At 39.7% G+C, this 60,948-nt stretch overlaps 1 protein-coding gene across 2 annotated transcripts; it reads left to right on the top strand.

The window, feature by feature from the left end:
- The first annotated feature begins 3,624 nt into the window (after nt 1-3,624).
- LOC6038186 (protein artichoke) lies at nt 3,625-43,217 on the top strand. Of its 2 annotated transcripts, none has more exons than XM_038255959.1 (6): nt 3,625-3,861; nt 34,656-35,104; nt 35,204-35,484; nt 36,313-39,301; nt 39,787-40,079; nt 40,398-43,217. In XM_038255959.1, exons 2-6 carry the CDS (start codon nt 34,786-34,788, stop codon nt 41,145-41,147), a joined length of 4,632 nt encoding a protein of 1,543 aa, XP_038111887.1. In that variant the 5' UTR covers nt 3,625-3,861; nt 34,656-34,785; the 3' UTR covers nt 41,148-43,217. The 2 variants fall into 2 exon arrangements, with proteins under 2 accessions (XP_038111887.1, XP_038111880.1); XM_038255952.1 differs by having other exon boundaries at nt 3,625-5,144.
- Nucleotides 43,218-60,948: the final 17,731 nt, after the last annotated feature.

Below are 60,948 nucleotides of genomic sequence, written 5' to 3'. Positions count from 1 at the left end.
AATATTGAATGTTTATGAATGTTTATCACAAAATCGAACAAAAATTCAGTCACTAAAACAATCACGATTTGACAATTACTCACCTAATTGAATTCAAAAACGGTTTCGGTTCCGCCAAAAGGTCCACTTTGTTCCTCAACACAAAACAGAGCAAAACAGTACACTGGAAACCCGAACCACACAACAGATTATGCAGATATCGCCGCAAGACATGTTTCGCTGAACGCGAATTTGACAGCCGGGGATTGTTTGGGGGGTGTGACAACCGCGTGTGAATAGAGGTCACGGCCATTGTTAATCATCGTTGAGTGGAAATCAAGTGGTTGAAGGCTCAACCCACATTTCAATTCAGAGTGTGAGCGCGTTATTTTGAACATAACCTCGAAAAAAGGTCAACAAACGACGAAACCTTTTCCAATTTCAATTGGAACGTCCGGATGCTGTGCCTACGACAACATAAATCCGCTTTCTTCTTTTCGAATTTTTCCTCGAGGGGAAAGTACAAAAATGTCTGTTATCGCGTACCCATCACCATCACCATCATCACCATCATCATCAGAATCTGTCAAACTAAAAAAAAGAACGAGTGTTGAGCGTGTTGTTGTTGTTGTTGTTGCGGAGCAGTTTTATCAAGAGTTTTCCTTGCGCTGAGTCGGAAGCAAAACGAAATTCTCCCAAAAGTTATAAAAGTGATAAACGTCAATTTAGAGTGTAGCTCGGAAAAACCGTGAGATCGCAGTGAGCGCAGAGAATTGTTATCCAAGAGAGAGGGAGTGCGAACAGGAGAGGGAGAGTAAACTGTGGACGGATTAAACAGCATGGCATGCTGTGAGTTCTCTTTGGCGCGCGAGGCACGTTGCAAACATGCTGAGAGCATAAATTTGTAATGTTTGTTGTTGGTTTTTTGGTTCGCGCTGTTCACCGTGGTTCGTCTTTTATTTTGATACGTACGTTTTGGGTGGAAATTCAGGGGGAAGGGAAAGGTTTGGGAGATGTATGTTTCGATGTTTGATGTTTTGAGCGTTGGGAATCAAAACATTTACGGCTAATCGGTTCTTTTTCCAACTGCTATGAGATTGTGGGAGTGACAAGTTGCGGTATTATGCGCTCTCCTGTCCATACTAAGAAATAACTAAGAAAGTGAAGTCCAGACTCGATTATTCGAAGGCCTCAGAAAAATTTCACTTCGGATAATCGTTATCACTTTTTTTTGTCTTTGGCTTATACATGATTGTCGAGTTTTAGTATGACCATTAGACTACTCAAAAGTGATTTAGATTTTTTAAATCCAAGATGGCGGCCAAAATGACGGATACGAAATACTGAAAAAATGCATTTGGTAATTTTTAAGGCAATTATCCATTCAAATTTGTTTAAAATGAGGCCTCAGAACTCGTACTTGATGTTAAAAATAACAAAATGAAAAAATCGATTATCCGAAGTTCCATTCAAACCTTCGGATAATCGAGGCTTCGGATAATCGAGTCTAGACTGTAATTGAAATTCTATATCTTGACAAGGGATTTTCTGATCAATTTGAGGTCTTCTAAATAGCTGTATGTTATGATTAGGGCATTTCACAAAAAAAAAATGAGTACATGGAAGAAACATTTCTCGATTTTTTTAGTTGACTTTTTATCAGACAAACTCGATTTCGGATAACATTTTTATTTTTTGAGATGTTTTAGTAAATCAAAATTGTTACCATTTTTCGCTTACTTTTTCAAAAGGTCCTGTTTCCTATGTATACATAGAAAACCCATGGTGCATTGGTTGTTTTCAAAAAGTAATCTTGTTTTGATCTTTAGTGCATGGCAAACGATGTTATTTGGGCCAAGTTAAAATTTCGAAACATTATTATTTTTTTTAAAGATCTAAAAAATAAATTTTCGATTGCAAATTTAATTTTAAATCTAATAATGATTTAAAAAAATGTTCTGAAGTTTTTTTGAAAATTAATATTCATTACTCATTGAGCAATTCTCTACGAAATCGGTATTTTTTCTTAAATTTTAATTTTTGTATTTTTTGATCCGACTGAAACCTTTTTGGTGCCTTCAGTATGCCCAAAAAAGCCATTTTGCATCATTAGTTTGTCCATATAATTTTCCCTACAAATTTGGCAGCTGGCCATACAAAAATGATGTATGAAAATTCAAAAATCTGTATCTTTTGAAGGAATTTTTTGATCAATTTGGTGTCTTTGGCAAAGTTGTAGGTATGGATATGGACTACACTGAAAAAAAATGATACACGGTAAAAAAATTTGGTGATTTTTTATTTAACTTTTGCAAAAAAACACTATTTTTATTTTTTTTAAATTTTTTGATATGTTTTAGAGGACATCAAATGCTAACTTTTCAGAAATTTCCAGGTTGTGCAAAAAATCTTTGAGCGAGTTATGATTTTTTTAATCAATTCTATTTTTTTCAAAAAATCGAAAAATTGGTCGCAAAAATTTTTCAACTTCATTTTTCGAAATCAAATTTGCAATCAAAAAGTACTTTAGTGAAATTTTGATAAAGTGCACCGTTTTCAAGTTGAATCCATTTTTAGGTGACTTTTTTGAAAATAGTCGAAGTTTTTCATATTTTTTAAATTAGTGCACATGTTTGCCTACTATTGAAAAAAATATTTTTGAAAAGCTGAGAAAATTCTCATACCTCATTTTTGTATGGCCAGCTGCCAAATTTGTATGGAAAATTATATAGACAAACTAAGGATGCAATATGGCTTCTTTGGGCATACCGAAGGCACCAAAAAAGTTTCAGTCGGATTAAAAAATACAAAAAAAAAAATCGAATGACCGAAATCTGAGAGAAATGCTCTATTGTGAAATTGAAAAAAGAAATTAGCAGATTTTCTTTGATTTCTATTTAATGATTATTAAATAATAAATAATATTAATTTGTTTATGTATTTTTGTATGAAACTTGGTGACAACTAAATTTGATAATTAATAATAGAATACGTTACTACTTGCGTTACTAAAATTCATGATGCCGTGAATTTTACAGTTCATGAAAGTTTTGAATTAATTTGGTTCTAAAATGATGCTTTTATCTTTGATTTTATATTCACAACGATAAAGTTTATTTGTCAAAGTACCATGACCCTTTGTACGATCACAGAGAACATTAATTTTTAAATCAGTTTTGAAAAACATAATTGTTAAATCGATAGTTTCGATAGTGATTCCGTGAATGATATTCATAAACTCGCGAACACTATTCCGAGATCTTATTGAGGGCACGTGCATAAACCACGTGGCCTTTAAATTTGAAATGTCCAGCACCCCCCTACAGATAATGTGGACTAATCAAAGCAAATCAGCCAAATTCTGTAAGACTGTAATCCCTTGCATCTTGCATGCATCAAAACCCTCGACAAACCATGTGCCGGCTTTGACAACCCTAACCAAAAAAACAAAGCCTGCTTCGACCACCCATTCGCTCTCTCCTCTCTCACGCAAAACGCACATCTTTTCCAACTCTCCCTCCCAATTTCTCGCTCTCCCACTCGCCAAGGGATAGGAAACGAAACCCGAACGAGCGCCGAACATTTCGTCGAAAGATGCTGGCTGGTTCCGAATCGCCGCTCTTGTCGTCGGGAAACATCCAGCATCCAGTCGAGTTTTTCCGCGAACCTGTCGCCCCGGTTGGGCCGGCGCCCACAGTTTTTCCCTTGCTGTCGCCCGAAACGGTCGCATTCGCGTGTTCCGCCAACTTCCGCGGTCGGTTGTGTTGTTCCGTTCTGCACACACGTGTGGTGTGGTGTGTACATTCCCCGGGGGTGTCACTCCGGAGCTAATTTGGGCTGCTTCGATTGGAAATTACGGGAGCGCCTTATCAGCGCCTGAAGGTATGCAGTTTTGCCGGGCGTAATTTGGGCGATTTTCCGGCGCAAAGTGACAGAAGCTGTGGTGCGAGGGGTAGGACACAAGTTTCGATTTTTCAGTCTCCTTTTTTTGTGGGGCGAAGGCAAACTCTGCGTTCGTCGTCGGGGTGCAAAAAGAGAGATGAAATTGCGATGATAATGCACGAAAATATCGATTCGTCGTGAGTGTTTGGTCGGGCAAGTGTCCTCGTCGGTCGGTCGGATGCTGCAGGCAGGAAGCACCATGAGGAGTGCCGGAACGTGTTGATGACGCGCCACTCGGCCGAGAATCTGAGGCGAAAAGTGGAAGAAGGCTGCTGCAATCAAAGCAGGCATAAATTACATAACTTTGCACACACTGGTGGCGGCTAGCCGGCTCCACAGCGTCGTCCAGGAGAAGAATCATGGCCAACTTGGACGCCGTCGCCGGACGGATCCCATGGGATGAGTGCTAATTGGATTACCCTCTTCGCTTCCAGGGGGGGGGGGGGTGAAATGCAACTCTCTCTCTCTCACTAATGATGATCACATCGCCGGCGGTGATAATGATGATGAGTGCAGCACATTCGCTGTAATTGCTCCTAATGGCCGGTGTAGTCCGTCCGTTTCCCGAAGGAGTAGTCAATTACCGCGTGCTGACGGCTGAATCGTCCAAGTGTGATTGACGTGCCCTGACCGGAAAAAATCCATTAGCGGAATCTCCACTCAAGACAAAACAACAACATCACCAACAGTAGGCGGTTCCGTTCCGTTTTAAAACTGACAGGATCCCATCAACGAGTCTTAGTCAAGTGAGTGGCGCAGCGCTGCGCGCACAAAAGGGGATGAGTGATTGATGAGTGGCGGCAGTCAGTGCAGTAGTAGGCCGATTTCGGAGGGGGCAGATTCCGCTCAAGCGGTCTGGAAAGTGTGAAAAATCGTTGTGTCTTCGTGCAAGAAAAAAAAAACAAAGAAGAATAGTTTTAGTCGCTGTTGTTGTTGTTCGTGAAAGAGCAACTTTCCCGAGGAAGATTAATGATTCTGGTCCACCGGTTTATTGATTCTGGTCCGGGCGACGACGCGCGAACGGTTCCGTGGTGATAATGATGCCGAAAGAAGCAGAGGAAAATAATACGATTATAAATTAAAGCTGCCGCCAGCTGGTGGCGTGCCAAGTGAAGAGAAGAGTGTGAGCGTGCGTGCGTGCGTGAAAAATCCGGCTCACGGTTTGACAGTTGGACGGATTCCGACACTTTAGGGCTGGATACACACATAATGGATGCTTAAAAGTAGGTGGTTTGTTCGTTTTTGGGTATTTTTAAAAGCATTTTTTATTGACTGCCTTTGTGCGACTTGACAGGTTACCGAAATTAGTTTCCGACACACTGGAAACTCTTGTTTACGATTATGTTGCGTCGGTGGGGGTTTAAAGCCGTTGGGAATTTATCACCATGCTTGGCGTAAGGTAGTAGTAGGCGGTGGAATTACGTCAAGGTACAGGTGGTTAAGGTTTAATTATCGCGTCTGTTTCTGACAATATGGTCACATTTTATGGCAGTTGAAGGAACTTGACGAATGTAGTAGGCTTTGCGTTTATGAGCCATGGAGATGGAGACATTAAACACGTGCGTGGAATTATTGCAGCTTTGAAACATGTTTTATTCTAATTAAAAAAACAAGAGTGTAAACGTAAGTTAATTTTAAAATTACTTTTCAAATGAGTTTTCGCTTATTGTTTGAAAAGGTCCTATCCGCATAGGATCAAAAATAAAAGAAAATAACTTCTTAAAAAGACCTCCTAGACCAACCTTCACGTATACATTTTCATTTGGAATCACTTTCTGAGCAACCGGTTTTATCGAGAATAGCAAGCCGTTTGTGGCGCTGTCGTCGCAGAGGAGATTTGACAACTCTTCCGCCCTGCTCTCAAGTGTAAACAACAACATTGAATAGCACGTTGTTGGACGTATTCTCATTCTCACCAAAAGTTTCATGGCTCCCGTCGTCGGGAAAATTGATGTGTACAAATAGCTTTAGAATGTCGAAAGTAATTATTTTGAGTATCGCTTCAGATAATTTTTAGTTAATTTTAGAGCATAAAATTTAATTTATTTAATAAAAAAACTCAGCATCATCAAAATCAAGTTGGTGAGAATCAGAATGCGGCTTCTGCAAAAGTGCACTGCAGGCTACATTCAGGCTTATTCTTGCAAGTGGCAATAGGCTACGAGATGGCGTTAGTGTATGACCCGCCATGTTTTTACACAAGATTTTCAAATTATGTTGTTCTAGTTGCTACGTCTGTTGTTTATTTAGGTATATTCATTAAAACTTATTTATTTGTTTTTAATCAAATAAGGCTTATAAATCTTTTTTACAAATTTGGAAAAAAAAAATCATCAAAAATCATAAATAAATTGATATTGCGCACATTTTTGATAGAAGCACCACTGTAGTGATGTGTAAAGGGGGCAACATATCATTAGACATAGATTTTTTCAAAAGTGTAAAAACATGTGTTGGCATCAAAACAAGTTTTCCAGCATGAATTAACAATGTTCACAATTACTGCAAATATTTTTCTTCCATCAATGCCTATATTTTTTTACGATATTTTGGAATTCTGATTTAATAACGCTTAAAACTTGCCACTTATTCTACTTTATGTCAAATATTTTAGTGTAAAATTGTCCAAAAAAGCCGAAATTGCAGTCCGTTTTCCGATTCGAACTCAATTTCGTTGAGAATTGCAGGACACTTTTAGATAGAGGTGGGCAAAATCACTCTTTTTTAGGAGCCGCTCATTTTCGTTCGCTCATTAAAAAGAGCCGCTCTTTTGAACGGCTCTTTCGCTCTTTTTCAAAATTTTGATAAAAAGGTTATTTTTAAGAATGGTGTGGTTTTCAAAGTTATTTTACATTGGACTTTTATAAATCACTTGAAAAAATATCTAAAACCAAGAAGATGTCCTTGAAAACCATAGAACTTGGCGTTCTCTATGTAAAAATTTTTACTCGAACCTAAACGTTGAAATAATTGAATGGCATTCAAACTTAAATCTAGGATTTTGGAGAAAATGGGATCAATTTTAAAATGGCGTTTAATTTTGCTAAAATTGAACTAATGCTGACATTTTATTTGTACAAAATATTCTGTGAACTTTTTTCTACATTCTGATTTAATCGATAAAGTCTATAAACGCTGAAGTTTAATTGGGCAAGACAATTTATATTTTTCCAAAATCTCTCAGATATTTAGTAGATTTTAGGTAATATTTTACAAGCTAATCATTTGCATTTGCATTTTCAATTCTAAAAACAAATTTTATGCTACAATTTGTTCGAAATTCAATAAATTATATTTATAACAAGTTTAAAAATCAATCCATCTTGGAACGGTTTTTTTTTCAAAAGACGGAGTTCAAAAAAGAACCGTGGTTCTTTTTTTGGGAGCCATGGTTTGTTCGCTCTTTTTAGTGAACCGGCTCTTTGAGCGGCTCGCTCTTTTTTGCCCACCTCTACTTTGAGAGCATTAAAATAATTTTATTTACCAATGCTTTCATAATTTTAGTTAACTATTTGAAACGTATATTGTATACGTTGTTGAAGAATACTTTATGAAATTTTCTTTTTTTAATTTTGCAGAAAACTTCATCCTATTAATATCACCCCGGTTTACGGTACCGAAATTATGTTTTTTAGACGAAAATATTATTTTTAGAAAATGTTGAAAATACGGTCAATAAAATTTAAAATAAAGATGCATAAAAGAATTTGCGAACTTAATTTTGCCAATATTGTGTTGCTAATGTGCAAATTTTTGGAAATATTTGTTAAATTGAAACTATTTAAAATGTTTTCACATTTTTTAAAATCTGATCTAACATTTTTTTAAACCATAAAACTTATGGAGAGATCGTCATTTTTGTTGTAGATTTATATTTTTAATTAAGTTATTATTTTTTTTAAATTTACATAATCATAAATAAATTGATCGCACCTTAAGCAAACATTATTTGGTTTTGACATAAAGCAAAGATTCTCCTAGTTTGACAGGTTGGGGAATCCTACCTATTTCCTTCCGATTATCATTTTCATTAATTAAATGAACAAAACAAATTTTACTTGAATGTTGTTAAAACAAAAATATTTCAAATAATATTTCAAAGAGAAAAAAAGTTGAATTTTGGAAGGCTTTAAATTGTGTTAGTTGAATATTACATCTTTTTTGAGTAATTTTACTGAAAAAATGTGTAAAAATGTGAACCTTACGCTTGTTTCTGGGGTAATATTACGCATTTTTGTACACAAAATCTGTCACCATTTCCATCGTTTTTTTACTGTGTACAGTCATGCCTCGGTTTTGCACGCCTCGGTTTTGCACTGCCCCGGTTTTGCACCGTTCAGCTGCCTCGGTTAAGCACGGCCCAGTGCTTAACTGAAGCACAGAGCTTATGGGATTTTGGCTATATGGGAGACATTGGCTATAATTCTATGAATATTCATGCAAACATCAAAAATTATAGTGTTTTGGAATCGGGATGATATCAGCTATCCATTAAAATTATAATTTCATTAAATTTTTTACAAAAATATGCATTTTTCCTGTATTTTGACAATGCATATTTTTTCTCTAAAGAAACCAAAAATATATTGATATTGCAATATGGGTATCAAATGATCAGGTTTTTTTTTCATACATTTTGGATGTAACAATAACATTTTTAGAAAATACTCAAAACTTTCACAAAACTACGTATTTTCGAAAAAAATACTCAAAATTTCAATTTTTACAATATGGGTATCAAACGATCGAGATTTTTTCATACATTTCGAATGTAATAGCAACATTTTTAGAAAATACTGAAAATTATCACAAAACTACGAATTTTTGAAAAAAGGTACTCAAAATTTCCGTTTTTACAATGTGGGTATCAAACGATCTTGATTTTTTCATACAATTCGAATTTAATAACAGCATTTTTTTAAATACTCATAATTTTCACAAAACTACGTATTTTCAAAAAAAAATACTAAAAATTTCAATATTTACAATATGGGTATCAAACGATCGGGATTTTTTCATACATTTCGAATGTAATAACAACATTTTTAGAAAATACTCAAAATTTTCACAAAACTACGTATTTAAAAAAAAATACTCGAAATTTCAATATTTGCAATATGGGTATCAAACAATCGGGATTTTTTCATACATTTCGAAAGTAAAAAAATTAAAATACTCAAAGTTTTCACAAAACTACATATTTTTGAAAAAAAAAATACTCAAAATTTCCGGTTTTCACAAGAGGTATCAAATGTTCGGGATTTTTTTATACATTTCAAAAGTTTTAACACAAATTTGTGAAAATATCAAAATTTTCACAAAACTACGTTTTCTAAAAAAATACCCCAAATTTCAGTTTTTCACAATATGAGTATAACATGGTTGAGATTTTTTCATTAATTGTTTCTTTGTATCGTCAACGGAAATTTTAAGTATTTTTTCGAAAATACGTAGTTTTGTGAATTTTTTTAGTATTTTCTAAAAATGTTGTTATTACATTCGAAATGTATGAAAAAATCCCGATCGTTTGATACCCATATTGTAAAAATTGAAGTTTGAGTATTTTTTTTTTAAATACGTAGTTTTGTGAAAATTTTGAGTATTTTCTAAAAATGTTGTTGTTGTTTCTAATTTTTGAAAAATTTGCAGTATTTTGATTAATTTTCAAATTAAATTCATTTAATTCATTTTTTGTTAATTTACTTAAAATTTAAGGTTTCTTTCACTATTTCGATACATTTGAGAATTAAAAGTTTTTTTAAGACATTAAAATACTAATAAACACTGGATATATTTGACACAGAATTTTATAATATTTTTTAATGAATCAAACTTTTTTTAATTGACGATTATGGCTAGCGCAAATTCTGTTTCATTTTATCACATTGATTGAATATTTGATAAAAGATTCTAACTTGAAGTTGGCAATGTTTTTTTTGTGGTAAATATTTTAAATTGTTGACTTAAATTCATTAGGTCATTAAATTTTTTTTCTAATGATTCCCTTGATTTTTTTTGTCGGTATGGGTAAATTACTTAAGATAAAGCTTAATTTTCAGTTAACGGAAAACTTAAATATCGAAAAAATCCATTCAATGTTCGTTCTGAATAAAAAAATTATTTATATTATTTTATTTAGAATGAACATCGTTTTTAAAAACATGAAAAATAAATTTGTTAAAAAATAAATCCCACAAATTTTGGGTTAGGTTATTGCAAACATGTTAAAAGACTTTTTTCTTTCAAACATTTCACATAAAATAAGTTAACACACATAAGATAAACAAAATTTACAAAATTCATAAGGACACTTGGTATCTTTTTTTTCCGACGAATTCCTAGATGTTTTCAAAATTATTTGAAAGAATATTAACAGCAATCATGTTTTAAGTGTTCTTTGCATTAAAATCAAATAAAATTAATAAAAAAAATTATTTTAGTTATCATTAACTTTTAGCCATTTCCAGTTCAAACGAAGTATCAAAAAGTATACGATTTCCAATTTAAAAAAATAAACATTGAAATGATAAGTATTGTTAAGCTTTCGGTTATTTTTTAAGACTGTTTTTTTATCTACTCTGAATCAATATGATGACTGCTTCCATTCGTTTTTTTGAATTTGCTGTTATGTTTCTATTTTTACGAAAATTGACAATATTTTTTTTATTGGTTTTATTTTTTTTCCGATGGTTGATGCGGACTTTTTTATAAAAAGTTTTATATTTGAAATCATTTTTTAGATAAAAAATGAGGTTCAGGAAAAGTCGGGAAACAGTCTGGAATTCCAAAATGGGATTTGTGTGGTCACCCCCCGTTATGAAAATATTGAGAAAATACATTTGATGATGGAACAGAGAATCAATCGCTTTTTTTCTTTACTAAAATGGGGAAACAGAACTATTTGATGATGATTTGAAAATGATTGATCACCTGGAAGTTCGTATGGGATTTTGTTTATTTTTTTAAATTTATTACTTATACTAACATTAAATTCGAGTTCTGCTACCCAATCATAGTCAAATTTGAATGGCCCCTTAAATTACCAAATGCATTTTTTTTTTCAATATTTCATCTCCGCCATTTTGGCCACCATCTTGGATCTAAAAATCCTAAATTGGAGTCTGGGTTGTATGCTAAATTTAGAAATAAGAAATTAAAATCTAATTAATAACTGAACCAAAAAGAAAATACAGTTTATAAAAATACACAACACTAAACAAACATTAAAGCACAAATCCGTTCCAACTCCCACGTGTCACGCCATCTCACTCTCCTCTCGGTCGTCTCTAATGAATTCAGTGATGTCAAGTCAAGTCAAGATAAGAAGGTCCTTGCTTTTCATTACCACCCTCCCACGCCGTGAAAAGACAAAGCAAAGCCTACTCTTCTCCAACACAGTACAAAACACCTACACGCCTTCGCTTGTTGGTGTTCCTGGTCCTTGCTCTCTGACTGAAGCCAAAGTATTTTGATTAGTCAAGGTATGGTGGATCATTCAGTTGGTAAAAAATACAGTTTGGAATGGAAACAAACTATTAATTAAAAAAAAACATTAAAGATGGATGAATCCGCCATACCTGCCTAACTGACACACCTTGGACCGAAGCAACCCAAGGATGCGACATCTCATTAAGGTGTAGCTCGGTTGCCATGTTGCTGCTGTTCTGTCAATTATCGTTAGCCGAGAGGTGTTGATTTTCAACACGTGTGCCAAGTTTGTCTTTGCCGAGGTTCTGGCAAGACACTCCAGGGGGAGACCACTTCTACCTGTAGGAGAAGTCTGCCCATGCCAGGACATATCGTTGCCAATTAGGAAGTTTTCGACTGAGCACATGTTTTCGGTGGGGTCAAATGAGACCTCATTTCTTATGGGATTTTCTGCACGGGGAAAATTTTCTTGAGGGGAAGGCAGTTTAAACCGAAATTAATCCAATCGCATTAATTTTATTTTAAGCATCATCAATAAACGTGCTCCCAATCTCGAAAAAGTTGCCACCAGCTAATGAAATTGATTACCGCTTGATGTTAATTTATCTTCCGAAAAAAAAAACTTCTCACGAGACTCACAACTGTGCCGAAAACGCATTAAAATGAATGGCTTTGACCTAGATTGCCGAATCATTTTGGCTTGTTTTTCCCGTGGCACGTAGTGCCTGGACGCACCCCTCCCCGCCCCCAACAGAATTTTTCATTGCTCGATAAAGTTTCATTTATACGTTTCGAAATGTTTGACAGCTCCTGTCTGCGGGGAAGCTGTCGTCGTTATTTTTCCCCCTTCTCTCAACGCAAGAAATTCGAACCCAGATCTAGTCATCACTGCTTCGATTTTCCGACGTGGTCGTCGGCGCAAGTGGGTCGAAGCAGGCGCTGGAAAACTTTTCAACTTTTTCCCACCCCTTCCCCACTTTCTTCGTGTTGTTGTGCCGATTGGAGCAAATCATGGCATGCTGATTGACTTTGGCTTGTGCGACTTTCTTTCGCATGGCATTTTTTTTTCTCTCCGTGTATCTTTCCGTGTTTTCTTCCGGAAACTTGCTCGTCTGGTGATATAGCACTTAATAAACTGTCAAAGTGAAATTGCTTTTCGACGTCGTCGTCGTTTATTTCGCCAAGATATTGTGGAACGCGTGTTCCAATATATTCCGGGATAAGAGGAAAAACAGCGCGATTTTCTTCGGTTTTTTTCAAACGCAAAATTTTCCAAAGACTATCCGGAACGTCCGGATTCCGCGTGTCTTGGCCATAAACAATCGGCGATTCGTTATGCCCGTCACGTGCGGAACAGGACAAATTTTTATTGTCCTTCCAGCACCTACCACCCACTTGGTCCAAATCTTCGATTTGGCAATATTTTTTTTGCGAGAGGGGGTTCGGTAAAAATGGTCGAAAAAGTTGATTCATTTTTTTTAACGAAAAGTGAAACTAAGTAGAAAATTTACTTTTATTAAACTTTGATAATTTTAATTTAATTAATATTTTTCATAATTATGTTATTTATTTGCATTTTCGACCTTCCAAACCAGTTCCACTGACAGAATTCCTGAGAAAAACTCCACTGCAACGCCTACTACAAAAATTGTCCACCCCCGCCATTTCCACCAACAACAACCGCCCACTTCGATTTATAATCCGATCCACCACCACGTTCCTACTTGGGGACCAGTGCTGCCAGAAATAGCTTCCCTTCTTCAGGGTCGTGCCGAAAATTAAAACAATAATTCCTGACTGCCTGCCGGCAGGACCTTATCCTCCCAAAGAGGACGACTTTTCTCAACTTTTCCTTCCCAGAGTGGGAGCAGATGATCCGGAACAGGCCGCCAACTTGGAAGAGGAAAGCAAGTCTTGGGCTTGTATAAAAATGTCACATCAAAAGCAATAATGGCGGCGGCGTCGTTTTGTTTCGCAGAACAAAATACCAATGTTTTATTCATCTATTGTGAGTTGCTTGTTTTATTTTTCCTCTTTTTCGCTAGAGCTTTGATAAATATGGCGACTCTGGCTGGATGAATATTAAGGTGGAACGGGGACTCGACAAACATTCAATAATATTTTATTGTTTCGGCATAATTTTCCTCTTCTTCTGCCTTCCCGATTTTCCCATCGTCTTGAAGTTCCAATCGCTTTCAACTTGTGACCTTCGGTGCTCCATGATTTATACAAACTCTAGCCGGCTGATTGCGACAGTTTCATGGACCGTTTGAGTTGCTCACATTTTTTTTTGTCGAATCCTTATTCCTTAAGAAAATACCAACACAAAAAAACGCTGTTATTTATTTGTTGCGCAAATTTCCCTCCGTCCTGCGCTCGATCCAAGTGTGCGGAGAAATGGCTTTTCGGGGTTGTAAATCATCTTGCGTGTGCGTGAGCGCCCCATCGTTGGCAACACTGCTGTCAAAGCCTAATGCTGCGGCGTTCATTTCCAGCCCAATGAGCTCCACCAATTTTTTTGGTGCGTGCAATTTAGCGGAAAAAAGCAGACTGAGCGAACGCATAGCAGAAGTCACGACCGGTGTTTCTGCTTCTGGCCACGGGCCAGAATTTGGGAACGCTGGGAACGCTGAAAAGGGAAGGCCACAAGTTCATTCCCAGGTCAAAAGTAATCAATGAACTCGATGATTGTGGTGGCGACTGAGGTCATCTTGACTGGTAGGAAAGGAAGACAGTGAATTGGCTTTAAAACTCTTTAAACTTTAGAAAAAAAATAAATTGAAAGTTTCAGGGTTGCCAGATCACCATAACTGTTAGTTAGTCGAAAACAAGTTCATTTCAAAACTAGCTCCCAAACACAAACAATTTCATCCTTTCAAGAGATTGAAAACACAGCAATCAGTGGCGTCCATTGAAACTATTTGGAAACAGCCAATCCCAGCATGCTATGCAATCTCATTTGTAAAATCAACACAGCTCAGCTCAGTCTTGTAACTTTTCCTCCCAAAAACTCCGACCACTTCTCCGTGAAAGAACCAAAATTTAGCTACATTCTTGCACAGCTCGACTCAAAGCCAAAGTCCAGCTCTCACGTTTTTGGGTAGAACAAACAACAACCAGATTATCCCCAACTCTAGCTGCACAACAATGCACCAGGAGAATTCTCCAACTCTGTCTTCTGTCAGTTCAAAGCAAAGCATCATCATCGCCCGCAACCTCCTGGGGAAAAACACCCAAACAAACAGTGTGTGTGTGCTGGTATTTACTTTACCCCACTCCGCCCTACCCCTATGGAAAATTTTGCCTTCTTCAGTTTTGGCACCCATAAACGAATTACCATGTTGACCGTCGACGACTTCGTCGTCGTCACCGACTTCGTCGCCGGTGCAGTCAAAGCAGGCCATGACGACCAACACTTTCCGGCGCGCTAGCGCATCTGTGTTTGTTTTGGTTTTTCCACCCACGCTTGAAACATTTTTCCGCCAGAAAAAAAACGAGTCGGTGAAAAAGAGAGAGGGAAACGAAATAAAAACAAAAAAACACATAACCTAGAGCTGTTACCGGCGACGCCGCCCGGTGACTGCAAGTTTATGTGCATTTTTATGCACATTTTCACCGGAGATTCACTTGGGGAGACTTTTTTTGTTTGCTTTTTCACGGGTCGGAGTAGGCCATGATGGGCTGGGGGGTGTCGGACAAAGTTAGCTGTGATGAGTATTTTTTTGGGGGGGTTTTCTGAAACTGTCACAAGAGTTTAATTTTTTGAAGGTTTTGATTGCTCTGAGCATACTGTCATAAATCTGACACGGTATTGTGAATGTTGACAGTTTGTGGATGGAAATGTACGCTACCTTTGTGTTTCTTTACTTGCTCTGATTTCAATCAAAGCAGGTCAGTGCAAATCAACATTGAGGTGGCGTATATTTTCAAAAACTTTTGCATTGGAAACCCATCCAGTGTTCCAGAGTGGCCAAAATGGGGCAGAGAACAAAGGCTTGATCATAGATTATCATATCTTTCTATTTCATGAAGTTTGATATGTCGGATGATAGGGTTTCTCTAATATTCCGAAAGTGTCCCCAAGGTGCCACCGGTAACCGGTTCCAAATTTGCCAGAATGAGTCAGCAGACAACGGCATGATCGTAGATTGATGCATCTTTCAATTTCATGAAGTTTGATATGTCGGATGATAGGGTTTATCTCATACTCCGGAAGTGTCCCCTAGCGGCCACCGGTGACCGGTTCCAGATTGGCCAGGACGAGTCAGCGTGAAACGGCATGGCCGTAGATTGACTTATTTTACAATTTCATGAAGTTTGATTTGCAACATGATGAGTTTTCACCAAAAAAGTCAAGTTGGCCGGTTATCGGGTACCCGAGAACCGGTTCCAAGTTTCCCGGAACTGGTCATTAACATTTCAGAGTGGTTCTGCCAATCGTGTATTGTGTTTTTAGTAAGTTTTATGAATCAGCGTTAACTATCGTAAGCGTAATGGTAACGCATACACGTGAAAAACAGAACTTTTCGGATGTTCCGGATTTCCGGAACCGGTAGGGCACCTGGCCCCGACATTAATATTTGAGGTCAAAGTATAGAAAAATATCTGTTGAATGCAACCCAGAGCATCCTGATTGGTTCAAATTTGCCGGATGTACGCTGCCGTTCTACGCATAATTGTCCCATGTCATTTTTGGACGATTCTGATTTTTTATCGTTTTGCCTTCCTCACTGAGGTAAGACTTTGATGCTGCTCTAAAAATGAACTTTTTATTTGTGTATGTGTGTGTGTATGTGACCAACAATGCCACTCAGCTTTTCTCAGCACTGGCTAAATCGATTTTGACCAAATCACTCGCATTCGATTTGGTTCAGGGTCCCATACGGTGCTATTGAATTGTTTGAAGTTTTGATAAGTAGTTCAAAAGTTTTGTATAAAAATGTGTTTTAGCAGATTTTCGGAAGTTGAATAAATGGCTGGAAATCGCACCAAATATCATCATGTTATATATCGTTGGTTAGGTAATCGAAAGATCTTCCAACAAGTCCAAAACATTGACAATCTGGCAACCCTGCCTCGAGTTATGATCACAAAAGTTATATTTATGTACTTTGTTATTCCGGATCTTACTAAAAAATAATGAAATTTGGGTCCAAACCCATTTTATTACCCATTGTTGGTAAAGAGTGAGGAAGGCATCAACCACATAGGTGAATTAAGTTAGTTTTTAAGTTGAGTTTTACGTATATTTTCAGAAAAACACATAAAATCTAGTAATTTGTTCAGAAAATCATTGAAAAAAATCATGAGTTTTACGAAGCATTTTATCTTGTTTACCTGTTTACACGCAAGAAGATTGCAAATAAGGGTGATAAAATGTTAACCGGGGTGATTAGGGACATAGAGGGCGAATAGGGACCCACGGGACAATTATGCGTAGAAACACAGACATCGATGGAAAAATTTCAATCGCGTTTTTCTCAGGTGCCCTTTTTTGAACATGGGACAATTACACTCAAACCCCGATGGTTTGACACCAACTGTTGTCAAACGAACGGGGTCACTTTTTAGTTTGACACCCTTTTTACACGGAGTTCACACAAACTACCAAACGCTTGTTTTGATAGTGTGCGTGAGCGCCGTGTAAAAAGTGACAGTTCGTCACTTTTTAGTTTGACTTTGACCAACTAACGGGGTACAAACTAAAAAAGTGTCAAACGAAAAAGTGACCAACCACCGGGGGTTGAGTGTATGCGTAGAACGGCAGTACAGGTCGTCAAAGTTGGGGTCTCGAAAAGGTCTTTTTTGGTTGTGGCACCGGTGACCAAATCCAGGTTTCCAGGTCGGTTCTGGAAAGGGGACATCCTAAGCTTTCATTTGAGACCCAAAGAACTGGAATTGGTCAAAAACTTTGATGATTTTTTATATTTTGGGGTCGAAAACAAACCCAATACGTTTAAAGTTTTTTTATGGACGCACCCCTAGGGGTCGTCCGAGATTGATTTGTTTTGTAAATTGTGTACTTATACTCTAAATTTAATGCCAAAGGCCGAATAGATCCCCAATACCGTAGGAAGGTTAATCTGTCAAATGGGACATGCTGATCAACAATTGGGTCCTAAAATTAAGCTTAAATTTGTGATATTTTTGTTCACAACGATAAAGCTATTTTTTCTGAGTACAACGACCCTTTGCACGACCGTAAAGGCTTTAACATGGATTTTCAATTCAATTTTTAAAAATTAACTTCATGGCCCTTCTTGACAGAAAAGGCAGTTCTTGACAGCTCGTTCCAAGGGGACCATAGTTGATCCATCGAAAAAATGTTGTCTCGTCAATTTTTTTGCATTCAAATTAAAAAAAAAAGTAATCAGAAATGGTTTTTAATCGTGTTTTTTACTGTTGTTCATAAAAATTGACAAAGGGCTTTAGTATCCAATTTATTTGAAATCAGCAAAATTTTCACAAACTATTTACCATCAGCTCAAAACACACCCAAAATAGAGCTTCAAAATTGCCTCCACCTGACGCGTGCACCGTCTGGCGTCCATTATCAACGCAGTGTGACAAAATTATTTCAATAACATTCGAAGCACGTCAAAATTACGTGGACCGTACTTCCAACAGCCCCGACTGGACGCCAAAAATAGACGCTCTCGCCAAAAATGTGATCTTCTGCCTATTTGGCAGCGACAACAACTGCCTCTGTCGAGGAGTACTCGCAATTTAAACTAAGCTCAAGTACAGTGCGACGGTGGAGCAGTGCTCCCAGGAGTGGTGACACCGCCCACCAGCAAAACCAAATTTTGCAAATTGAAATTAGGCCGCTCTGCGGCGCAGCGACCTGTCAGTCAGGTGCCTGTCACGGCGTCTACGCAGTAGGCCGTGTACCACCGTAGCATGACCCGACTTTGGTCAATGTTTGCCCCTTGAAAGTGACAGTTCCGGGGCAAACAGAGTAGCGTGGCTTGCTGTGATACTGATGACCACGCGATCCATCAACTTGGAAAAGCGGGGTGGAAGTGGGACGCGGATCATGGCCACCTACGCCGAAACTCTGGATATAATTGAATTCGTTCGTAGCTTTTCACGCGGTGTTTATCCTGTTATACGAGTGAGCTCCCCCCTCCCCCTTTTTGCCTCGCCGCAGAACCGAAATATGATTAAACGATGAGTGGAAAAGTTTTCCTCGGCAGTGTGGCCAGACTGACAGATTTTGGGGAAAGTTGGAGTGGTTTTTGTGTGGTTTGGGGGTATGGCTTTGATAGCAATTTATCTAGTCAATTTCACAGGTTAGGGAGCAGTTTCCGTTGGCGGTTTATGCTGGTTTTGACGATTTTGGTTGAGAGCTGTCAACGAAATTTTCGCTAGTGAATTTTAAGAAATATTTTCCCCTATCTGTCAAACCTACATAACCTCAAAATAACGCACTGTTTACCCACCTGTCAATAATACCAAAACATTTCACTGAACCGTGACGGATATTTAACCTTTCCCTTTTCAAACGAGTAGATTGGCAGAATCAGGTTACCTTGGAAGTCGTCAGTGAAGTCTGAAATCTAGTAGGCATTGTCTGTCAGTTATGCTCAGACGGCGTCGCCGTCGCCTACCTTGTTTTCGTAGATTCTTCAACCAGATTTTTTTCGTTTAAATTTGAAAAATGGTTCAAAATCACACTCTCTTTCCAAATTGACACCTCTCAGATTCAATCTCAAGTGCTCCCCAACTTGAGATTCAATAAGTGCAATCTTCTAATCCAGTTTAATCAGCCGTTTACGACCCGTTCTCCCCCAAGTTCCCATCGTTTCTGTGAAGTGCCTCCACAATCTCCACTTCACTTAGCTTTGATTGGCTCAAGAGGGCAGACGACTGGCAGTTGAGTGAAAAATTTCGCTCCAATTTCGCCGTCTTTCAACGTTTCTGAAGGGTATAGAGAGAAGAATCGTCATGATTTATTCCAAGCCACGCCGTCGACGGTGGCGTCGGATTGACTCCCCGGGCAATCCCCGTTTGAGAAGAAGGGGTTTTCAGTGTGGTGCGTCGAAAATAGATTTGCCCCCGTCGTGTCGTGCGATTTACGGCGAAGAAACTGGAGCTAAATCAAATCACTTAATCTCTTATTTAGTAATACAACAGAAACATGTCTTCGCTGGGGCCGTCGAAGCAGGCCGTTCTTTGATTAATTACGGCATCCGTCCCCGCGGAAGCGAACCGGAACGTGATCGCCTGCTTCGTCGTGTTCTTTTTTTTGCGACTTCATGGCCTACTGCGAAGACCACGTACGTGGAATCTCGTGTAATACAATCGGGTTTTGTTTTGAGGTTCTTGGCGAGATCCGACGTTGCCCGGGGTGATGAATGCCTGCGCTCGGTTCGGCAGTCGTAGTAGGCGGTTTGACGTACTCCTTTCTTCCATGAAAATACGGCGAACGCCGTTGGTTTGACAGCGTCAGATTCAACGATCTGTCACTTTTTTACAAAACGTTACAAGCACGTTTTAAATCACTCAGTTTTCGTCAAAACCGAACCTACTCAGAAATGAGTAAAGGAATTTCACTCAGAATTCCACGAAAACTGGGTGAACCAGATCTGAGTGAAATTCACTCAAATTTAACAGATGCCCCCTTTACTCATTTCTGGGTAGGTTCGGTTTTGACGAAAACTGAGTGATTTGAAACGTGCGTGTAAGGAAATGATTCGTTTGACAGCTGTCAGACCACCCGAGTTCCACCGTAGTGCGTAACGCTGGTGTGTCTTTCAAGATTGCTCGAGGAGCACGCGTTGAGCCACACACACCATTTCAACATCTCATTCCGGATCCCATCCAGCCGGAACAACAGCCATCCATCCGTCCATTCAGGCCCGATTCGACAGATACAGATATAGCGTACGAGAAACTTGGGCACGTTTGGCCCCTTGGCTTTTGCTGCGGGCGCGACGCGTTGAGGAGGAGTTCGTCGCAGTAGGCTTCGACGGCTTTGTCATGGGTTGCTTTTGTTTGCGAGATTTTCCGGAGAGATGACAGTTATTTATTGGGAGGAAATTTTGGTTAATGAAATGAAATTTGGGTGAAAAATTAAAAATTTAGTCATGTGGAATCAAATTGAGGTTGGATGGATGACATGAACTTTTTGGCGATTATTTTTGATTTAAATAATTGAATTGGAGAGATTTCATGCGCTTCCCTATTACGGACGTCATTATCAAAGTAGCTCTTGCAAAATCTCAAATTTGCTGAGGTGTTTGGTGATCATACAGGTAAGTGTTTGGTGTAACTTCAGTGAACTCAAGTGAAGAAACCGTAAAAATCTGTCAACTCTGTCAATTTTTCTGTCAAAAGTCACAAATGACCCTTGAATTCGGATCATTTGTAGACCACCAAATCAGTATTGAATTATCTACACAACCGCGCTCAAGTTTATGTTTCAATGAACAGCTCAACTAATTTGTCAAAGCACCAATTTCCATTAAGCCTCTCCCCGTGATATATCCCTCGAAAATGACCTAATTGCCCTTATCGCGAACCCTGAAACGCCACTAGCAATTAGCCAAATGGCTTTCCAGCTCGCGCCAATACTCACATCCTCATGGTCAATAAACTTTATTGCCCAAAACCATATCCCAAAACCCAATAATGGATCCTCGCGCTCCGCAAGCACAATAAGCCTACTTCGGTTTTAATAGTTCCGCTTCCCGCCACCGGAGCGCGCCATTATCACCAAAGGGGATTAACGCGGCCTGCTAGGTTAATTAATTCCGGCGCGTTGATGTTCAATTTTCATTTAACGCAACGAAATAATTTTTATGACACCTCCCACTTCGCCTACTCGGATGTCATCGATGAGCTTTTTGTCACGCTAGTTACAACGGAATCCGAGTAGGTGGCGCGTCGGTAACCTGCGATTACACGCTCTATTTAAATTCAAGCCGGCAGTGCTGCCATCCGGGTCAAAAGTGGGTGGAGGAAAGGTGATTTTGCAGTCCTCTTTGGGGGATTAATTTTTTACCGTTGCGTCTTTGTTAGGTTGACACGGGGGGTTGTCACGTCCTTCCTGCGAAGGCGCACCTGTTGGGGATGACCTCCCCCTGGGAGGTGATAATTTATGGACCCTGACAGCGAAGGTGTTTACGAGCGCTTTTGGAAAGATTAAATTTAAATTTCGTTAATGGCCGAAATTGGCTTTGGATTAGATTCCGACGGTATTGTCTACAATTTCGAGCGATTACGGTCGCAGTAGGCGGTTTTGCGACAGTCAACAAGTAACGCAGGGGGAGGGGGACTTTCACGCATTACGCCACATGCTGGCAACGAGCGGTACGTTCCGCGTAGAGTATCGTGAAAATATTTCGCTCCATTATCGTTAACTTTAATGGTGGACCGGAAACGAGGGGATGCGTACGCTAGCGTGCGTTTTATTTTATTTTATAGTTTTTGTAGCGTTTTTTTTGTAGCGCTGACAGATAAATTGCAAACACGGTGCCACTCTCACACATTGCCTTTTCATCTTGACGATCGATTTAGAATGGTGCGTAGCACCCGACTTTTTTGTTGTTATATTTTTGGTGAAAAATTTGGAGGTTCTATCCGGTAACCTACTTCCGCAGACGTCAATCGACGGAACAGCACCGTCATTCGATTCAGCATAAATAATCTTGGGGCCACCATCTGCCACCGCCCGACATTCTGCGCAATAATAAGCGCGCGCGTGGAGGGCGCCCCTTCGAAGTAGGCACGTTCCGCCCTTTCCATCTGGAACACTTGACGATGACAAAGGCCGACTGCTGCGACGCAGCAGCCTGGGCGGACGTGTTTGAAATAATTTCGTTTATTAACTCAATTTAAATTGACTGAGTGAAATTATTTACGAGCGACGGAAGCAAGACCGAGGGGAGATTGAGGGGGGACAGCAAGACAACGCACATATGCCAACTTAGGTTGTGGATCCGACAGACCACAGCATGCCTTGGCAGAACGCAGCATGCCATGCTGCAGGAACTGCCTCCACGGAAGTGCCTACTGAGGACGTTCCCTGGAGGGAACAGCCTCCAGGGTAAATCGTGACAGTTGACAGAATAATTGACAGAGTTGACAGAATTTTGACAGTTGCACTAGTTCACTTAAATTCACTGCTGTTTGCACTAAACACTTACCTGAATGATCGCCAAACACTTCGAAATTTGAGAGTTTCTTTCGGAGGTACCTCGATGTTGACGTCCGTGATTGGGAAGCGTTTCTATATTTCTCGAATCAAAAGATTTTAGCTTGACAAATGTCTAAGACACTTCTAGTAGGCTCATTCTAAGCTAGTAAACCTCAAAATCGGTCCAACAATTGCCAAATTGCCCCAATCTCAGTGTGTAGCGTACACTTGGGAACCGGAATGGAACGTGCATACGCATAAATCATTCGTCTTTCTCCGAGTCTCGTTTCGGAATGGTTCTCGACTTTCTCTCCCCCTCTTGACTATTTGCATTTGCTGGTGTAACAATATCTATTCTCCAAGTCTGAGTCTGAATGTGTGTGTGGCAGTGGTTGGTTGAGGAATGAGCGAGGCACATACTTTGAATAATTTAGAATACTTGAGCGGATCTTGTTGCACAAAGCGAAATGAAACGTTAATTCAACTTTAATTTGAGAAATAAATTCTCCCGGCTCAGCTGTGCGACGTGTGCTGTGCGGGTTGCATAACCCTCGCTTCAATGATCGCTTCCGACCAGGATGTGCAACAGCATTTTGTATGTGTGAATAAATCAGAACCTCTCTCTCTCTCTCTCTCTTTCAACAACCAGGGGGGTGGGAAAAGGGTCGAACGCAAACAATTTGTGTGCATTTTATGTACAAATAATACGAATTCATTTCCCCTCTCTCAACGTGCATTCGTTTAACCCGATTGGGGCTCGTCATCGGCTTTAATGTGGATTTAAAATGTTTCGAAAGCCCCTCTCTGACATGGGCGATGATTATCGGGTTGGGATGAATTTAAGGTCCTGATGGTGTTTGTCTGGTATTTTGCTGGGTGTTGAAGTTTTGCATTTTTCATCGGTTTGTAAATGAGTTTGTGGGTGGAAACGATTAGTCGTGTGCAGTTGATTGTTTGACAGCGATTAGCGTTAGTCGTGCTAGCGTTAGAAGCGTTTGCATGAAAGTTTCTGTGTTGTCAATTTTTCTAAAGTAAATCAGAAGTAAACAAAACAAATCCCATAAAACTCAGATATCAAAGTCATAAAGTCAATGCCAACCCGCATCCCTTTTGTCTCCAAAACTCCAATAATGTATCCCCCATAGAAATACATCTTAATTTATCACCACACATCATCAAACCTCTTGGTTTTATGGCCTTTCTTTTGCGGCGAACAAAACACAGACAAGTCTTTTATCCAACAATCCCACCAGGATGGCTAAATCACTAGCTTTAATTCTCTGCCACGAACCTCAGCAAAACCTAGTAGTTCCCGTCGGTCCCAGTAGGTGGCGTCCAACATCCCTCCTCAATCACCCTTCAGAAACTCCTCCTCTCACCGGAATCCCACGACCAACTGTGGTCTGGTGTCTGTTTTCTTTTATCACCATCAACCGTCCGTCGCCAACTCCCAGGGATTGTTGTTGTTGTCGCCACACTTCCCACCACTTCAAGTCCTAGTAGGCCACGTGGTCCAAGAACTAGACACAATCGGATTGACACCAAACCAACTGGACGACGCCGCCTGCTGCGACCGGACTCCCCCTAAGGGACGTTCTCGGCGGTGTCTGGTCCAGAATTCCGCTTAACTGACCATCTTCTGGAGGTTAGGGAAAAAGTCAAACCACACGATTGTCCGTTCGTGACACCAGCTTGGAGCTGGTTGGGAATTTATTTCACGCTCGCCCTTTTGATGGTGGGAACTCCGACAATGGGTCGCCACCCTGTACCATTCCCAGCTCACGAAGAATATCGTTTGCGTGTTTGCGGCTTCTGCGGTCAATCCCCCTCCACCAGAATGGGTATTTTTTGTTCTCGCAAAAAAAAAGAATGTTACTTTCCCTCCCGTTCCAAGAATGTGTAATAATAAGTCAAGCGAACGATCCAAGCAGGCTGATAAATCCGCATCACGTCCCCACAATCGCGCGCGGGGTCGTGCTCGCTGGAATGGCCCCTTTGGTCCATGGCCTACTGAAACTCTTCTCTGCGTGCGGTGGAGGGTGAGAATTAGTGCGGCAAAAAAAACGAAAATGTCTGGAATTTGTGTGTCAGCTGGTGTCATTCGAGCAATCAATATATCAAACTGGGACGACGACCGCAACTGGACGGAATTAATTGAGTGCTTATTCATGAGAGGGCAAAGGGAAAAACGCAAAAACTCCGCGCAAATGTCTTCATTAAATCAACGGAATTGCGAATGCGGACCAGTTTGCCAGTTTTGCTGAGACTAGCGCGAAACCGTACTCTTGAGTGCCTTTGGTAATTAGCACAAATGGGGGAGGTCGTAAAATGAAGTGTTCCGCTTTCGTGGAGGACGAGAAACTTGGTGGTGTAGCGATCTTGGGTTTTTATCGAGATTTTATTTCATTGATCTATTAATCTGCAGAGCGCAATTTAGAATCTGGGTTTATTGGGAATTGATTTTGGTTTTATTGGTTTATATTTGATTGGTTTGGGAGCAAACATTTCATTAAGGGTTTATGAATTATCCAAATCTTTTTGTAATTAGCAATTTATAGAGCAGTTCTCTACGAAATAGGTATTTTTTCTTTAATTTTAATTATTGTATTTTTAAACCGACTGAAACTTTGTAGGTGTCTTCGATGCCCAAAAAAAGCCATTTTGCATCATTAGTTTGTCCATATAATTTTCCATACAAATTTGGCAGCTGGCCATACACAAATGATGTATGGAAATTCAAAAATCTGTATCTTTTGAAGGAATTTTTTGATCGATTTGGTGTCTTCAGCAAAGATATAGGGGAAATATACCCTTTCCAATCAAACACCTATCTTCGTCATATGGAGAGTTTGATGCTCGATTAAAGCTCCAAAAATACTATTTAGGCTATAAACTTACCAGCAACAGCACCGCCTCGAGTAAGCACGCAAATGTATGCCACTTACTGGCCAAAAAAATCAAATTCAATGCCCTTATTATCATTCTATTTTGCGAGACCATTTCTCATCATTTTGTTGGCACACACAGTGACACACGCGAGAAACCCTCAAACGCTTAATGAATATCGCCAAAATCAACTTTTCACTTGGGCCAACTTTTTCAAAGCGCTGAAGATATGAAATTGCTTCCAACCACCGGCAACATGTCTTTTGAACATTTGTTGGCCACTCACTTGAAAAATAATCCCGAAACATTTAAATAATTAGGGGAACTATACCCTTTTTCAGCCTATTTCTATTATCGGCCTATCAGCACTTTGATCGTGAATTACAGCTTTCATAAAGTGTTTTTGACTGTTCCAAAGTAATAAATAGCTCAAATTAAAGTGAGCAAGCAACTCTTCATTGTTGATACATCTGAAAATGTTGATTTAATAGCAGAAAACGGCAAAAGTGATGAGAATTGGTCGAACGGCTTAGGGTGATTAAAATGGGTATATTTCCCCTAGCAAGCGCCATCAAAAAAACAAACGCACCAAGTCTTTTGACGTTTGACTTTTGACGACCTATTCCAATCGAAGGCTGAAGAAAACCGAGCGAGAAGTGAAGGCAAATAAAGAACAAAGGGTGGCCACCAACACCACCAGCAGCGCCTGTTGGAGTGAGCCAGTGATGCCAGGAAATTTTCTCTTTAAATGCTACTTTTCGTGAGTGTTCGCTTAAAATTTCATCAATTTTGGCAGCACTAAGCAGACCCAAAAGAGCGCTGGAAGTTAAAAAAAAACTAAGCTGAAAAAAAGGAAAATGGGCGTGGCCCAATGCAATGGCCCAAATTTTATTTGGGGGTTTTCAATTTCGCTTTTTGTCACTAAAACTTGATTTGCAAAAAAAACACTATTTTTATTTCTTTTTATTTTCTAATATGATTTAGGGGACATTAAATGCCAACTTTTCAGGAATTTCCAGAACGGACAAAAAATGTTTGACCGAGTTATGAATTTTTGAATCAATACTGATTTTTCAAATAAATCGAAATATTGGTCGCAAAGATTTTTCAACTTTACTTTTCGATGTAAAATCGAATTTGCAATCAAAATGTACTTAAGTGAAATTTTGATGAAGTGCACCGTTTTCAAGTTCATGTTTAGGTGACTTTTTTTAAATAGTCGTAGTTATGATTTTTTTTTTTAAATAAGTGCCCATGTTCGCCCACTTATGAAAAAAAAATTGAAGGGCTGAAAAAATTCTTTATATTTTGCTTTTTTGAACTTCGTTGATACGACCCTTGGTTGCGGAGATATTGCCGTGCAAAGATTTAAAAACAGGAAAATTGATGTTTTCTAGTCTCACTCAAATAACCCACAGTTTCCTAATGACGATATCTCAGCAACTAATGGTCCGATTTTCAATGTTAAAATATAAAACAGTTGTGAAATTTTCTGATCTTTTCGAAATAATATTTTCAAAATTTTTAAACCAAGACTATCATTTTAAAAGGGCTTAATATTGAATGTTTGGCCCTTTTGAAATGTTAGAGTAGGAAATAAAGGTTTTTAAGTAGCTGGGAGAATTCTAAATATTTTTTTGAGACTTTGAAAATCTTACAAATATTGCAAAGAATGAATTTGAGAAAAATGACTTTTTAAAGCGTTTTACAATTAGCTTTTATTTTTCAACTGACGATACCTCGGCAATTACAGTGCTAGTCCGTTTTTTACAACCCGTCATTATGACGATGTTTATTGAGGTTCTCGAAAAAAAATAGTAATGTTTTTTTCATAAAAATACATTTTTAAGTTTTCCAGATTTTGGAAACATCACTGTTTTTGCAAAATCAAAATTACGTCGTTTTGCAAGAACGAGATGGCAATGTATTGGTCTGATTTTCACTGTTAAAAAAATAAAAGTTTGTAAAAATTTGAATCTGTCGAATAAAAATATTTTTAAATTTCAAGTCAAACCGAACATTTTAAAAAGCTTGAATAAAAAATAAGGCCATAGAAAAAACTTCATATTAGAAGCTTAAATATTTTTGGATCAAAGTTATGTGTAATTACTTGGTTATGATTCTTAATTGCACAGCAAAAAAAAATGTAGAATTTTGGAATGTTTAAAATTTGATTGATTGAATTTTACCTCTTTTTTGAGTAATTTTAACATAAAGAATTGTGTAAAAATGTGAACCTGGGGAAATTTCATGAGAAACTGGTTGAAAAAGCCAACCAAAACTAAAAAAAAAACTGTCTTTCTATAATTTATAACTTCTTATGATCTTTGAGTGAAATCAAAATTAACGAAATAATTTTCTACGTTAAAAAAAAAAAAAAAAAAAAAAACAAAAAAAAATACCATGTTGAATAAATACAACGAATGCTGGAAAAATCGAGTTTTGCAACACGGCAATTGCCAAATTTAGCAAAACAGTAGAATCTTTTCAAAAATTGGACTAGAAATGTAGTTCCACAATACAGCCCAGACTCGATTAACCGAAGGCCTCGGAAAAAATTTCACTTCGGATAATCGAATCTTCAGATAATCGAATCACGAAAAAAAAAGTTGTTGTTTTGTTTTTAATTGGGTAAAAAAAAAATGTAAATGTAAATTTTTATGTACAACGGTAAAAAATACGATTAACTGATCACTTTTTTCATTTTAATGCAATTTTTTTGACAAGACAACATTTTTTCGATGGATCAACTATGGTCCCCTTGGAACGAGGTAGGAGCTTTTCTGTCTAGAAGGACCGCGAGGTTAATTTTTCAAAATTGATTAAACAAACCATTTTAAGCTCTTTGTGGTCGTACTCAGAAAAATAAGCAATAATATCAGCAATCTAAGCTTCATTTTAGGACCCAATTGTAGAGCTTTAGTATGACCCCAAACATGCTCTTAGAGCATCATTACCGGTGCGTTGCGGAAATTGTTGCTATTCTATTAACCCGTAACGCTTCTATTTTAGTTTAGTCACTCGGTCCCACACCGGTCGTTGTCAAATTGGGTTAGCAATTTACTACCCGGCAACCTTACCGGTGGTTGCTGAACTACTTGTTCGGCAGTTTGATGAACAAGTTTCGAAATCTTGTTTGAAGAAAATATAATAACTTTAATTCGAGCTATCATCATTTCAAAGATAAACACGAGGTCCATGAGTGACCTGACCACTCTCCAGGTTGTCCCGGTGACCCCCAGGGATGTTCCGGAGGAGGGACAATTCCGGAATTGTGGTCCACCGGGCATGTTGGGTATCAAACTTCATGATTTTCAAAGATAAACACGACTATGACATTTTGAACTCCATGAGTAACCTGGCCACTCTCCAGGTTGTCCCGGTGATCCCCAGGGATGTTCCGGAGGAGGGACAATTCCGAAATTGTGGTCCACCGGGCATGATGGGTATCAAACTTCATAGTTTTCAAAGATAAACAAGAATATCAACATTTGGAGGTCGATGAGTGACCTGACCACTCTCCAGATTGTCCCGGTTCCCTCGGGGAAGTTCCCGAGGAGGGACAGTTTCGGAATTGTGGTCCACCGGATATGATTGGTACCAAACTTCAAAGTTTTGAAAAATTAACAAGAATATCAACATTCGGAGGTCCATGATTGACCTGACCACTCTCCAGATTGAAAACTGAACCTGATCACGATACACGAAACAAAACAAGCTATTAACCTAGCTATTAACTTTAACGTTCTTCAGGTCATTTGTGGTCTCTATTGCGAGTTTCTACTCGAACCTAGGAATCCGTGTATTTAGGTCAATTTTGGTAATACGTGTTGTAGGCAAGTGATAGGGGTACCTTTTGGTAAATAGGCCGGATCTGAAAAGTCTATGGTTACCGGTTACAGGCTAGTATGGAGATCGGAAGGAAAGGGGTCAAGAAACAGCTTTACGAACAGCAGAGCAAAGGAGAGGAAGCGTTTTCTTGGGGCTTTTCTTCACCCTCTCTGGATTACTTTCGCTGCCGCTGCTGCCCATTTGAAATTTTTCTTGACCGGTTCCCTCCGATGTGCGTATACCGCTTACAGAATGAATGTCATTAGGTGTGTACCTTTGCCCCTCTCTACTTTAGGCCCAATACGCACCTCCCAGGAAAAGGGGTCAAGAAATTACTTTAAGAACAACAGAACAAAGGAGAGATAACGATTTCTTGGGGCTTTTCTTCACCCTCTTTGGCTTATGGTACGTTCGTTTGACAAATGACGTTCGATTGAACCAAAACTAGCACCGATGAGTTTCAATTATAGAGATAGACAAGCTATGCGCGTATGGAAGAAAAAGATAGAAGTCCAGGAGAGAGGTTTGGAACAAGAGAGAAATCTCTAGATCTAGAGAATTGAATAATGTACTAAATTTAAGGAACTATATAATGTAGCCGAAATATTTTGATAAAAAGTCACATTTTAATCACCAAACTATACCCTCGAACTCATGCCGGGTTAATTTACAAATAATCTGAAATTCATGTTATCGAAGTAATGCTTTGCACATTACAATTAGTGTCAACCTGCACAAGCGGTCGATTCTAAATTCATCAACAAGTATTTACTACGGTCACTTTCCAGTACGCTGAAAGCCCCATCTTCAAGAACATCAAACCCCTCGCAGGAGATTCCGAAGATCTCCTCGACGGTCTATCTCCATCTATCTGCGATATATTCAGCCTCACCAAGACCGGTAGGGTACGCGCGTTGGACCATGCAGACTACATGCTGAACCAGGTTATGTTCTACGCGATGAAAAAAGACCTCTGGGGTGCGTGCATTGGAGTTGATTTCAATCCAGGTTTTTAAGCGAAAATGGCGTTCGAAAGGAGAACGCCCGAAATGTCAAAATCACGCAGTGGTACCAACATTACGAAAATAGAGTGCATGGCATGACAGCGACATCCTCGCCTGACGCATATCTGTCAGTAGAACCTAACTTTTCAATTTTTTACACAAAGATTGAGATTTTGTGGATCCCAGGCTGTACCGCTCGATAATCGCCATCAGGTTATTTTAAACTCTGCCACTCAACGTACAGGTCCTTAATTCCGTGGTACTTCGCAAAAAGGTGCTTGACCGGGAGCAAGCCCCTGGTTTCGACGAACCCATGCTCTCCACAAATGTTGGCCAACCGGACCAGGATCGATCGTAACATCATCCTTTCAGTGGATTTCAGCTAGGATGTAGATTGATCTCAACGTCGAGCATCTTCCGTGCCAGCTGTCTGTCCACGAACTCTTCAAGTAGGTTCACGTGGGTTACCCCGTGCGCCTCGGGTGATCTCAGCTGCGTTTTAACTACTGCAGTTGAGATCAACAGTGTCTTGATAGCTTGGAAAAAACATCGCCGGAAGCAAAACCGGTTCCTCATCCCGCAATTCTCCCATTCGTCAAACGCTTGCGATTCCAGCTGGAACATATGCACGGTCAGTTCCTTCGGCGGGGATTTCTTCTGATTGAGACGACCATGAGGAAATGATTTTATTTTTCAGCACGATGCACAGGTTTGGTACAGAGAAACGATTCTTCTTTGACGATTTTTCGGATGCGCAAACAAAATTTTGTTCCGTTTCAATAACCTAAATTTCTGGTCCAAATTTCTTCCTTCCTCTTTCGGAAGGGTCGCCTTTTCACCCGACTCAATTACACTCGTTTTTTACCGGTTCTCCTGCTGGCTCCCAAACATGGAGGAAAAAATAAACAAACTTACGTTTCGTGTCCAAGATGGCATTCGAATCCATTGCGAATCTGCTTCAGTCGGAGCAAACTCTAACTTTGCGGCCTGTACCTCGCTGTTTGCGATGCCACCAGATGTTCTCGTCGGCCTACGTGCCCTATTCCGGCGTTCCGTCCAGGCGCAAATCACGGAGGTGTCCTGCAGGATGGGAACACGCTGTTGAATCCACTGCGACCGGTTCCGGAACAACTGCAGCAGTGGCGCGAGCAATGTCCGATCAAATCCGGATCGGGGTTTATCTCAGACTTCTCGTACAAAACTGCCCCCGGGAAAAAAAAACGTCGTTCCAAATTACACTAGCCAAAACTGTTGTTAAATCCACAACACTATTTCGCGACGAAATTTGCAACCCGGAACCACCGACGAAAAACGAAAAAACATAAACAAACACAGAAGCTACGTCTGCTTGGTACGAACTTTGACAGTTCAAAGTTTTAGCTGCGTTGCTAGCGCGTTGCTAGATTTGGTAATTCGCTCCCAACCGGGGCGTTACGTTTTAGTTTAGCAACGCATTTGGCAACGACCGGTGTGGGAGCAAAGTTACTAACACGCGTTACAAAACCTTAAAACCTGCCTAATACTCACGCTGGTAAGGTTGCTCTAAAGTGTTTTACAATGTTTATATACAAGATGACGGTCAAAATAACGGCGTTGAAGCATGAGCATGAGCATGAGCATGGTTGACTGCCAATGAGCTGCTACTCCGTTATTGACAGATCAGCTGAAGTTAAACAATGAATCAAAAATGATCAGTGGGAGCCAACCATCCGTTCACTGTTTAACCTCTGAAGATCTCTACTTTATTAGTCAATACCGGCGCCCTCCCAAGAAGCCTGCAGTTCAACGAAAGGGAGGAATGTTAGTCCGATAGTTGAAGTTGCAGACTCATCAAGCACATAGTTTTTCGCTATATACTTGTTGATACCGCTTGAGACCGTTGAATCCACAGCATCTCCTTCAAGCATCACGTGAATATTTTTTTTTGGGTTAGTAGGATAAGGTATTGGCTTTTCGATGCCTCCCGAGCTACGACGCTATGGGGAGGACTTTCATAACAGACCCGTCGGCGAGCCTTCCGAGCAACGATGCTATGGGAAGGTCTTTCTGGTTAGCACACAAAATCACTCACACACAGTTATTTTGCTCCACTATTATCTCGACGTTCCAAAATGTCAGTGCGTCTTTTGATCATTATATAGAAATAGCTTTTTCACCGCAAAAAAATAAAACCTTATTCGAAAAATTTAAACACAATCCACCCGACGCCGTGCCTTCCGAACAACGATGATATAGGAAGGGCTTTGAAAATCACAAAAAATCACTTTTCACTCCGAATATTGTTTTTACCACCACGCGCTCCCTTTGTCAATTATGCACTCTGATCGCAGCACACAATACACGACCAAAATGCGAAACAAAAGGCACAAAAAAAAAATCACTTTTCACTCCGAACATTTTTTTTACGACCACGCGCTCCCTTTGTCAATTATGCACTCTGATGACGCTGCATTTTCAGAGGGTAATCTTCTTCTCGCAGCACACAATACACGACCCACGGTCAAAATAACGGCGTTGAAGTAGTGAAAAAGTGTATTTGGTATGCTAAAAGGCACACAACCTAAATTTGACTGAAATTGGGTTGCAGAACTCGAATTTGATGTTAAAAATAAGGAAATAATAAAAAAACATTTTTTTTTGTTCATGATTCGATTATCCGAAGTTTCATACAAACCTTCGGATAATCGAAATTCGGATAATCGAAACTTCGGATAATCGAGGCTCCGGATAATCGAGTCTGGACTGTAGTGGAATTTGATGATATCACTGATGTTTTCTTGTCACTAGTTTTCAAAATGCTTGATGACCTTATAAAAAGTTCATTTTCAGAGTTATTCAAAAACTTTTTTTTATATCTTTGAATACTCCATTATATAATGTTAAAATACACTTAGAAATTTTAAAGAAATGAGTAAATGAAAACAAGTTTAAAAAAATCGTTCAAATAATACAAAAAAAATAACTTGAGATTTTCGTTTGCTATCGCACTGAATTCCGCTCATCTTGAACCTTCAAAACAAATCTTCGAGCTAAAAAAGTATAAAAAAATAGATCAATTTCCCTTTATGTCAAAGTTTCCCCTCGACAAACAGCCTCCACTCGCAACGAGGCACGTAGTAGGCCACGTTTCTGTTCATCGCACTAAACTAGGACTTAACTTAATTTCATCAGTTTTGTGCAAGCGGCTGATCCATAGCCTGCTAGACAAGACAGACTTTGTTACACAGCCTGAATAGAGCAAACTTCGCCATCGGTCCTAAATATACTTATACAGACATGAGACGTTGAGACTACACTTTTCGGAGCATCTTTTCATGGTAAATCTAATTTATTCCTTTTTCGGAAAAAAGGCAAGTGAAGACAAACGCAACGCCTACTGTGAGAGGAACTTTTATCGTTTGACGACGAGCGCGATCCACCTAGCAGTTTTCGGGGTTTGTTTTCGTAAATTGGGTTGTAACAAAAACAAACTTTTCCCGTCGAAAGAACCGAAATTCCCAAGCCTACTTGGTCACGTCCGACCAGCATAATGCGATTATCCATCGGATCACCGAGCAGTCTTCCCTCCTTCTCGACCAAAATTTGCTCGAAACCGGAAACTATTGATTATAGTCCCTTGCGGAAAGTGATCCTCTTGAGATAGTTTCATACGCTTCGAATCGAATCCCCTTCTTCCGCTTCGCTTGCTGTGATGGATTTCCATTTTTCAATAAATGGGTAAATTTGTTCCCAGCTGCACAATGCTGCACAAGCTCGGAACGGATGGCAACACTGCTGCCGCAGGGCTGCTGATGTGGATATGCAAATTCCAACGAAAACATGTTTTGTCGTCAAATTTGTTCAGCTGTGTAATGTTATGCATGCTTCAGGGCGGGGTGGAACTCGATGCAAAATAACCAACTTACTCGGCACAAATTTTCCTTAAAAGCTCTTGTCAGGAGCGAACTCACTTCACTCTCTACCATGTTTATTAGCTCATGAAAGTGTACACACTCCCAAGCAAGCAAAAGTCATGAAAGCTGGATTACAGTCTCTACTCCGTCGTGTACGGTGAAATTATGATTCGACACATGTTCCTTTTTTCATCGCGAGCTTAACCTGCATCGCGCGTCAACAAATCCCGAATTTTCCACCGTTTTGAAGCCATTTTCGTGGTCTCCTTGGATCAGCGGGAAATCTGCAGAAGTGAACAAAAAGGGCAGAAAAACGCTGCCAGGCACTTTGGAGAGCAGGTTGCTGCGATGCTTGTTTGGCCTAAACAAGAGGGGGTACACATTTTCGCTGCTGCGTTGGATTGCTTGGATTGGGGAAGGAAAATTGCTGGAAAATGGATGAAACGTCATACACACATGTTTACTTGTGTATAAAATGTTTGTAAAGGAGCTTTTTCTGAAGGATTTTCATCTTTAACTAAAATCTTTTTTTATTCTCTTTTTGCCTTTCAGAATTAAAACTAATCAAAAACCAAAAACAAACCACCAAGTGCGCCACGTGGTGTGAGCCCCAAAAAATGTCTCACGTGGACGCCACGGCGAAAAAGTCACCAACAACGCCTACTGCGACCATCACCACGGTATGATGCTCCGCTGGTGGCCTAACCTGGGGCTGACGCAGCCCTACTACAAGTATCTATGGCGGTGCTGGCTGCTGGTCGGCCTGATACTCCTTCAGCGTATCAGCTACGGCCAGATGGAGGAGATTTTACGGTTAAGGGGAGGTGGGCAGGGTAGTGGAGGTGGAGGTGGCGGAAGTGGTCACCATGGCCACCACCAACAACAGCACCTGCAACAGCTGGATGAACAGGAGCACCACTTTTCGTCGGCGTCCTCAAACGAGATCGAGTGCCCGAGCTTCGTCGACAATTCGGCCTGTCCGTGCTACAAGTTTGAGGATGGTGAGTTTTTTTATGGGGATTTTTGACAGAAAGCAAGAAATGCAACTCAAAATATGCCTACTTTGATTGATATCCCTTCGAAATTATTCCCCCTCACAGGCCTCTTTCTGGAGTGTCCAAGCATTACGGCGGTGGTTCTGAGGTCCACCCTGCAGCTAATCTCCTCCCCGATTCAGTCACTCTCAGTTTACGAGTTTGATCGGTCCGTGAAGTCACTCACGGTGGATCTGTTCGCGCCGGCAAACCAGCAAAGCAGTGATGTCAACATCCGACATTTGCAATTTTCCAACTCAAACCTCCAGCAGCTGAAGGAGAACAGTTTGAGCAACTTGCGAGCTCACCTGGAGAGTTTGAGCATTGTGAATGGAAAGTTGACGCAGGTAAGTTTATAATTTGATCATGTTGACTGGGTAGAAATAACCCAAATAGGACTGTTCTTCCTGAAGCGTGTATCGACCAAACTTTTCGGCACCTTCAGCAAACGTCAAATCAATACAAATAGCTTCCGGATCTTTTTCCGCATCTCTTCTGACAAAGATCCGCAATCAATTTTGCATGGTTTGATGTTTGCGGGAGAGTTGAAAAAATGTAAACAAATCACTTCGTGTGTCAGCCAAATATTCACCACAAGACTGATTTTTTTCACTCTCACACACGTTTGAAAGTTTAGAGTCGCAACCGGGACTCCTTGAGACACGACATTCCGGACGCAGCTCCCAACCACCCACTGACCTCATGTCCGCTTCCGTCGTGTCCTGTTCCGGATTCCGCCGACCGGTTCCAGCACAATTCAATCACACTTCCGCGCCAAACGTTCACTCTCAACTGTCCACAGCGTAAACATAAACACGCGCCTCTTTTCACTCGCTGTCAAAACCAAGTACACGCTTAAGTAAGGAATAGTCTGTTTTGGGTTATTATTACCCAGTCAGTATATTTATATTGTTTACATTATTTTGGAAGACGAAGACCCTACAGAAAGTTCTTAGGATTGACAGTTCTCCCACTACACATTGCCCATATTTTAACCAAATTTGCCTATAATTTAAACCTTTCTAGACTTCTGGCCTCTACTGTTACTCACTTTCAATCCGTACAATCAGGTTGACTTACGACAAAATATCCTAGCAGAGTTGGTTCTGCCAAAAGCTAGAACGTTGTTGACAATAACCTCCACAGCTAAACCCAAACAATCTTCCCCCCAACAGGTGCCCACGAAAGCGCTGGCCGGGCTGAAGAAGCTCATGGTGCTGGATTTTGAGCTGAACGAGATCTCCGCGATCGAGGAGTACGCCTTCTACGGGCTTCACCTGGTGAAGCTGAACATGAAGGGCAACCGGCTCGAACGGATCCCGGAGAATGCCTTCTCCGGCCTAGAAGACTCCCTAGCCGAGCTGGATCTGTCCGAGAACCGGCTCAAACAGTTCCCGACGGGGGCGCTGAAGCGGCTGGAGAATCTCCGCTCGGTGCGACTCTCGATGAACGAGATCAACTCGCTCGAGCAGGACGACAGCTACACGAGGTTCGGCTCGCTGGTCTTTTTGGACCTGAGCTTGAACAACTTTGTCGAGCTGTACAGTGACGTGTTCAATCCGTTCCCGTACGTGAAGACGCTGTCGCTGTACAACAACTTTATCGAGCTGGTGCATCGGGACAGCTTCGTGTCGCTGAAGGAGCTGCAGTCGCTGGATCTGAGCCACAACCAGGTGGTGTTTGTGGATCCGGAGGTGTTTTCGGCGAACCGGAAGCTGCACACGGTGGATCTGAGCCACAACCATATTCACTACGTGAGCGGGGTGTTTGCGAATCTGCCGCTGTTGAGGGAGATCTTTTTGAGTGAGAATAACATTTTGGAGTTGACGGACGATTGCTTCAGCAATTCGAGCAGTATTAAGGTGATCTACTTGGAGAACAACTCGTTGCAGCGGTTGGGCAGTGATACGCTTGCGACGGTGACGAACTTGGAGCAGCTGTATCTGAGTGGGAATCACATTCAGCGGATTCCGGTGGGGTTCTTCGAGACGACGGTGAAGCTGCAGTCGTTGAGCTTGGACGGGAACGAGCTTACGGAGCTGGACGTGAGGTTGTTTAGGAGGTTGGCGAATCTTCGGGAGGTTCGACTCAACGGGAATCAGCTGCGATCGATCCGGGAGCACCTGTTTGCCGCCCAGGAGAACATGATGGAGTTGCATTTGCAGAACAACGTGATCTCGTTGATTGAGAGGAATGCGTTCAAGAACTGTCTGCAGTTGCAGTACATCAATCTGCAGGAGAACGAGCTGGACGAGATCGATATTCTGCTGTCGACGACGGCATCGACGGATTCGGCCAACCAGCAGCCGTTGACGGCGCGAGGGAAGCTAATAACCACCAAGACGGATCCGGGGAGCTTCGGAGATCCGCAGGATTCGCTGACCTCGTCCTCGTTGATCTCGATCCAGCTGAACTCGAACACGATCAGGTACCTGCACGGTCACTCGTTCCAAGGTCAGGGCAGCGTGCAGATCATCTGGCTGGAGAACAACCTGCTCAAGAGCTTGGACAAGATGCTGTTTGCGGATCTGTTCCAGCTGGAGCGACTGTATCTTCGGAACAATACGCTGACCAGCATAGAGTACGGGGCGTTGGATTCACTGAGGCGACTTCGCTACCTGGACTTGAGCGTGAATCGCTTGTCCACGTTGAACGAACAGCTGTTTCGAAGTCTGGCGGAGCTGGACGAACTCCACTTGGGAGACAATCAGATCGAGAACCTCGGACCAAACGTCTTCTCATCGCTTCGGAAGCTTCGGGTGCTCGATCTCAGTGATAATCCGCTGGGGACGCTCCAGAAGGACGTCTTCCAGCCGAATCTGTCCGTTAGTATGATCAACCTCAAGAGTTGCGGACTGTCCCGCATCGAGGCCAACACATTCCGTGGGCTGCAGAACTTGAACGAGCTTAACTTGGAGGATAATCGGCTGAGGGCCGACGACGTCCGCCAAATCGACGTAAGTTCCTTGAGGACGCTACGATTGTCCATGAACAACTTCACCGTGATCAGGGAGAACATGCTGGATCGATTACCGTCCCTGCAAAATCTGGTTTTGGATCGGTGTTCCATCCGGGAACTTCCCGCAACCCTGTTCAGCAAAAACAACAACCTGGTCAAGCTGGACCTCAGCAACAACTATCTCCGAACGCTGAAGCGGAACACCTTCAACAACCTGAACGTGTTCAAGGAACTTCGACTGCACAACAATCAGATCAACGACTTCCCGCACGTTGCACTGTCCAACGTGTCAACGCTGGAACTTCTATCCCTGTCCAAAAATCAACTGACCAGCGTAGATTTCTACAAACTCCACGGGCTTCCGAACCTCCGCCATCTGGACTTCCGGGACAACACCATTTCGTCCCTGTCCGGGTTCAACACGGTCACGTTGCCCCATCTGGACATGATCGACCTGAGCGGGAACCTCCTGCTGGCGCTACCCCAGAACTTCTTCAAACACTCGATAAGTCTGCAGCGGATCGACCTGTCCTGCAACCGCTTCAACCAGATCCCCAACGCCGCACTCTCAGAGTCCTCGCTCGCGAGGTTGGCCTGGCTAAACCTCACCGGGAACCCACTCCAGCGGATCCACCACACCATGACGGCCGCCGACGACCAACACCGGAAGTACCCGCACCTCAAGGAACTCCACATCAGCCAAACCAACCTGACGATCCTCACCAGCAAAGACTTTGAGATCTACCCCGCTCTGCAGCGACTCTACCTGATCCAGAACCGCATCAACCGGGTGTCCCCGGGCGCCTTCGTCGCCCTGTCCAACCTTCAGATCCTGGATCTCAGCGTCAACGAAATCGAGATCCTCCCAAAAGAACGTCTACAAGGCCTGAAACTGCTCGAAATCCTCAACATCAGCACGAACAACATCAAGGAGCTGGACGAGTTCACCGACGACCTGCAGAAGCTCAAGATCCTGGACATTTCGTCCAACCAGCTGGAGCGCATCCACAAGAACACGCTGCGTTATTTGGTAGCGTTGCAGGAGCTGCACCTGTACGGGAACCGGATCGTGAGCATCTCGTCGGACGCGTTCCGAACGCTGCGGAACCTGAAGGCGCTGGACATCCGGAAGAACTACTTCGAGGCGATTCCGCTGCGGGCGCTGAAGCCGCTGGAGACGCACCTGAAGGAGCTGCGGGTGGGAGGTGAGTTTGAGAATTCTTTAAAGCGTCATATTTATTCTCATAACCTTCAATATTTGAGTCCACTTCCAAACCCGGGAGACCGTTTACCCGACGACGAAAACTTTCGCTACCCTTTTCCGAGCATTCAATTTTACGACAAGTTAATAAAATCATGATGATTATGTTGTCCTTCGGAGGATTCTCACTCCAAAGTAGTTTTCACAAATCGAAAACCGATGTCCAAAAGGACAGACAAGCTGTTGATCGGAGGAATGCCGCCCATTAATATTGATTGGCTCTTGGGATTGGCCTGTCCCCGGCTCGGAGGTCGAAGGTCGAACGAATTTTCGATTTTTGAGTTGTTACGGTCGTCGTCGTCGGGTGCCGAATTTTAGAACGGATAAATTTTAATGATTATGATGTTTCATTAAGGATTCAGCAGATGGCACCCCCCGAAAAGAGGGTACTAAAATTTAACACTTCTCTTTTTTCTCGCCCTTTGACAGAAAATCCCCTGCTCTGCAACTGTGAGACGCAGGAGCTGTGGGAGTGGCTGGGGGATCACCGGAAGTGGACCAGCACCGGGTACGGGGGCGTCCGGTGCGAGCAGCCGGTCGAGATCCAGGGCAAGGGCCTGCTGGCGATGGAACCTCAAGAGTTTTGCGACAAACCGCTGATACTGAAGATTGCCATCCAGGACATCCGGCCGTACTCGGTGCTGGTGTCGTGGCAGAGCCGGGAGCATTCCGGACTGCACGGGTACCACGTGATTTTCCACTCGCTCGACACGGTGGAGGATGTGAGTATTGTTTCTTTTTGAGATTCGTTTCGATTATTTGCTTTTTGTTTCACAAATATCACAAATTCGGTGTCTTTTCGCAGCTAACCCGTCCAACTTGCTCAAATTGTTTTCAACTTTTGATTGATTGCCAAGCGACAGCGCAAGCAGCTGTCAAGCTGCTCGTTTTTCTTAAACGTCAATGTTGCTTTTCTTTGACAATGTCGACTAGCATCTCTTTAACTGTCAAATACTAGTAACCCGAGCAGAAAGTTTTTTTTTCAGATTTTTCATTTTGTGCAACGAAAAGTTTTAGAGTTTTTTTTTCCTTTATTTCAGATCCGCGGCAAAACGCTCAACCGGCAGGCCAACTCGGCCCAGCTGGACCGACTGTCAGCAAACACGCGCTACCTAATCTGCGTGCTCGGGCTCGGAAACTGGCTGTCCGGTTACCATGACCACGACATCCACAGCCTGCTGAACCAGTCGAATCAGATCCAGAACCAGGTGCTGAACGGCCCGCACGGGTACGGCGTCAGTCAGGACGGCGGCAACGAGTTGGACACTTCGCTGTCGAACTCGCTGCTGTCGCTCATGATGGACACTCCGACGTCGCGGTGCACGGAAGTGCGCACTCTGGACGCCATCGGGCCGAATCCGTTGGCTGAGGTGGATGGGATGTCCAGCCGGAGCATAATTCATTCCATTTTGACGCGCCGCCTCGGACTGATCGTGGGCTGTTGTCTGGGGATCGTCGTTTTTATCGTGCTGATTTCGGTGCTGGGCTATTTGAAGATCAAGAAGCAGCGGCTGGACGCGGCCAAGCGGCTTCAGCAGCCGCCGATGGCGCCGGAATTCATCTCGTACCGGCACTTTTCCATCCCGAATGACGAGCACGGCCGGGACGGGGTGGCACCGGGAGGAGGGACGAATACGTTCCTGCAGGGGGCCGCGGTGGTGGCCAACCACGACGGTCATCCGAGCTTCATTTCCGGGGCTGTGCTCGGAACGACGACGACGCTGAACGGAGGCGCGGGAACCGGGCTCGTGCCCGGCGAGGAGCGCAAGAAGATCATGTTTGACAGTTGAAAGGAGCGTCCGGTTGAAGGATCCTCCTCCTCCGTCAATTAGGCTGTTATCGATATCCTTCCTCGACTTCCGGTTCCGGTCTTTTTTTGTAAAAAAAAAAAACAAAACAGTCAAAATATCTCTAGTCAAATCGAACAACGAGCAAAAAGAACAAAGTAAAACATACAAATCAAAGTAGGCATCATAAATATTTAGCACCAAAGAGTGAAAAGCGGAAACAAAAGAAAATCAAAAGTGTTGATAAGCTGTGTGTGGCAGAATAAATCAAAGGAACCCGAAAGCTAGCGCGCAAACAAAATGGCGTCCGGAGCAAAAGTGAAAAAGAGGCGAAAAGCCTGCTCCCTGGGGGTTGTGTAAATATATTTATAAATTCAAGGCTGACGGACCGACCGACATTACTCGTTCCGGAACGGGAAAGTTAAATTTCCGACCCAATTGACACGAGTCAAACAAACAGAGAAAAAGAAGAGGAATAAAAAGTTTCTTTTTTTAAATGCCGCCGCTTGCAAACTGTAAATAGAGCGAATCAAAAGAATCAGGGGTGAGGGGGCAGCTCTCACTCAATCTCTTGACAAAAGGATGGTTAAAAAAGTTCGCACCCGAAAAAACAACCAGCGAAGGAAATTAAATTGGGAGGAAACGAGTCAACAAACTAAAGCGGACGAAAAACGGTAGGTAAATAAATTTAAAACGTTCCCCGGGAAAGCGTCGCGACGAAGCAGGCTTTGGGAATTTCAGCGCGTAAAAAAAGGTGACAGAAGAAAAAACGCAGAGGTTACTGAGATAACAATGAAAAGGGGCTGATTTGGTTGGAGGTCGTCTCGGGAGATGATTGATGAAGAGTCGAAAAGGTGAGGAAACTGCTTTTATTCTTGACTGTTGATTGGAAATGGAAATTGTTTTTGATCGGGTGCTGATTGAGATTTCTTTTGAGATGGAGTTGGAATCGTTCTCAAAGGTTTTTTTCCGAGTCAGAGTTCATCAATGAAATAAAATCGATTACATTGATTTCATAACATGACAGCTGCAAAAGTTCACTCCATATTAACGGCTCACATCTCTCTTTTTAATTTCACGGTATGACAGTTCTTTGTTGACATCACTACACTCCGATAGGAAATTACTCACTTTCAAGTAAAACTTTACATATTTTAGTGCCAAAATTGGCCTTGCAGAAAGTTTTTAAGCAGTTTCCCACCCTTTCCGTGAAATAATATCAATTATGAGCGGAAGACCGAGCAACAGCGCTACAAAATGAGTAAACTTTTCCGGTCGCTGCCAGCAAAGTACCGACCGGAAGGTCGGGACGAAACTTTTCCCTGTGGGGATAATATTGTTAAAACAATGAAGCAAGACGGGGATAAAAAATGAGGTCACAAAACTATCGGAACTCCTTTGAAGTTGTCCACGGAGGAAGCGAAGCGCGCAACAGCTAATAATACTAGTAATAATAAGGGGATTAAAAAGTGAGAGAGTGGATAAAACTTTACTATACGCAGTAATTACTCAAAAAGAAAGAAAAAATAATGGTTATTGCAATTAAGTTTCTGCGCGAAAAGAAAAGGGACGACGGAGTGTAAAGCACTCTGTTTAAATTAGGTTTGGCTTTGTTGTGTATGAGAGAGCGCGCGAGCGAGCGCATGAGATACCGCGGGAACTCATTAGTGTTGTGAGTGCTCGTCGCAGTAGGCGACGGGATTCAAGATGGCGGCGAAGCCGCCGCGAGTGATGGGTGAGTGTAATTAAATTAGTTAAACAATTTGAAATGAGGCAAAAAAGTGTAGATATTTGTTGAACGGTTGGTTTTTATATGAATTACGCGATGAGTTACGGTTATGAGAGTGGCGCTTGGAAATTCGGCTCCTAGTTGCGAGATTTGTTTTATCTTTTTGAATAAAAACCAGGTGCAGTTCCTCGTTTAGTTGGACGAGCAGACTATGCAAACAAGAAAAACAGACACACACTAGTAGGCAAATTATTGAAATCAAATTTTATAAACAAATCAAAACAGTATATTAAATTTTAGAGATTTTGATGAGCAGCAAAATAGTAAGGTAAAGAAAAATCAAATGTGCGCAACCGAAGAAGGGCAGATAATCCGAGAACAAATGTTACGTACTAACACACACAGTGAAAAAGAAAACATGAAACAAACCGTGAATTAAATAAATAATAATCAATTATAAAAAAGCAAACCTAGTTTCACTCCCAAATAGGCGTTTGAAAGAAATGTCCAAACATGACGCAATAACCCTCGTCACAGCAGGCCGTGAGCACGAGACGAGGGGTCCGTCGATGCTCGTTCGAAACCCCTTTTTCCAGAAGGGGGACAAAAATGTGTCGAAAAATCTCAAACGAGGCGTCCACGCCTCGGAATTGTCAACCATATGTCATTCGTGAAGGCAAGTGGCGGAAAAAAATATGATGAGAAATTTTCAGCCACGCTGTCAGAAGCGATTTAATCGAGTTTCACAAGTCGTTGAAAATTTGAACGAGGGCGGGAGGTGTCATAATTGTCACCACGCGCGAGTTTGACAGCTGGGTGAAAATTTAGTGTGAAGTGGTGCGGAATTTATTGGCGTGTGGGATCCAAGTTGGCGGTGAAATTAATTTTAACATGCTTTTCAACAAAATTTTGTTCAACATAACCTGTTCCGAAAACTATAAAACTTTCTCAATTGTTGGGCTGTGTTTATTCAAACTTTGAAATTTCCTTCAACAACGGTTCATGGCTTGCTATGTAAACTGCCAAAAAGTTAACCCCTTCGTCATGGCATGCTTTGCCGTCGTTGTCGTTTTTGTTGGAATAATCTAACCTTTCAGACAGGTGAGGCAACAGCGGGTTGAGGTTAAAACTTTTCGTACTCCGTATGAGAATATTATAAATCTCTTGAGATTTTAACCCAACTGTGGGCGTGCGTGCTTTTGAATGCTTATCACTGTGTAACCACTCCTTTTCTAGAGATTTGAAATTGACTATAACTAGAGTTCAAAATTTCCTAACCTCAAAAATGGTCTCAACCTTTTAACACGACAAACGATGTTCGATTGAAAAGAAGCACTTGTAGTATCAGTTGATAATACTTCCATGTCACGACGACGACACTCGATTGACATTCGGGGTCCGGATTACTCCTCCGTTTTTCCCACGCCCACAACCATCAACCGATTTCACCGCCTACTACTTTTACAATCCAGACTCACCTTCGCTACTGTCATCACCGCATCGTCATCTGAGTCTGACATATCTATGCTTGAATGCCTCTACCCTTCTTCAACATGCAGCAATAAAGCACCTCACACCTGATTCATCGCAGCAGGCCCTGCGGATGCCATCCAAGCAAGAAGGTTATAACAGGTTACAACTGATTGCGCGATATGATATCAAATCGTGAATATTTCACCCCCCACAAACCAATTCCGATAGAGTTTGGCAGCACTACCTCACTGACAGGTGTTGAGGTGGAGGTCAAAGGAGGCGGTGACGACCAAGATATGGCGACGACGATGATGATGTGTGTAATGTTGGGCCCCCTCCCAAATGTTCTCAGCAAGGCTGGCAGCAGTGCCAGCGTTATTGATGGGAACGATGTGAGAAACCGGAGTGTACGTGACATATGAATCGTGTAGCACCACATTACTTACCCCTTTTAGAAGGATTTTTTCGATGGGTTGAGGAGGTTTTTCTCGTTTGGTTCGAATTCTGTGGAGTGAATGATGGAATAAATTGGACACTCGTGAAATTTGGCTTAACAAATTGTACAACTTCTCTCTTTTATTAAACTACTTTCAAAGAAACTCATAAAACAACCTGAAATCTTCTTGACAAAGTGAAGAGTTAATCGTTTTACCTGCACGAAAGCGCAAAATTTTTACCGTAATTAAAAAGCAACAAAAGTAAAAAGGAAGAAAAAAACTCACAAAATCGTTTAAGCTCACTCGCTTGCTACGAACGAGAGCAACTTCTTACGAGTGACACATTATTAAATTTTTGCAACGACGGCACACGACGCTTGCTCTTCCTCAAGAAGAAAGGTAGTTTCCGCCAGTCACCACCAGAGTGTGCGCGACATTGCTATGGGGAAAGGGAGGAAAAGAAGCAGTTAAAAATTTACTCTTTTTTGTCCCTGCTTGTCTCACTTGGGAATGCCACGTGTACATCAGTTTGAAATATAGTTACTCTTGTGTTAATTGGGATACACTTGCTTGGTTTGACTTCATTCTAGAGCATAATTCTTTGGGAGCAAAGAGAACAAGATGGTTAGATGGATTACTTATGTTTTTCTCCAAAGATGGCACTGCTGTTAGTTGGTGGATGTTTCGAACATATTTGTTGACTCGAATAATTTTGATTAAAATTAAGTTTTGTGAGTTGTACTCTTTTCAAGACTTAAGTGAGCCATTTACCCACCCCTGCGAGCACTGAAAACGTCATTTCCATGCCGGAAAAGGAGGGAAACTGCACTCCGAGCACTTACTGTTGTTGTTCGAAGCAGCTTTCCGTTCCTGAACCCCCTTTCCCCTCCCTCAAAAAGGAAAACTTTTCCCGAAAAACAGGAAAACCTCCGACGACAGGGGCAGAAACAGACATAACCTCAACCAAGGAGAGAAAACTTCCGAACCGTTTTCGACAGCCCTGCGGGCCAGACATTCCGCAAGGGGAAAGTCAAAAACGAGTTTGCTCAAAAAGAAAGAAGAAGAAGTAAAGAAGTCAGAGTGCACCCAAACATCATCTTCTTGTTGGGATTGCAATCAAGCAGGCGGTGCGTTCTTCTCTAGTTTGAAGAGTTGAGGAAAAACGGAGGAGGAAAAATAAATCGTTTAACTCAATTTTATCATTACCATCAGGGCCGTCATCATCATCATCATTAGGGCTATTGTCGCATTTGGGTCTTCTGACATTTTGTATGAGAGGTTGAGAGGTTATTTTTTAATCATTTTGCGTTAGAAAAAAAAAACAGAGAAATACACCGCAATTGGCAATCTTCCTATTTTTGTATATTTGTTATTTGGCTGCATGCTCTTAAAATGGGATGTTTGGTCTGGAATTTGGTTCACCTTTTTTTTACACAATCGTCAATTTAAGCTCAAAGTGTGCCATGATTCGACTTGCAGGTTGCTTCGGCTGTAATTTTTCCTACACTCTAAATTTAAAAGAAAGCAAAGCCTCTTTAGCTGTCATCTCAATGAGTTTGTGCTTGTTCAGTGCACTATGATAAAATTAAGCTGGCATTATTTTCCCTCATTTTTTCATAAATAATACACAATACTGCTGACAGCTGCGCAAACAAATTGATCCGCAAATGGAACGATACGATGTCGAAGAAAAATGCAATCCTTCGACGCGAGAGTGCCTCGTCCATATTGGATTGTCAATGTAATGCCCGTCCATATTATTTCATTTCATCACGAAGAGAGGTCCCTCAGTTGGTAAGCCCCTTGTTTTCTTCGTTAGATCTGGTTATGCAACAGTGGAATCTTGCAATTTTGGCATTTGTTTGTGTTCAAACGAATTCAAATCCACTTAAACTCAATTTTGAGTGTATTTTCGTAAATGTGCAATTTTGACATCTCTACCTTCAAGCGTATGCTCTCAAACAATTTGACTCAAAACGAACCCACTGTGCAAGATGTCTTGCAACTGTCAATACTGTAAATCCTCTTGCGCTCGTCCGTACTTTTATTTTGCAGATTGCTTGTCCCAGTAGGCGAATGCAGAGTGTTTTGCAATAGTTTGTTCCCACTACAGAAAAATTGCATAAATCCTTTTGTTTTGCTGACATAAACTGATTTAGATTTAGATTTAGATTTAATCTGCTTCCTCTTGCGAACATGAATGGTCATTTTTTTTATTTCTAGGATTTAGCATTAATTTCTTCGAAAGAAAGTTTGCTTTACGTTGTCAAACACTTGTAATTATTCATATTTTAATGGCCTAGATTTCCACGAAAAAGCATCTCCAAAAGCTCAAGACCAACTTTTTCTCCCCCACCCTCAACAATCTCCACAAACTGCTCGTAATCCACCACAAGGCAATCTGTTGAAAAAAACCCACAAACTTTTGATTTATGGCTTAATTCTGATCGTGTAGCAACCATATCAGAGTAGGCCGTGATTTCACTCGTTTTTGCTTTTTCCTGCGGCCCGCGGCATTTGACAGGAACCGACGGAAAAGTAGGGCGAGTTGCTCTATTTCACCATATTGGAGTTTTCAGCTGTCATTGTACACGTTCAACCAAAGTTACTCGGAGTTTCACTGCAATAACTGAGTTTTCATCATGTGCAAATGGGTCAAATTACAGATTTGAGTAAATTTCACTAAAATTGAGTGAAGTTCACACAAAGCAAAATTAACTAAAATTTTACATTTTTGGTGTGAAAATATAAAAATAAGTCCAATACAAAAATACCTTCCTTAACTCTCACGTGTTTGTTTTTCGCCACGCCATAATCAACTTTCACTTTGGGCCGGCCATGACGATGATGACGGGCCCGACGGGTCCGAGTTGGCCTTGGCAGGAATCCTGGGCGGAAACATAAATATAATAATTTGATCACAGCAGACCGGTAATCTGTTTAGCGAGTGTTTGTTTCCGACTTCTTTTCTACTGTTTTTAGCACTTTTCATTCGGAGAGGGGCGAAGAAGCTGTCATCTCATTATGATTATGTTTCAATTAGCGTGTACTGGGTAGGTGAGATTTTTAGAAGTTTTTGAGAGTGTAGAGAGGTGGGTGTTATAAATTAGGAGTGGGTGACAAATTTTAATTAACTTTGGTGGTTTCTGATTGATACTTGTTGATCGACTTCAAATTGAAAAGTGACTTCTAAATTTTGATTAATTATCGTTTTAAGTTTTTCAAGTTCTGCGTGAATTTCAGAACATTGTTTCATGCTTCTTTCAATTGAATATCAAAGCAAAAATTGTTAAGCTAGTTTTCTCCACAGTCCAACAATACCGGATAAACCAACTGAAACTCTCTTTCTAACAAAAGTTTCCGCATAATAGTTGTTAATTCTTTTCTGTGCAAGACGAGAAAGGATAAAGTTTTCCCCCAGTACGGTCTGGCTTTATTTAACTTTTTTGGACTACAAAAAGAAACAGCTTTTAGACTCCTTTTGCTGTGTACTGCTGAACTGGATCAGATTCTTGCATATAAAACGATGAAATGGAATAAATTTTATAACAATAGTATCATCAACCCATAAGTTAATTTCTGAATATCTTCAACTTTAATAAATTCAAGCAATCTGTTGCTTCTAAATCTCCCTCCAGAGAGGAAGCCAATAAAGATGGATTACACGCCGGAAAAGTCTTGGCCTGCTACTCCAGACACCAAGAAGGAACAACAACAGGGGAGCACGTATTGACCAAAGTTTTCTCCCTCCCAATCTTCCTTCAGCCTTTTTTGGACTGCTCCAAAAACAATGATCCCAATTACCTAACACATATTTACCTTCGGAAGGAAAAACAAACCCAGTTTCAGTTTGTTCCCTGTGAAATGGTACACCAACCAACGTGAAGTTTTGACGATTGTTGATTCAGCTAACAAGATCATTAAACTTTCCCAAGGTGTGGAACGTGATGTACTCTTCCACGAGGTAAAAGACGTGCCAAATATTTTCACCCTTTTGACCCACCCCATCAACGTTTGTGGAGATGGTAAAGTTAATCTTGAGCTGGGATTTGCTTCCATGAAGGTTGAAGGCAATTTTACAGAATTCACATTTTTTGAAGCATACTTTCTTATTACTACTTGTCAAAAGTTTAATTTCCAAACTCGAACTGAAATTATTATTTCACAATTTTGATTAAAAAAAACTATGCGTGTAAGACTTTTTTCAATAAACCATTTTCAGATGATACTCCCGCAAAATGTCTCTCCTCCACAAAAACTCACGTACTTCAAACAATTTCCAGAGTTTTAAGCTGGCGAAAGCGTCTCAGATTTGGTCTTCATCTTCTTAGGCTGCAAAAGAAGTAGACGCAGCCAACTTCCGCTCATTTCGACTCAACTTTTTAATTACATTTTCTCCTCCTCATCAGCAATCAGATGACGATTGTGCGGGGGTTGCGGAAAAGGGAAACGGAAGGGCAAAAGTTTGCATTTCTTTCGGTGTTGTGTTTCTCTCAAGTTTGGCTGTCAAAATTTGCAATTTAAATGGGTAAATTGCGAACTTAATAGTGACTGTTGAGCCGGCATTAGCTAGAATAAATTGTTGTGATATAAAGAAAAGTATAACGAGGTCTGTTTGAGTTTAGCATGTAAAGATCGTAGCAAGCTATGAAAAAAACCTTACGTCAAACAGAAAATGGGTTTCCATTCAATGATTTCAATTGGGTCCAAAAATGAAGCTTAGATCGCTGATATTATTGTTTACAGCGATAAAGCTTATTTTTCTGAGTACAATGACCCTTTGTACGACCACAAAGAGTTTAAAATGGATTTTTAAATCAATTTGGAAAAATTAACCTCGCGGTCCTTCTTGACAAAAAAGTTCCTACTTGACAGCTCGTTCCAAGGGGACCATAGTTGATCTATCGAAAAAATGTTGTCTTGTCAATATTTTTTTTGCATTAAAATGAAAAAAGTGATCAGAAATGGTTTTGATTCGTGTTTTTTACCGTTGTACATAAAAATTGACATAGGGCTTTAGTACCCAATTTACACTAAATTTCATAGTTTTTTCAGTCAGAAAATATTTAACCATTCTGTTGCCATTTAGAAAGTATTCTCATGTAAATTCACTTACTTTTGAAAGCATCCCATTAGCACTAATGAGCTCATATTTGCAGGCAAATTTCAACCCATCAACGCCGCCTACTTTGACGTTTCATCTAAATATGTTGCCTCTGGGTAAACATCTCTCTCAAATCAAAGTTGCCTCTGTAAATGATAGATGACAGTCAATTTTCATCGTGATGTATTATTCAAACCAATCGATTACGCTTTCTCTCTCAATTCTCTCTATCTAGTCATTAATGCCAAAGTGACGGAAGCAATCAGCTGTCATAACCTATTGATGTAAATCTGTGTGCAAAACCAGCTAAAGTTGCAACAAACTTGATGCAATCAAGGGGGCGTTGAAGCGCCATTTTGAAAAATCGATTAAAAGTCAACTTTGTTTGTTAAGGTCGAGCAAATAATCATTTTAGATTGTTCTGTGAGCTTATACGAAATTTCCAAAAACTTTGCTCGTTGCAGCTTATTGAAACATTTATAAACTCGAGTACGCGTACATTGTCCACCATTAATCAAATAGACTAGCTTCATCTTAAGTACCTATGTCTGCTCTTGTGTTTATGTGTGCGAAATAACAAGAGAAACTTTGCCCGAAATTGTTCCGACCCACTCAATCTCGAATATGCTTTATTTTATTGAAGCTCACAAACATTCACCAGAAATTGTTTCCTCTTCCCGAATGATGAACACTCCACCACCACCACCAGCAACATCATCTAGTTGGCCATGGCAGGTCCTCCCAGGGGAGCCATAAAATAAAACATCCAACCAAATCAGAATCCCCGAACATCCATCAAAGTAGGCCGGTCTTCCCCCAAAATGGAGACGGTGGGCGTGTGTACGTTCGCCTACTTCGTTGATCTCCCAGGGATGATTCAAGGGCACAATACCAATACCACGCTAGCGATCCAAGGAGGCTTTGGCGTGACTTGAAACATTTTTTGACAGTGTGTCCGTTACGCACCCGTTTTTTTCAACGATTCTGGTCGCGTTTGAATCGTATTTTTTGCGCCAATTGTCGAATCGATTGAAATTATTTTTTTAAACTGTCCTCCAACGCAACAAAATAAAAACAAACGTATTTCATTTCATCATTACACCGCAAACGATAAACATTCCTGAAACAATTGTGTGCGTGTTTCCGTTCGCAAAGTGCGGTTGGCCACGGGACTTCCAGAGGACAACATGACCGCAAATTTCATAAAATATTTATCGGTCGGTCGGTGAGTTGCTACCACCGCGGTACGATGTTACGGTGGTTGGCATCCATTTTTCAACGGAACAAACTGAGTTTTGGTCCCCAGATGGACTAAACAGCGGGAAGTTTGGGCGTTTAATAACTCAAGCTGCTACCAAGCCAATGGGGGAAGGTAAAGGTGGGAAGATTAATGGTAAAGTGAGGTTAACTTTGATTTTAGACGAGGAGGGATTTGGTTGCGTCGCAGGGTTGGTTAATATTTGATTTGGGGTTCGATTATGGCGAGATTTGAGCGGGTAATGGGATTTTAAGCTGGATGGAAAGATAAGTTCGTTGAGTTCAAGAGTTGGTAGCGAACCGTGGTACTTTGAAGAGAGAAGTGCATTGGTAGTCTAATTAAAAGACCAAACATTTATTGTAAGTTGATGATAATGTCCACAGAAACATCAAAAGTAAATTTGAATAACCAGGACATTTTTGGTAACCAATTGGTAACGGATCATAATTGCCACAAAGGTAGTGGTAACCGTCAAAAACAAAGTAATTTTGATGATTACGTACTTATCGTTAGTACCAGTTTCAAATTTCTCAGAAAAAATGGTAACTTACTTAGATTTCATTAAAACATTGCTTATCAAAATGCAATCCATCATTGGTAGCAGATCGTCATAATTATAAAACAAAATGGTAGCAAATTTGCCAATCTCATAATCATTGGAAGTGTTTCTATTGAGTCACAAATCAATACTAGATGATCAAAATGGATACAATAGCATTGGTAGCAGAGACTAATGATTACAAAAGCATTGGTAACTAAAGAGAGAGTTTTGGTAGCTTTTTTGGAACATCTTTAGAAGGTAAGATTATCAAAATGCCTTTTATTCTAGAACTTTTAATTTGGTAACCTATTGGTTGCAAATCAATCATCATTTCCAAAATTATCCCTGAAACAATGCGCTTAAAATCGTATTTCGCATTTTCCCATCAATTTCAGCAAATTGTCTCACATTTTCCGTCAGATTAATTCAATAAACCCCCTGCACGATGATAACGACGACACTGAAATGTGCTCCAAATTTGATTTGATCTCACCTTACTTGCTTGAGAGCGAGAGAGCTGAAGCTTAAATCCGACGACCTCTGGTTGATTGAATTTTTGTCTCTGTGCACCTCCAATCAGAAGGAGACAACTCAAACTGACAACAAATTGTACTGCAAATAAGGCACGGCGGGAAATAACACATTTTATGAGACAAATGAAAATCCCCGTGTCTTTTTTCTCAGAGATTGTGCGCCATTTTTTGTGATTTTCATTTGGATTGCGAAAAAGAAGACGAGATGACAAGATAAATCCATCGTTTTTTCTCTTTCTACCTCTTTTGGGCTGAGTAAGGACGATACGAACATCCTATTATGTTGCAATCTGCCTTGAAAGACACCTCTTTCTCGTGTGATTGTGTGTTCGCGAGCAAATATTCACATTGCTTGAGCATTTCCAGTGTGGGAAGCTTCAAACAATTTGATTGTCAGACAAGCAAAATTTTCTTCTTTTTTCCTAACAAGAAAGAGGAAAGAAAAAGATGCCTCATTTCTTTTTTTTTTTAAGAGAAGTAAAGGTTGGTAAACATGGCCAAAGCTGCGGGTGGAAAATGTCCTGATTCGTTTGAAATGTGTTTCTTATTTTTTGTTTGCTGTAATCAGAGTGTTCACAGTTTTTGAAGATGGTTTGATAATTTGTACACACCAATTACCTTATCAAGAAAAAATCTTCATTCATACTCTAATTGGTCACCATTCAAGCTTACTGACCGGAATAATTCCCAATTTGTGTCGTCAAATTTTGTTTTTCCCACCTCTAAAATTCTACACTACCCTCTCCAGTTATCCATTGTGCGTTAGTTCTAACAATTAACCCTTTTCTCCTTTTCTTTCTCGATAGTTGCCTACTTGCAGGGGGAAACACCAGGAACAGTCTTCTTTTGTGCCTGCGCTGCGCCTTTTCCAGCAGTTGCACAATTTCAATTTCTTTAATTTTCGCTACACTCTTTGCGCTGAGTTGTCCATCTTTAGAAAAAGTGTGAGAAAAAAGTTCCACTAACGACTGAAAAAGCTTTGGAGAAAGAAGAAACGGAATTTCACAGAGTAACTGGCCAAGTTCTGGATCGCAGCATGCTTTGCCATTCCATGGCAGTGCGTTCAAAAGGTGCGAGTTGAAAAGGAAAAAAATGTGTTCTCTCAGCATAGCAGGCGGTGAGCTTTTCATGTTGGTGGGACTTTTCTTCTTTATGATGATGAAAAAAGGTCTTCCGTGGGGGATGCTGAAATTATCAGTCAGAAGCTCAAACTGAGTTCTGAGTTCTGGATCTTTGCGTTGAAAAAAAATCAGAAAACAGCATCAAATTAACAAATTAACAAATTAACAAATTAACAAATTAACAAATTAACAAATTAACAAATTAACAAATTAACAAATTAACAAATTAACAAATTAACAAATTAACAAATTAACAAATTAACAAATTAACAAATTAACAAATTAACAAATTAACAAATTAACAAATTAACAAATTAACAAATTAACAAATTAACAAATTAACAAATTAACAAATTAACAAATTAACAAATTAACAAATTAACAAATTAACAAATTAACAAATTAACAAATTAACAAATTAACAAATTAACAAATTAACAAATTAACAAATTAACAAATTAACAAATTAACAAATTAACGAATTAACAAATTAACAAATTAACAAATTAACAAATTTAACAAATTAACAAATTAACAAATTAACAAATTAACAAATTAACAAATTAACAAATTAACAAATTAACAAATTAACAAATTAACAAATTAACAAATTAACAAATTAACAAATTAACAAATTAACAAATTAACAAATTAACAAATTAACAAATTAACAAATTAACAAATTAACAAATTAACAAATTAACAAATTAACAAATTAACAAATTAACAAATTAACAAATTAACAAATTAACAAATTAACAAATTAACAAATTAACAAATTAACAAATTAACAAATTAACAAATTAACAAATTAACAAATTAACAAATTAACAAATTAACAAATTAACAAATTAACAAATTAACAAATTAACAAATTAACAAATTAACAAATTAACAAATTAACAAATTAACAAATTAACAAATTAACAAATTAACAAATTAACAAATTAACAAATTAACAAATTAACAAATTAACAAATTAACAAATTAACAAATTAACAAATTAACAAATTAACAAATTAACAAATTAACAAATTAACAAATTAACAAATTAACAAATTAACAAATTAACAAATTAACAAATTAACAAATTAACAAATTAACAAATTAACAAATTAACAAATTAACAAATTAACAAATTAACAAATTAACAAATTAACAAATTAACAAATTAACAAATTAACAAATTAACAAATTAACAAATTAACAAATTAACAAATTAACAAATTAACAAATTAACAAATTAACAAATTAACAAATTAACAAATTAACAAATTAACAAATTAACAAATTAACAAATTAACAAATTAACAAATTAACAAATTAACAAATTAACAAATTAACAAATTAACAAATTAACAAATTAACAAATTAACAAATTAACAAATTAACAAATTAACAAATTAACAAATTAACAAATTAACAAATTAACAAATTAACAAATTAACAAATTAACAAATTAACAAATTAACAAATTAACAAATTAACAAATTAACAAATTAACAAATTAACAAATTAACAAATTAACAAATTAACAAATTAACAAATTAACAAATTAACAAATTAATAAATTAACAAATTAACAAATTAACAAATTAACAAATTAACAAATTAACAAATTAACAAATTAACAAATTAACAAATTAACAAATTAACAAATTAACAAATTAACAAATTAACAAATTAACAAATTAACAAATTAACAAATTAACAAATTAACAAATTAACAAATTAACAAATTAACAAATTAACAAATTAACAAATTAACAAATTAACAAATTAACAAATTAACAAATTAACAAATTAACAAATTAACAAATTAACAAATTAACAAATTAACAAATTAACAAATTAACAAATTAACAAATTAACAAATTAACAAATTAACAAATTAACAAATTAACAAATTAACAAATTAACAAATTAACAAATTAACAAATTAACAAATTAACAAATTAACAAATTAACAAATTAACAAATTAACAAATTAACAAATTAACAAATTAACAAATTAACAAATTAACAAATTAACAAATTAACAAATTAACAAATTAACAAATTAACAAATTAACAAATTAACAAATTTAACAAATTAACAAATTAACAAATTAACAAATTAACAAATTAACAAATTAACAAATTAACAAATTAACAAATTAACAAATTAACAAATTAACAAATTAACAAATTAACAAATTAACAAATTAACAAATTAACAAATTAACAAATTAACAAATTAACAAATTAACAAATTAACAAATTAACAAATTAACAAATTAACAAATTAACAAATTAACAAATTAACAAATTAACAAATTAACAAATTAACAAATTAACAAATTAACAAATTAACAAATTAACAAATTAACAAATTAACAAATTAACAAATTAACAAATTAGCAACAAGCTTGCTATGAAACAAAATAAATCATAATCCTTAGAACATTCCAACTAAGTTAAGTTTAAAATCGCACGTCATCCGATTAAAAAAGCTGAAACAAAAAAGGAAAGAACAACAACTTGCTCAAAACATACCGGACAATGCGGCCGCAACAGCCCCTTAAGTACCGCAACTCGCACACACACTCACAACCCATTCATCGCAGCAAGCGTTGCGAAGCAAAAAAAACAATATGGTGGAAAAAGGTTTCGGAATCCGGCGTTTACGGAGCAATTTGTAAAGTGGCGCTGGAAATGAGATTACGAACGGATTAGCTCCTGCTCAGTGCGATGATATGTGGCAAAACAGTTGGTTTTACGGGCTTTTATCCCCCCCCCTCTTTTTGAGTTGGCTGTAATTGCGCTTTTAGTGCAGCTTAAGTGCAAGCACAAAGTAGTAGGCGCTGGGTGTAGTTGCTCTACTCGCCACAGAGATAGGATGGCGCTGCGTAAGCAAATGAGGACAGTGTTGTTGCCATCAAAGGACGTCATGAAACTTTGTCAGTTTGAGCAAGTCTCAGATCTGGTTAAGCGGTTTGAGTTCCGGGTTTTTCTAGCAAACAATTTACGACGAGCTTTGTGTAACAATTTACGCAAACTTGCTTTAGAACTACGCACAAAAAAAAAACATCCCTTGAAGGGTTCCAGCAAGAACATTAGCCAGCGGCCATGTTGGCAGTGCTGTCAGCAGAAGAGTTGCTTTGTTTGCGGTTCGTCGTCCATGTCGGTGGTCAGAGCTGGTCGTCGGTCTACGCACTTTTTTCCCTTTTTTTCAGAGCAGAAGCAAGTGTGCAAATTTATTTTGGCAAGCTTACGTGAGGGCTTGGTAAATGTTTGAACTAATTTTTGCTGGGGAAAACCTATGTTGCGCAGTGCTGCCAACCGCTTTAGGTTTGTTTGCCAAAATCGTGCAAATTTGCCAACATAAACTGTGAAATTTAACGATTTTTCAAACTCTCGATTGTGTGAGTCCGTTTATTTATTTGTGTTGATAATTGCAACGAACACACTCTCAAACACATTGAAAACGGCGATAAATGGTGCAAACGTAGCAAGCTGTGGCGGAAATCAGTCCAAAATGAATGACTCATGTGGGGTCGACGGCTCGCAGTAGGCGCCGTGGTGAACGATAAATGAATGATTAATTACCGCTGGCGGAAGTCCGTTGTCTGTGCGCAAATAAAGCGATTCTGAATTGGGAGTCAGTTGAAGATCGGTTTCTGCATAAATTTTTGTTTTATTATTGAAATTTTTTTAAAGGATGATACAAATATAGTTGAATATTTTTAAGAAAACTACTTCAATAATTGCCAATTGAAACCTATTAAAATTTTCATTTCAATTATCTGGCAACACTGTCAGGGATATCCTATTTCAACAAAAAACCTTTCAAACTTATCAAACAAAAAGAAAGTTCCTCCTTTTTTCCTTCAAATCTAATGAATCAGTGATCCCTCTGTGAAGATGGTTTTTTTCCGCAAGTCTTCCAATTTTTCACACCTTTTTCCTATTTCAAGCAGGGATTACCCACAGAATTTTCGGCGTTTCGGAAAATCCCTCTTTCAGGTCCATCCAGAGTCGATAGGAATACGATAGGAAAACGTTTCGGGTTGTTTGTTCTGTTTCTTCAACGCGTCAAGTAGGCACTGGATTTGGACAGCCAAATCAGTCTTGGGGTGGTCTTAGTCTGTCTTAGTTGGCCATTTATTCTGGAGAGAAGAAGCTTTTTTTTTGAAGAGTGATTCTGGATCTGAATCTACTTTCGTGAGGAGATTGAAAATATTATTTTTTTCAGATTCAATTTGACACAAATTTGCTTAAACAATTTCAGTTAAATATTGACTATTTTTAAGCAAGAAAACCCAAAATTCCAATTAAATCGTGAGCAAATAATTTGCCATTTTCGGTGTAAGTTGGCAAAATTCCTGTCCTCGCAATTATTCAGTAATGAACTTCATGGCAAATATTATGTTCCTCATAGCTTAACTCATTTTACCTATTCAAAACCTCAGTTCTGACTGCAAACTGCAAATGACGTCCTCCAGCTTGGTACTGGCGAAATCCGGGCACCAATTACTTGGCGAATACACGTGGTTCTCTGGTACGCAATTACTACTTCCCACGTGGTTGGTGACCCTTGGCTTGTGTGGTCCAAAAAATTAAACTCCTAAATTTATTGAATTATTTAATTTCTAACATCTTAAACTCGTTTTTGATGATTAAGCAAGACTTTTTTTAAGTTAAAAATCAAAACAAAATGGCCTCCAACTCTGTTTTCATTATAAAATTCGTCTCTGTGTTTGTGACCAGAGTGCGCCGCCCACGGAAATGCAGTAATATTTCAATATTAAATTTCATATACTGGCGGCACCATTTTCCACGTTTTTCGCCGGGGTGCACCGATTTCGCGAAATGTTGCACACTTCCCCGCCGGTGTTGTGTGGTGGAAACGGCGGAAAATGGCCACCATTTGCTGCCACGTCCTCGTTTTGTGGGAGAATGCATGAATATTTGCTGGAATTGTTAAAATGTTGGGTTTTGCGTCCTGGAGTGGACTCGAAAATAATTGCTTGATAATTAAGTTGCCAAAATTGAAACTCTTCGAAAGCGTTATTTTCATCGCAGTAGGCTGCACGACCTACTGCGATTGTCCGTCTATGACAGAATCAAATTTATTTTTTCTCATATGCAAAATGACTAAGCTCGTTTGCCTCGGTTTGCAAGAGAAATTCAATTACAAACATGAGTTTCCCGAAATGTTCCCCCCACATCGAGTGTGACTAGTGGAATTGTGAACATTTGAAAAATTGAAACTGAGTTTTCTAGAATCCTAGTTAGACTAAAATTAATGTGACATTTTTCGAAGACCTTCGTCAAGCGACAAATTGTGCCTTTTATAAAAATTCCCTAATTTAATTTTCCCTTTACGTGTTTAAAGCAAAATCAGATTTTACATTCAATTTCCCTCTCCTCAAAACGTAATTAGCAAGCGTTAATTGAGTTTTCTTGTAAAAAGCCACAAAAGCATTGCAGGTTTTCCCAGGGGGAAGTCACTTTTCCTGTGTTGATGCCTGGAAAAAAGAGAGAGAATGGGAACAAAAAATCCTCCAAGGACAAGGCTTTCTATTTTTATTTTCCAGGCATGCTTTGTTGTTGTGGTCATACATCATAATTTTGAGGTGAAAGATTGGAGGAAGACGCTTTTTTCAGGCTGCAAAAATGATTTATTCTATGACAAAGGTAAGTTTGGTCACACAAGTATATTATTTAGGTTGTTTTGCTCTTTTTATAATGAAAAAGTTTCATAATTTCAGCTTCATGAAAGTTCTCAACAAAGAATCCAATGAAATCTGATTGAATTGGTAAATCTCTTTAAACTGTCTAAATCACCCAATTCAGCCTACTGGGATCGATTGGGCTCAGTTTTCCGGCATATTTACACAAAACACGTTCGGGATCCCAATAAGGCAGGCAAATCCTTAACTGGAGAGGCAGTCCCGGAGAGCAAAATTAATTAACACTTGCGTGTTTTCCAGGCGCTGGAAATGGTTCACTTTCACCATCCGAAAAACCATGGAACTGGGAAGAGAAAGTTGTGTCACAGACAAATAAACATGAATTTTAGAGCAACTTGTGAATCGGTCCCAAAATTCCAAAATATCAAAAATAAATTTAACGCAATTCAATGTGTACGTCTAATTGTCTATGTTTTTGGCTGTCATTTCAGGAAGAGTCCAAAAACTACTCCTACAAAAGTGATTCTGCACAAAACAGACTCGCTTGAGCTCAGCTTGCTTAGTTTTGTTTTCGTGCAGCAGCCAGAAGCAGCAGTTTGGTGGGAAAAAGGCTTAATTAAATTTGTTCGCTGACTTTGTCTGCGTCCCGTGTCTGTGGCAGCAGATTGTCCGGGGTGGCAATTTCGACGGAGCAGTAGTTGGAAGGATTGTTTTGCCTGGAAATACAACTGAAGGCGGTTTGGGAAATTCATTCCAGCTGATTAAAATATAACAGGGCTTTCCATCATTTTTTTTAAAGATTTTTTTTGCTAAATTTGTTCAAATTCGAGCAGTTTCCACCGCCTACTGATCCCCGAACGCCTACTGTGATGTATCTCCGAAACGTTTTATTGCTAATTGAAAGATTTCCTTCGGTGATGAAAGTCGCATTAGCCGCTAATGGATATTTATCCTCGACCGGAGAGAGCTTCCGGAGGAGCTGCGTCGAAAACACAATCCGGAAAGCCCTTTTTCCATTTTTCAATATTCTTCAAGATCGCAAAAAAAATCGAAAAAAACGATTGCTTCATCGCCAACTGAATAACGATGCACAAACATGAGAGAAAATTCCACGTGGCGTAAATCACAGAACTCTGAGAAGTGGCCAAACTTCCTCCATCTCCAAGTGATGCGAATCGTGACCAGAATCGAGTTTGCTTCATCTTAACTCCAGTTGGCCGGTCCCGCACGGGATCGAGAATGAAAATTTGGATTGAATTTGAAATCGCACGACGCAAATACACAAATCCAATGCATTCTAAGCAACTCTCATTTATCTTATCAGGGTGGGGGAAAAAGTTATTCCTTTTCTTTGGCCGGCAGGACGTGCACTTTTGGGCCGGAAGAGCTGTAAATCTTTCGATTTTAGAAGGAACGTGACAGGACCGAGCCCTCGTCAGATTTGAGGCAATTGTGGTGCTTTTTGAGGGACGTTTTATTGTTTCGTAATTTATGCGACATTTTTAAGACAAGCACATTCATGAAAATGTTAAAAGAGAAATGTCATCCTCACATTTCTGCGAGATTTTTACTCGAAAAGAATCTAAAATTGCTTGGTAGTGTTGACGATAAATTTTGACAGGGCTGCCAGATCATTATTCAGGAAGCTTTTCCAAAAATACATTTTGCACTAATAAGTTAAACAACATTCAACCCAGTTAAGAAAAGTAAGTGTTGCCAGATTTTCCATTTCTCATGCATCATCAGCAAAACAAAAGTCGCTTTTGGAAATATTCACCAATCAACATTCAATGTTTATGGCGAAAACAAAGTTGATTGTTAACCGCAAAGTTCAATTATCGTGATTTTCCAAGAGAACTGATTAACCGCAATTTCAGTTAAAAATAAAAACAATCAATTTTCCATCAAGTTATTACCCGCAATTTTCCCTCGA

Source organism: Culex quinquefasciatus, chromosome 1 (assembly GCF_015732765.1).
Source record: "Culex quinquefasciatus strain JHB chromosome 1, VPISU_Cqui_1.0_pri_paternal, whole genome shotgun sequence".
Classification (NCBI taxonomy): Eukaryota; Metazoa; Arthropoda; class Insecta; order Diptera; family Culicidae; genus Culex; species Culex quinquefasciatus.
This window is presented reverse-complemented; position numbering and strand designations above follow the sequence as displayed.

Coding starts and splice junctions, on each gene's coding strand:
- LOC6038186 (XM_038255959.1), top strand. CDS start 34,786: ATGATGCTCCGCTGGTGGCCTAACCTGGGGCTGACGCAGCCCTACTAC. Junction 35,105..35,203: donor GTGCTACAAGTTTGAGGATG/GTGAGTTTTTTT, acceptor TCCCCCTCACAG/GCCTCTTTCTGGAGTGTCCA. Junction 40,080..40,397: donor CGCTCGACACGGTGGAGGAT/GTGAGTATTGTT, acceptor CCTTTATTTCAG/ATCCGCGGCAAAACGCTCAA.